We start from the raw sequence: 51,889 nt of genomic DNA on the forward strand, positions 1-51,889 counted from the left end.
GTTTTTGGCTTGATTAGGTCGTCGATATTCAGTTTTTGTCTAATTTCTGGCCTCTCCCTTTCTTCTCCCTTGATTAAACACTAAATGATTCTTCAGGACTTATGGTATTTGACTGCTGGCTTCATGCTGAAAGCGGTTCTGGCATGAATTATGTGGAGTGAGGGAGGCCATGGAAGAATATTAAGGTTAAGGTGGTTTGCTCACGGGTGAGCTTCAATCACACTACAGAAGTGGCGTTGGGCTTGGTAGCACTCGGGCTTAGCACCAGACTCTGGGCGATGTCGTCACGGTTGATCTTGCGCAGCGCAGTGCACAGAGAGTCGATGCTGGCGCAGTCCTTGCTCGCCCAGTCAGACAGGAGCGCGCGGACAGGATGCTCTTCCTGCTGGAAGGTGGCGATCCGCTCCTCCTTGTATCCTAGGAGGCCCGCCAGGTTGCACCAGTCGCTGTCCTCCATGTGTTTGCAGTCTCCTTCGTTGCCACTGAACAGAAGCTTCTCCACTTTCTCTCTGGTTTGGAGAGGAAGGAGCAAACAAGGCTCTTCATCCATGGTGACAACTGCAGAGGAAAAAAGTTCATGTCATTTCATTTATTTGTATTACTTTCATATATTTAGCTTGATGTAATGTTAAAAGAATGCTAAATCTAATTACATGTATCTTTTAACAAAACTTTGAATTATTTCATCAATTGAGCTTTTCAATTGGCTGCAATAACTTGTGAAAAGGAAGTGATGGAGTGATAAAAATAGCCTCTCTGGCTGACCAGGTCCATTAAAACATCATTGCAGACAATCTAAGGGAAAGATGCTTCTTTGTCCACACACCGTCTGACTGTCAACAGAAGTCAACGGAAGTGATAATTTAGGCCCCAAAAATGCCCCCACACATCTTAACTATTGCCCCTTTAAGATACTGTGCAAACCCAGAGAGAAGACTGCTAAAAGCTATTTTCTCCTGCTTGCACCACTTTGTTTTCTCCCTTTAACATAATCTGGGCAAGCATGTGGTTTTAAAAGTCGTGAATTCTCTCAAACTGGTTTGTCAGGGCTGGACTGGAAACTGTCAGGAGCACATGCTGCCAAAAAAAACAAACACTGTTGCTCTGCCAGCGTTGTAATCCTGGTTTGCTGATTTGCTACAGTAAGTTTAAAAAAAGTCTTCACTTTTGACTGGCGCGGAGGAACAATTTAAGGTGCAGTCTGTGTTTACATTCACAGTAACCCATCACACATTATTGTGGATTAGAAGAAACTCCATACCAGAGGAATTCAGCGCCAGACAAACATTAACTTTTGTGCTGAACGTGCTTACGCCCAATTTAATTGCAATAGTTTGATTAATGATTAAAGGAAGCATTAAGGTAATGGCTTCTGTTAAGGTACAGGTATTAGCGTGTTACCAGTCTGTGCCTGAGTCTGGCCCTGCTGCTCCTGCAGACTTTGGGTGTCCACAGAAATGCCACTGTCACTGTGCAGCTTCTCTCCTTCAGGTGACGGCGTCTGGTTCTGGTTGGCTGTGCAGTTATTGGCTCCTTGCTTGTTCTGCTTGCAGCTGTTCCACCTGAGTGAAAGTGAATCAACATTTGCACATCCATCAGATATGAAGCAACATTAGCATTTCATTTGAGCTGGGTTTTTGGCCACCTTATGAATGTAATTCCAAAAATCATGTTCACATTTTTGGTCTCCTCCATCTCCTGATGGAAATATTTAGCTTTTTAGCTGCTGAATGCTCCATGATGTTCACCAGCTAGTCGCTAGCGTTGTCTACTTGTGGTTTGGTGCTGGTTAGGTAGTGTACCATATTTCTTTTGCTGAAAACAGCTGCTGGCTGCTGCCAAAAACAACTCTAATTAGAGTGTTGAGAATGAATCAAAAGAGTATAGTTGCCCTCGTAAAACCACAAAATGAGCTTATGGAGCTGAATGAGAGCTGAGGGGAGGGTGATAATGCTCTGTGGGTTCATCATTATGTGTCCCCTTTAACATACAAGTAATCATATGATCTGTTGTAAATATAGAAACATTGATTATAGTTCTAACTAAAGGGTAATCTATGAAAAAGCCAGAAAGTCAGTTTCCGTGTTTGCCCACTTGTGCTCTGATCTGTCTTGAATGGCCTAAATGTATAGACTTGCAACACTGCCTTGCCATACAACATAGCTGGATAAACATATTGTACATTAAAAATGTAACAGTTAACGCTGGGCTGTCTGTGCAGGCATTAATCATGGGTCTCACATAGATGAGAAGAGGGTAAACAGACCATATTGTGACCCACAGGACAACAGTCAGTGTGCTCTCATCCAGAAAAGCAGCAGATGATTTCATTAAATATGAAGCTGCGAAAATTAAAATCTGATTGGATTTTGTTGTCCATATGTATTTATAATGAGCATCAAATCCCTTTCTCTAACCATCAGATGTTGAATTTCAAAATATTTTTTATTAATATGATTATAATTTTTTGCTTTGATCAGCAGACAAAGAGAGATACATCTGAGGGATAGCAAGATTATTAAGAATATGAGATCTGTCATGCTTGTTTGAGCAAAAAAAAAAAAAAAGAGGTCAACTCAGAACTTCCATATTGTAATCCAGAAGTGGGTCGTCAGGCACCATGATGCACTATTTTTTAGTTGTGTGCTTTCCATTTTGTTTCGTACTTCACTTCTTCTCTGTCCTCACCTCTTGAAGATGATGAAGGCCACGAGGCCGACTACAACAGCTGCCAGGATGGAGCAGTAGATGGGGATGAGTTTGTCGTTCAGATGGTAGATCGGCTCCTTGGAATCACCTGTAGTGGTGGTGGTGGTGGTGTCTCTAGGCCCCTCTGGTGGGGGGGTGTCTAGTGGGAAGTCGTCATAGGTGGGCGTGAAGTTTCCCCAAAAGGGCGTGGCAGACGTATCATCGTAAACTGTAGTAGCTGTGAGAATAAATCAAAATAGTCAAAGTTAGGCATGTAAAACCAAAAACAATAAGCTGAAAGAGACTTCATCTCTAATCAAATCAAAGGACATTTATTTCTAAGACTTTAAAATGGCAGCTCAGAGATCTTTCAGGCCAAATATTAGCAACCGAACAAACTGTAGACCCTGCAGATCAGGACATTGTCAGCTTGAAGATATGATTGGAAATTTAGTCGGATTATTCATTTTCAAGCTCTTCAAAATCACTTTTTTCCCCCATCTAACCAACCTTAACCAGTGTAACCATCAATGTCTCTCATGCTGCAAACACAAATACACACACACATTACATCCTACATCACTTGGTCAATTCCCCTCCTCCCCAGGGAGCCATTGACGTTGGTAGGAGCAAGTATGTCCATCCAGTCCTGCCCACTCTCCTCCGACCATTAACGCTAAGCAGACATGTTCGCTCCTCACCGCGGATGTGGAAACCTATCCTCGCCTGTCACTTACTTACAGTTACTCACATCCTCTCAACAGTAAGTCATCATGTTGGCTACCGAGGGCTCTACATACTTCAGGGGAGCTGCTGAATGTGAGGTGGCCATTGTTCAATAATGAGGTGAAAACATTTTTAATGAGAGCTTATTTAGATGGATGCATGGAGCACCTGCGATGCTTTTGTTGTTGTGATAAGTACTTTATGCTAACACCAATATAATGAACATCCTGTGAACGTATTATGCTGGATGTCCATCACACTTAATCCTTGACCTCATTGATTATTTACTCATTGTTAATGTTTTTCACCAGAAATAATGCTAAAGATGATGTTGGTGTCATATTTCTCTGAAGTTTAACAGGACAGATGTTGCCCTACAGGTTAATCCACTTCACTGTGCCAGTTTTATTTGATGTGTGACACTTGGCCAGTAAATTTGCTGTATTCATAAGTTTTGAGTGTATACACAACGGTCATAACTGCCCGTTTGTTGTGCTTGTTGGCATTAGTGCTTAGCCAGCTTTATATTTTGACCTCCAGGAGCTTTCAGCTCACTCAGCACAGCACGTCTTACTTACAAGTGGCTAGCTAAGGCCAGTGATGTCAGCATGGGTTGGGGTTGATTACAAGTTTAAAAAAGAAAAAATATCTGTGTATATATATATATATATATTTTGCAATACTAAATAACGAGTAATGGGAGTAACTTTTAATTAAAATACCAATATGATGAGCTAACATCTGTAAATAAAGTGCCATAGAAACACTAAATACATGCAGACGGACTTCTGACTGTGCACTGTTGCATATCAAATTCCTTTCCATCCTCTTTAATATCCCCCCATAGACAAACACAGATACATACATACTCACCATAAACACACACACACACACACACACACACACACACACACACACACACACACACACACACACACACGAAACCAGACACCCTTCATTGACTGAAATCTTCTTTGTCCAGCACAAAGTCCCCTCCCCATCTCTTCATCCTTCAATCGTCTCTCTATCCATTTTACCGGTGGCTACACTTTAGCTCGCTCCTACCAGGCGTTTCCTTTTCTGTCAGTCAGTCTTATGGTCATTTGGACGTCCCTTTTTTCTCTCATTGCGTCTTCTTTACCTCCCCCTGAATGCTCTGTTGATGGTAAACACAACATCATTGTTGTCTAACCGTCCCTGGTTATATCTTTTATTTCTTTTGTTCATTAACCATTTATCTCATCCAGCCATCCTTCCTTTTATACATTACTTTGCTCTCCCTCCCGCTATGATTAACAGTTAAAACAGGGCCCTGAGTGCATTTACTAAACCACTCGCTCAACCTTTTACATTGAATGGTCTGGCCTCAGAGGGGAGTGACCTTCTCCTGCTGAGCTCAGCTTGTTTCCACAATGCAGAGAGCTCAGTAGTTACTGGACCGCTGCTCTCAGTCGGAGAATTATCATGATGAGACATTTGAATGATCAGCTCAGCAACAACTCCCTTATACTGTAACCTTTAAGTCACAAGCTACTTGTATAATCTTGTATTTAAGAGAAGAAAAATCTCCTCGTATCAGAAATTGAATAATTTATTTAAACCAAAATATATGTATGTATTCACTTTCCAAAGTGCACAGAAATATATCACTTTCAATGGAGATATGCAGCTCAACAGTACAGATCATACTGATTTAACAAATTCAAAATAATTCAACACATTGTGCAGACATCTAAACTTGTGAGGAAAAAAAATCCAAATTTGGTGATTTTTAAGGTTTTCAGATTAAATGCTCTTTTGTGGGTTTGGATAATTATCTTAATAAACTTTACTGAATAATCTTCACAAAGCTTAAAACAAGGAATTTACATTCTGGAGCTACATGGTTTTCACTGGACAGCAACATGTCCAATAGAAAGATAAATTGCTCTATTTGCATCACTGTTTGTTTTCTATTTTCCTCTACAGTTAAATCTATAATACCATAATTAATGTCATGAATGCTCATGTTAAATCTCAGGTCTATGTGCCTTATCAAGATGACCATAACATGTTCTATAATACGTGCTGAAATGCTCTTCTACACTCTAACCTGGATCCACAACACCCAAATACGGCCCACACTTAAACCTCACAGTGCTTTAAAATATGACCTCTTCAAATTCTAGGAGTGCAAACTTGGAGGATCTGTGTACCTGGTCAAAATGTGGCAGTAGCTTGTCATTAAGATCATACAAATTGAGAGATGCGGAGCGGTCAAAATGACAGGTTCACCCAACTGTAACCCCTGTCAACAAACCGTTTATTGTAATTATCGTCGAAATAAGTGAAATTTTCTTCCCGGCTTTGTCTGTTAATGATTAACGGGTGACTGGATATCCGGGCACATGTACTTGCCAGCATTAGATGTGTAATTATATAGAAACAACTTGTTGCTCTCACATATGCCTACAGTGGGTGTGTGTGTGTGTAATTTGTGAATGTTTATGTGTATGTGTGGGGTGTTCTGTAGCAGCCACGCCTGAGTTTAACTCGTCATTCCAACCTCTTGCAACCAGGTGTTGCTGCTGTTTCGACACTGTATACTTTATAGCTGACTTTGGTGTTAAACAGAAAGGAAAAGGAGGGGCTTCCCACACAAGCAAGTTGTTTTTTTATTACATGTCATTAGACTTGAGCTCAGTCACGACTGCTGCCAGGACCTGTCCAACAAAACGCCTTCACCGATGGCGGACATTTAAAGTATTTATGTTATTACAACAAGCGCAAGTGAAGGGATAAATGAAGATTAGTGAAGAATGTTGTTGCCCTTTTTTTGTTGATCTGCATTCAATACTTGTGATTTATTTTAATCCACCAATTGTCTCTTTTCTCCTTAGAGGCCTCTGGCTTGGTTCATACCTCAGATGACCCATCTCATCCTTCTGCCCACGTGCTCCAGATTGAACACACCTCTGAATGCGTATGTTTGTGAATTTATACGGGGTGCACATGTGTGCGCGCCTATGCTTTTGTGTGTGTGTGTGTGTGGTGTTTGTGTGTGTGTGTGTGTGTGTGTGTGTGCCTGTTCTGCGGCAGAATGTGATCAGCACTCGTAGAGGTCAACCAGAGAAACCGGAGAGTGCAGAGGAGTAACTCCATCGCTTTTATCGATCAGGCCTCATTCTCAGCATCTGTTCGCTCTCTCTCCGCTCTTTCAAGCTCTCTGCATCTCTTTCTTTTCTGCAGCTCTCTATTCTCCTTCCTGTGTGCTGCTCTCATTGTCATTTATTTAGTGTTGTACGGTTTACATATGGATTTGCTTCGCATGGCTTATCTTTTTGTTTAAATACTTGGTGCAACTTTCTAACAACTGATGTCTTTATTGATGGTTAATAAACCAATTATAAGTTGCCAGTTGCCTTGTGAAAATTTTTGTTTGACTGTTTCCTTGTGCCCTCGATTTGGTAATAATGCAGTTGACTGCATGTATTAAGAATATGATTGATTGATTTATTTATTTGCATTTAATCATGATTAAGCAGAAAATTTAGAAAAGGGCATATCTGTATGATGCGTTTGCTCATGAATTGAAGAAAACTACAAAACTCGCTTTCACTGTGACAACAACACAAAATTCCTTCTTTATGCCACATTGCAGTGATTCAGCTCCAGACCGATATGGTAGATAAAAACTTGATTATCACTGAGATAAAGCAAATTCCACATACTGTAAATCCTCACGAGGACAAAAGCTTGACTCCCCAAGCAGAACTTTTGGCAAAGAATGAACGGCACGAGCGAAAGCGCAAGTGTTGTGGTCACCCTTGGACCAGACTGGCCCACTCATGTCAAATCACCTCATATTTATCCATATCCGGAATGTCGAGGGGCAAATTCCTCGGATGACAGGCGAATTCAGGAGACTGAGTCATCGCCACAAGGGGTTGATTCTTGTTTGGCAGCGGAGAAAGAGACACAGTCGACTTTAAATCTTCATTCATCGTTACAATGCTCGTATTGTGTCTCGCAGGGAGCAGAAGGGTTGAAGCGGAAGGTCAGCTGTGGCCATAGAGCCCAAGTCAGACGAGATATAAGTCAGTAGATGTGTGGAGACCAAGCTGTAGCCACACAATGAATGACTGTGCAATACAAAGAATGTCAATTGTTTAGTCAGACTGGTCGGTTCATTCATCACAGTTATTGATGTGTTAATGCTTTTGACGTGGGAAATCAGAAATGTCCATGGCATTTTTCCCTATATCATTTTTTCCCATTTGTCTTCCTCTCTTTATCTGTCTGTCAGATGCTTCCTGAAATTGACCATTCACTAAGCCCAGCAATTGTCCAGTCATAGCTTAGCAACCATAACTAGGCATTGGAAATATCCACATGTTTAAGTGGAGGACATGGGTTCAAGAAAGTTCAGAAGGTGGTGTCTTTCTTCTTAGTCTTTGCAAAACCAAAAATACAAGAGCAAAAGTTTAAGAAATGGATTAAACGATGTTTGTTTGTCTGCTGTAACCGTCAGTAACGGATAGTAGGAAGCATTTCATACTTTGTGGAGTTACAGAATACGATTATGTCGTATTTTAACTATCCACTGATTAAATAACGGGAGACAGTTCAGCAGGCTAAACTGATCAAGACTCAGAAGCCTGCTTTTGTCTACCTCTATCGCAAATCAAGGACCCATTGTTAAAAAAATTACAATACATTTTTATTTGTAAATATGCCACTCTTATCATTTTAAACCGCATGCAGTTATAAAACATACATTGCAACAGTAACTAAGGGTGGCAGGGCTTATTTAATGGTCAATTGCACATGCACCAGTCTGTTGACCTAAATCAAGAAAAGAAAGCCCCTCCCCACCATTCCCTTTCCCTCCTTTTCTCCTTCAATCGGTCCATGTTCTCTCTGCCTCTGTCTTTCTGTCTTGATTTCTTTGAACTGACCTGGCCCTGAGTGCTGTGCATGGGGCTAGTTAACAGATTACACTTTCTGATTTCTGAAGGGCAGCCTGTCGATCGTTAGGGTCAAACCAAACTCAGGAAGGAAACAGCTCCCTCCTCCTACTCACCTATCAATTCAATAACCAAATGCACTTGGCCCAATCAACCTCCCATCCCCCTTTTGTGCTTCCTCTTAACCGCACCCGCTCTCGACCTTTCATATGCTGTCTCAGATCTGTAACGTTCAATAAATCATTTTATTGATTTCAATCCGTGCATAGGAGCAGCAGTATCGGCGCCTGTCTGCATCCACACAGCTGTGTGCGTGTGTGTTTTGTGACTCATATTTGAGTAATCCTTTAAACTTCCTTTCAGTGCGTGTGCGTGCATGAATGATAATTGCATTCGTGCTGCAAACCTCAACCTGTTGCCCCTTCTGCCACAGGACCAGAGTCCCAGACTTTGGGGTGATAGTTCAACCTACATATGTGCAGTCAATCCTGGATACAATCTCCTAAGAGGAACAGAGTCAAAGAGTGAAAACTTCTGTTTCTCACTTGCCTTGAGGGCTCGTAGCCAAAGACGCAGGCTGATAAGAGCAGACAGCGACTTCTCCATCAAACTCAAGCATTGCTCATAGAACTTTCTTTAACCAGGGTATGAAACAGCCAGGTCGCAGTGTGTTAGCATTGGCTGGCCATTTCTCTTAATAGTGCATTTTCATATAATCTCTCTATGGGATTGAGGGTCATTACCGCGTAACCATCCTATTATTAGTCATATCACACACAGGTTTCATACCCAGCCTTGCCCTCTGCACTCCATCTCTTCATATCTGTCTCCTTGAAATTGCATTTGTAACGTATGAACTTCTTTTTCCAATACTGTTATAGTGACAAACTGTTCAGGACTGTGACGCAAGAAACCGGGGAGTCCTGCATGTGGTTAAATTTATCAAGAGCTCTTAGTTTGAGATTGGTGAAAGATTGTATTTTCAGTTAAATGTGATAAACACATCGTGCCTCGTGAACTGCCAACTTCTTTCTGTATTAAACCAAGATGAAGATGATGATCTTTTACTAAACTTAACTTAGTGCTACTACTGCCTAAACATAGCAATTCTAAAGGAAAACAAAATACGTTGGCAGGGAACATTTTACTGTTGTATTTTACAGATAATTAACATTTCCTGATTATGTTAATAGACAATGTAATCTGGACGGCATTGCATTTTCTTAAAAACGTATTTTCAGTTGCAAAATGAGTTGCATACAGATACTTTCTAGCAGACAAAGTTGACCGATACAGTATTGGTTTGTCTTAGCTGATTTATGATAACACAGTAGATAATGAGTCCGCTACTTAACTTCACTTGTCTCAGTGTTGTTGTGACCCCTGAAAGGATTGTGGGGATTATGCCATGTTGTTCAGTGCACATCCCCAGGGGAAGACCCCTCTCCACATACTAGCCTCACATGACCGTCAACCTCTGACCTTGCTACGCGGCCTGAAGGAGAGTGGAAGTCATATCACGCTTCCTTAGATAAGCATCTTGCCCTTAGACCCTCAACTCTGTGGGTCTAGCGTAACGAAGTCTGGTCGGTAGAAGTATGTTTTACCATCAGAGAGATGAAGAGAGCGAGTTTGTTTTTTCACATAAGAATCAAAACAAACCACTAATCCCAAGCGAGGGAGGAAATTGGATTTTCACCCCACATAGCAGCTGAGCTTTTACATAAAGGGGAAAATTCAACACTGGCCTAAACTCAAATATAATCCAAACAATGACAGCGGTAAATCCAGCTTTCACTCTCAAGATAACCTACAGTTTAGTCAAGGTGATGTTCTGGTCCCTCCACCTTCAGTTAAACTATGTATCCAATGTCTCAAGTTACAACTTGTCTTTTCACAGGCAGTGGCCTTCTCCTCTGTCGCCCTCCTCCCTCCTGACTGCGTTTAGCCTTCAGGCTCATGTCGCCCGACTCCACAACACTAATGGATATGGACGTCTGGCAGCACTACAGATTTGTAAGTGCTGATAACGCTTGTGCTTTGGTAAAAAGATTACATTAGAAATAAAGACCACATGATTGGGTTAAAGTGAGGAATAACATATGATGAAGCTAATACACAATGAGCTGTGTCACAGTGCCTGGAATAACAGCTAATTCACATTCATCATAAACTACACTGGGTTCGCTAAAGGATGTTTTTGTATTGGAGCTCTGGTTCCTTATATCTTGATCTTGGATGAATCATCTCTCCATCTGACACACTTCTCTTTCAAATCACAAGGTGAATAAAGCTGCATTAAAGCGTCGTCCTCAATGGAAGATGGTTTTTCCAGCAGCGGGGCACTTGGTAGAAAAACATCCATACATGTTGTGTCCACTTTTGCTTATCAAATAACATTTTCTGTTCTTTAAAAGCTGGGCAGACACTGCAATTTATTCACCTTGTATGTTTTAATCATGTGCACGGCCAACATGTACCACTTCTATGTTCACATTGAGCTCAATTGACCGGTCACGATGTGGGTGACTACGAGTGTTGACAAATGTCATCAATTATTTGATTATTTACCAAACACAAAAGTAATTAGCTCCATTTCTCATAAGATCATTTTCATCACTCAGCCCAGCTCCATCATTAGACAACCTTCCACCCACATGTCTAATTTTCTGTACTGACCGTCTGTAGGAATATGAAAGGAGACACCGTGGTTTAACATACAGCGAGTCTGCTGGTAGAAGTTCCATCTTCACAATGAAGCTGTTAAACTCAGCTGATTCCTGACTGTAGTCTTACCAGTGGCTAACATTAGCACGCTAGCCGCCTCCTAACACCTTTGGCCTTTGCACTAAGCTAACACGTACCCCAACCATTAGTGATGCAAAGTTAAAGAAAGAATACAGACCTGCAGATGAATGAGGACTATATGCTCTTTATGTTTTGCATCAAAGTTCAGTTTTATAAATATCACAGCACATTCTCAGTAAAAACTACAACATGCTGCTCTACAGTTTATGCATTTTGAAATTTTGACAGCAGTTATGTGAGAAATCAGATCCGGGAACTGCTCAAACTGTAAAACAGACGACCAACATTTCTGAAATGTATCTGCTTGTTGAACAGCTGGATAGTTGATCATTCAAGCAATTAATTTGGCGTCATGATCCTCCTAAAAATGAAGCCTGATGATAAAATCAAGTCGTGCGGTTAAGGTTTAATCCGTACAGTGTCTGCCAAGCTCAAGCAGCCAACTCTCATTGATATGCTCAGGATCATGACCTTAGAGCCTTTAAATAATATAAATCCTCCCATGTGACTGAAGTTTATGAATTAAAGCAAAGCATATAGATGCCAAAAACGGGGAGAAAAAGTCACAAAAATATATCTGTATCTGTTTTATCCATTAGAAGCTCCTTCAATTAGCCCCATGGGCTAAACTGAAAGCCCTAACAGGCCAAACGGGATCATGAAAGAAGCACAAAGGACCCACTTTAGCCTGACACTCACTCTGTCTTCACCACTGTGATAACAACTGCTTCAAACCGCTGCTCCAACAGACTGCATGGCTGATCAACACACTCCTTTCATTGTCATTTCACAGAAGCGTTGATTTGATCTGTGATGCATCAGGTCATTCGAATGAGCAGTGACTGCAGTTGTAAGGAATTTGTGTTTTGGAGTGTGATACCCACAGGGGGTGCAATGATATAAAAGAAATCCAGTGCTCAGTTCAGAGATATGACCTCCTACTAAACCCTCAACATCGAAAGAGTGTGGTCTTTGTATCTGTGGAAGGGATGAGTCCGTAAAGACAATGAGACGAGCTTTGGCCTGGCATTTGGGTCAATGGGCCAACAATGTCTATAGTGTCGCACTGTGATGATCTGATTATGTGGCTGACAATGTGGATGTCCAGTGCATCGTGCTGTCCGCACAGTGCTGGACAGCGAATATGTGCTCACATAGACTCTATTCAGGCCATCGTGACCTTGGCCAATGTACTATTTCATTCAGCTTTACTGGCTCTGCGCAGAAGTTCATGATAAACTTGACCACTGTTTTGATAGGGTCATCCCACAGCCGTTTGCTAAATAGCTGAAAAATAAATAATAAATCAAATGTCTTGTTAAAAGAATAAATCAGTTTTTGAGGAGTTTTACTTTTCCTCCTAAATCATGTAAAGCAATCCCATGAATGCCTTATTCTTAAGTCTGCGTTACACAAGTTTAGTGTCACAAATGTTGAACATATCAAACTTAATGGCCTATTATAAAAGGGCCCATATTGTAAAAGTGATGAGGATATCTAAGAGCCAGGCTAGCTGTTTCCCTCGGTGTTTGTGCTAAGCTAAACTAAGCAAACCAGCTGCTGGCTGTAGCATCATGTCGACATATTTGAAAGTGGTATCAATCTTCTCATCTCCCTGTTGGCAAGACAGCAAATAACCAAATGTCTCGAAATGTCAAAGTTGCAAGAGTCTGCATAACATGTTGTCACCTCCTTGTGTCCATGCAGAGATCCACATATAACCTTAAATTGTGGCGTACAAGCCGACTACACATGTGTAAACATGTCAACAGCACACAGACCCAATGTAGTATAACCAGGAGAATGTGAAGGTCCGTTTTGGAATTTTCAAGGTCTTAATTTGGCACACTGTGGCTTAAAGTACACTTCACTATGAACATCTGTGAGCTAATTGGCTTACCTTGACAAACTGTATCAGTGAAGGAGGTGCAGAGCTGTAACTCTTCCAAATCATCACAGGTAGTGCAGGGGATGCAGGGCTCCCGAGAACTCTCCTGGTCCGAGTAGGTGTCCCCGGTGCAGTGCTCACACATCGTGTCATGGTCAGACTCACAGCTGAGCAGCATACCCTCGCCTTCAGGACATTTGGTGCAGTGTTCACACCGCTGAGAGAGAGAGTTCATATAGTAGCCATAGTTGCAAACACAGGTGGCGTCGTTGGAATCTGTGCAAGGCGCCTTCATGCGAAGTAGGCCTGTGCATATTGTGCAGGTTTGACATCTCTCTGTGTGACTGAAGTTTTCTGAGAAAGTTTCACCTGAAAGGAGAGGGAAAGAAAAAAGCCATTCAACTTTTTATCTGCAAAAAGCCTGACTTTTGATTCTTCAGCCATTCCTTTAAAAGCATTTACAGTATATGCACAATCGTATTCCACCTCCATGCTGCTTATTTCTTCTTTCCAAATGAGACTGTGGAATATTGTAACTTACCTTTAGGTTTTCCCTATTATTAAAAAAATGGCCTGTGTTTATTGTGCTTTTATTGTGCCCAGATATAAAATCTTCATTTATTTATTTAATTGTATGTGTGTGTGTGTGTGTGTGTTCTGAAATGCACTTTGAATGATCCCTTTCTCTTGATTTGCCTTTAATACTTTGTTTAGGTACAGTGTTACTCCCAGCTAATTGAATTGATGTCAGCTGCATTGTTTTATGGGTATTCTGTGTTGATATGGTACAAATGTGTTTAATACATAACTAATATCTTTCTAATACATTTATTTTGTGTTGCTCTTACTCACAACTAAGACTATAGAAGTGTAAAATATAGCCTACGTCAAATTATTCCAAGGTCCCTGGTATGTTCTCTATCTTGTAAGGTGTCCTTAGCTTAAAAACAATTGAGAACCTCCGCTTTAAATCACCTTAACAGTTGTTGTATTAAATGTGTGTCATAAAGTGCAACTGTTATTTATCAACCTGGGAAGGGCTCGTTTCTGTTAATACATTTGGAGTCAGCTTTCCAAAGTCACACTGTGACAGGATTTCTGTTTTATACCCATGTCCCCTGGTGGATATGAAACAACTTAGATGCTAGTTTGGACGATAAAAGATTCTAAAGAAAACGTGTTCAAAAACATATTTTTAAAAGGATTTCTTTAGATTATGAACTTACATACATCACATATGTTTCATAAATGCTTTGTATACCTGACAGATATGTCTGCAAGGGACGCAATCAATATTGCATGTTTTATGGAATAGTATTTCATCTGGATAGAGAACTGGAAAACACACTAAATTATGCAACAGACCTATTTGTAAGAGCAGCGTGTGTGTGTGTGTGAGAGAGAGAGAAAGATGGGGGGAGGTGGAAGATAGAATAAAATTGTCTGCAACGGTGTTGACAATTTTTTCAGCAAAAATGCCACAATTCTCTAGTTCCCCCTTCTTACTTTTGAGGATTTTTTTCAGCTTTTCTTTGTCTTCTGTGATAACAAAATTAATATCTTTATTCTCAATGTGTTGGTTGGACAAAACAAGCAATATGATACCATCATCTTAGAAGTTAAGAATTTGTGATGGGAATTTTCACTGTTTTCTTCAATCTATAGACCAAACTTTGAATTGATTAATCGAGACAGTAATTGGCAGATTAATTCGTGACAATGACATTAATTGTTTGTTGCAACACTAAAGTAAACTAAACAGGCTGATCAAGACATGCTTCGAGTCAAAATAGTTTGCTGCTACATTAAAAGCTCCAGATCTCATCTTTCCAGATCTCATCTTTCCAGATCTTTTCTCAGTTGTTCTGTCTATCTGAGATTCCTTAACTTAAACTAAACTAGTGCTGCAACTATAATGTTTTAATTTTGATTCTGTTCATTCTTTCCTCAACTAACTGTTGTGTCTATAATTAGTCAGAAATTTGTGAAAAATGTCCATTACAATGTTTTGAAACCTGAAGTGATATTCAATAAATATTCACATTTTAGAAACTGGTACCAGAGGATTTGGGGCATTTATTAATTTTATTTCAGCTCAAACAAAACAAAACTGTGTGTGGCAGGAGACTGGGGGGGGTTGTGTGACATGGCATATCAAGTTTTCGGCCCGCCAACCACGGCAAACGCTCTGATGATGCAGAGATTAAAACAGAGATGGAGGACAGATAGACCCTGAGACACAGACACAGAGACAAAGAAAGCAGAGACTCTGTCATTTGAGATGAATCTGTCCCAAATTGGTGGTCCAATGTGGGTCCTTTACATTTTTGTTCCATTATGTCATTATGGAAGTGGACAACCTATCGTCCAGTCCAGTCATACACTGTTACCCCCCCCCCCCCCCCATTCCCACCCTTCACCCCATTATCTCCTGCATCACCCTCCCTCTCATCAAACAGACATACACACTCTACCCTCACCCCCCTTTCTCCCCACGACTACTCTCAGAGCCATTATCATAATGCCATGCATCAATAATGCAAGTCAATACATTAATAACGTTAGCCTGCAGCATGAAGGGGGAGGTTAAAGGAGGGGGGGGGGGGGGCGGGGCGGGCGGGGCGGGCGGTACAGACAGTCTTTTCCTGGCTCAGCATATCGCATCATAACAGTGCTTTCGCCTCCAACTCATTTCAATCCTTTGTTTTCAACGCCCATAAAAGGACTCCTGACTTTATCCGCTCTGGGTGCTGCGCAGCATGAGGTGTGTGTTGGGTGAATGTGTGGGAGTTTTGTGTCTGTGTGTGTTCTTCTGGACATGTTTATACGTGTGTGTGTGTGTGTGTGTGTGTGTGTGTGTGTGTGTGTGTGTGTGTGTGTGTGTGTGTGTGTGAATGTGTGTGTGTGTGTGTGTGCGTGTGTTTGTATATGAACCATTAGCTGCTGGCTGAGAAGTTGTCTCCATTCCAGCTCTACAGCTGTACTTGTTCTGTTTCATCTCCACCCATCTGTTCATTCATCTAAACTCCTATGTGTGTTTCTACTGGCCCTCCTTTTTAGCACACCAGCCAAGCCCCTGTTAACTATCTACTAGATGAAGCCTGAACGCTGTCTGGAAACCACAGTCCGTCTCTTATAAATGGATGCTTGTGCACATTAGATGCCATCAACTGTGGGCGACATGCCTGAAACAACACACGCAAAGACAATGTTGAAATAAATAAAAGTAGTTTCTGTCATATGAGTTTTTGTTAACAACAAAATGATTGGTTGGATTGGACAATCACTGTTTCAGGGCTGGGTTTAGTGAATAGTCGATTTACAGGTAGGAGACTAAATAACCCACTGATGGCTGAGACTTCAAAACAAGTTGATGCTAAAATGCTTCTGCTCTTTCAGCCTGCATTACTGATCTAATCAATGTGTTTGATGTGTTCTTAAAATATCATGCTGATGTTATCTGAGAGTTATCCACTTTGCATTTCTCTTTTTCCATGAGCCTGTCTGGCCTCATGGCAGTTTTGAGAGCGTGTCAATGTCTGTGTTTGTTTATGTCTGAGCAGAACAAGCACTGTGAGAGTGAAAGTTATCGCCTGAAAGCCTTCATGTTGCGCAACAGAAAGCATGAACCTCAGAGGCACAGCTAAAGCCTAAAATATAGTTTTTATGCAAACATAAGATGATAAGCAGCCCCATGGCAACAATATGTTATAAAGATGTAACTGAGAGACACTTATAAAAGCATAAATCGTTCCAAAGAAGCCCATAAGAATGCAAATATATCATTTTCTCCATGTCCATATTCTCTGTGACTTCTCTCACGACCTTGAGTCTGAATTATTTTCTGACTGTGGGGCTCCTTGGCTCAGGGTTTGCCTTCCTTCACTGACCCAGGGAGGTTTACAACCACATAGAATAGTCAGGGAAAACTCTGGGAACAGTGAAGGAACTGGCTGTGGACCAACCCTGGCCTCTGCAGGCTCAAGCTGGCCTTTGTCCTCCCATAATAGAGTTAAAGAAATAAAAGAACACCTTAGAAATGTTGATTTGTTTTCCCTTCACTCAAGCAGAAAGGTACAGAGGATGCTTAAATATCCCTTTGAGCTCTTCAATCACCAGTCAGTCATGTTTAAAAAAATCTAAATCTACACTGCTTACCATCTTAATCACTGTGACATAACTTGTCTGATGCTTTAAATATCTTCCCCTGAAACAACATTTGGAGCCGATCCCACTCTTGTATCCTCTTAACATCGCTGTCCTCATAAAGTCTTGCGGTCTGGCACAGCTTCTCTCCCTACATGGTGAGGGCCATGAAAAGGACAGTTATGCTGGAACACAGTGAGTTTGATTCCTGACGCGCAACTGAATAAGTCTAAGATTTTACATTTAGGCATAATAATTAGTCCAAACTGATGTTCAGACCTATGATGTCGGCTAATCTAAAAAACTGTGTTCTGTCTTTAGCCACACTAGGGGCAATGTTAGTCAGTCAGTCCAGACTGAAATATCTAGACAAATCTCTCATGGATGTCAACATTTTTATTTGTACAATACTTTTGTTTGTGACCCAAAAAAATCAAATTGTCGACTTCCGACTTGCAATGGATAGCAGCATAGCATTTAGCTTATCGCGCCACAGTAGTAAAGGCCTCACTGAATCGCTACCCTGGCTATAAACCAGTCTTCTTTATGTTCCTGAATTTGTCTGAGTTACTTCATTTAACATTATATTCTGTCCAAGAGTGGGATCAATAAAGAGCTAACTATCACCAATACAACCCCTAGCACTATACAAAAGAAAATGCTATCGTAACTTAATATTGATGTCATACTAAAACAAGATTGTTTTGACAAAAACTACAGAAACCCATCTTCATGTCCAGATTTATCGGCCCACAGGACGATTTTGAATCTTAATTCAAACTTTGCGGAAACATCGAGTGTGTGTGTGTATATATATGACTTTTGGGATACTCACTGTCAAGGCAGGGGAAGCAGACAGTCTGTGTGACTCCACATGGTTTGAAGACGCCCTCGCCGGGCTGGCACTGCTCGCAGCATTCTCCACCGGTTGTATACTGACCCGACAAACAATCCTTCTTTTTGGCCACAGCCCCAACCTGCCAATCACCAGAGATGAAATCATCATTCAAAGTGGGAGAAGCAAAGTAACATCTACATTCAGCAGCATCCATAAGATTAGTAGAACATGAACACAAAAAATGAAGGTCTAGCATTGTGCAATGTGAGGCCTGAAAGAGGAAAAAACATCCAGTATTTCACAAGAAAAGGCAATAGAAAGAAAGACTTTGTCTTTAATCATCTGGGATTCCCTTAAGATTTATTTTGGAACCACTAAACCAGCGGTTCCAAGCGTAGGCGTCAGGACTGTCCAACAGGCTGCAAGGTTAATCTAAGGGGATGTGAGATGATGAGATGATTAATGGGATGGGGAAAACCAAAATGCAGATTTCAGCGACACCAAACTCTCCATTGTTCTGGGTTCTTTCTCTTTTTTCTATGTTCTTGTGAGATACTAAATAGCTTTTATATACTTTTTTTAAAGTATAAATGACACATTCTAAGGAGGAAAAATCACTCTTTGGTTGAACTGCTTACAACTCGTAGACTCATGGGACCTGTGATTTAAGGTTGCGAAGACACATTGCTCAATTTTAAAGGGTCGCAAAGCAGAGAGTTTGGAAACCACCACTCCTTATTCTTACCTGATGCTACACGCATGTATGACTCACTTCAAGGCAAACTTTAATTCTACTACTACATTCAATATGTGCATTTTAAAAGTCCCATCCACACCTAAAGTCACAGATATCAGTAATAAAAGTAAAAAACAAATCACACATTCAGACCAGGTAACTCTGGAATATGTTCTCTCTGCATTCTTCAAACAGTAACCTGTTGAGTGCTTTATCTTGGCCGCTGACATGTGAAGATGTTTGTGCATGCCTATGCATTTGCAAATGCATGAGAGTGCGTATACACGCTTACACACTCATGCCCGGGCCTGGATGTTTCCAGGATTCTGTGTCTATGTGACCTTTTGCAGTTTATCATACTTAATCTTTCGGGGCTTTTTTTTTTTTTTACTTCCACACACCTCGGTCTCCAAAGCAAACCTTGGTGAAAGCAGGGATTGCTCTCTGACACGGAGCCAGAGGAGAGGTCTGTCTTCCATTCGCTCCAGATAAATGAGTAGGGATTGTTTTCATTTATGATGTTCTCATTGGTTGACGGACAAGCCGCAGATCAGAGGGCAAGTTGTATCTTAAACCTTTTTTTGCTACCATATCTCATAAAAAGTAGTCAACGTGAGATTTTGAAGTATATTACAGTTTTCTACACAGTTTAAAGGTGTGTGGGTGTGTTTGTGTGCGTGCATGAGTGTGTGTACACCGAGGGGTGCATTAGCGTGAAGGCGGTACGCTTGACATAAATCGTCACGAATCAAGGTTCAGGTATGTGTGGAATGCCACTGGCAAGAGTGAGGAGTTCTAAAAAACATGTGTCCCCTCAGGCACTTCTAAATCAGCTGTCATATCTCCCTCTCGCCCTTGATGATGTCACAGCACATTTACCTTCAAGTCGCGAGTATTCAGATAACCACGTTGTCCATGTTCAAAAATGTATCGTTGGCTTTGGGGAAACTTTTAACGTGAAATATTTCATGAGGAGTGCTTGACAATATCTAAACATTTCCAGAAACGTTCCTGTTTTACAACAGGAAGTCTTTTGGGAAACAAAGACATTGATCTTATCCTGCGGAGACCGTAACTCACTGTGACTTTAATTTAATTAATGAATCCTCCGATGTTGTTCAGGCTCTTTAGTCATACCAAACTTCCAGAAACCAACTGAATATGCGGAAATTGGTTTCTTGAGATGTGACACTCTAACACAGTGCAGCAAAAAACAACAACATATTTGTCTGTCGTCAGAGCTTCACTTTTCTCATTTATTCACCCCAACACACTCTCTACCTCACACACACTTTACGGAACAAGCATTCATTCAGAGATGAATCAAATCTGTCATCCCACACTCTTCCCCGGGAACTGCCCCCTTATACACACCCAGCGGCTCACATACGTTTGCACAAACACATAAATAGCCTCACATGTGAACAAACCTGCTCCAAAGTGTCTGACTGAGGCTTTTGAAAGGATTCCAAGTTCCAGCTTTTGGCTTCTACTTAGTGTTTCTCTGACCTTATTCTAGCTCCGGGTGTGGGTGCAACATCAAAGCATCTCAAAGTCCTGAAACTCAGATTAAAGTGCATCACTAATGACTGCTAAATTGTGCAAACAGATTAATTAGAGGGTGTTTTGTGTGATGTGATTTGAACAAATAGCTCGTGGAATGAAGGAAAAAGGATGCACTTAGCAAGTTGCAGCTCGACTTGCCCGTTTCCTGTAATTGTGTTTTAGATGGAAGGTTCAACTTTTGTCAGCTGATCTCCCTGAAGCCAAAGCAACGAGCAAGTTGATCGCACACTCACATCAACAAGCACACACAAAAGCGTGTGCAGAAGCATCTGGACACATAACTTCAGAGCAACCAATCTTACTAATGCTGCAGTCAATTTCCAGTTGGAGGCACTTAACCTCCAGACCTCAGCTGTCAGCGCTTGTTAAGCCATTAGAGTTCCACTATACCAGCCTTCCAATAAGCTGGGCCTAATTTAAATCCATGGATACTGCTGTGGGAACACCATTGGCAATGACATTACAGCTAATACCTTCTCAAACAAAGCTGAATCATCATCTCTTGTGAAGTGAGAGGAGCAGACAGACAGATAGCCAGAAAGAGAAGAAGAGAGGGAAGTGAGCATGAGATGAAAGGAGGAGAGGAAGAGTGAGGGGGGATGGTTCGGGTTTTATCAATATTGCATGCACTGAGCCAGCAGAGGATGCATACCCATCAGTGGAAGCAGCTGTCATGTATCAGTGATGCAGGCTATTCCTTAACTAGGACCTTGACAAGCTGCGTAGCCCTGGCTGACCATGTCCTGTCAGATATAGAAAACACTAATATATTTCCTTCCTGGGCCTACATGGCCTCAAGGGAATTGGAGATAAATCGGGAAGATTATAAGATGCGACATCCCGGAGCTTCCATCAGGATTTCTGTTGTTGATTTCTGCTAATGGAGGAAGAATTACAGTAATTTCACCTCATCTATTAACACATGGTTTATTGGTGAGCTCCTTCACAGAGGCCACTGTGACACTGTTATTGTCCTGCCATCTGCAAGGCCACATGTAACTGAGAAGGGTGGAACTACAGATCCAGCAACTGGAGCTGTAGAGTATCAACCTAAATGGATGCTGCATACATCCGCTCTGCTTTACATTGTCAGCCCGGGGCTGAAGACAGGACAGGTGCAAGGACATAAAGTTCCCAGACCTAAAAGATTTACCAAGGACATTTTTACAAGCAGAAACCACAGGTGAAATTTAAACTGTCATAAAGTCAGTGAAATTTCACTTCGATGCAGGGAAAAACCTGTAACTTGTAGCCTAACGTCAAAACATGATGACTGCTGAAGGCTGGAAGCAGAAAAGTTTGCGGAAGAGAGGTTTATAAAAAACTTAAACTACTTATTAATAACTAATAATCTAGTAAATAGGGCTGTGTGTATGCGCAGGTGATATCCAAGTTTATGGCTACACAGACTTTGTAAGAGGCTACTCACCACTCCAAGTAACACTAGTATGAAAGCGGAATTCATCCTGTAGGTCCTTGTTATCCTCACAGAAGGGTCAATCGGTTTGGATGCGACGCAGCAAGATGCGGGTCTCAGTCTCTTCGAGGTGAAATAAACTCAGCTGTCATCGCTGCGCTTCTTTTGAGTTAACTTCTTGGAAACTTCTTGGAAACTATCCAGGAAACTCTTCGCTACCGACTGTGTATCGTTAATCACTCAGTCCAGATGCTGTGGCTGCACGCAGGATCCAGTCAGTGTGAAAAGTCGCTGAGATTGCCCCATTGGATGTTCGGCTCCGGTGCGCTTTTCTCCAACTGGGCTCATATGACGGACGCGCTCAGCAGAAAGGCTACAGGGAAGGAGACATCTCACTCTCCACGCCCACTACACACACACGAACCTGCTCTCTCTTTATTAACAATCATGCACTGGGATGTTCTTGGTGAGTCGGACAAACCAACCACCAATAATGTTGATCACCAAATTAAGTCTTGCGTAAATCTTCTATTTAGCAAGTGCTTCGCAGACTGTATCGTGCCAACTGAATCAAAGTCTCGCTGCCAGACGAAAGATTCAATTAAAATTTCCTCCAACTTTCACATCGTAGAACAACTTCTCCAAAAAAAGGAGATCCAGCAGATTGTTGTCTCTTTCGGGTGACTTTTATTCTCCTTGAAGCCTTGAACTGACCCTGTTTTACTGCCTATCAGTGAATGCACCTGAGAGATCCACACAGGTGCATACACTGATATTTGCAGCAGCAAACTCGTGACTTAATTCAGAGTATGATGTTGTTATCATCTCATCATCCCACAGCCTAATTTAATATACAAAACAAACTTTATTATCCTGCATTTCTTTTTTCTTTAACGTTACACTGAGGGGAATCACAGGATGGCACAGAAACACTGCTGCCTTTATGCATGAAAAGAGGCAAGCTACTGTTGGATTACGCTGACACCTGAGGCCAAATGTTGGCCTTATATAAACCAGGGAACATCACACGTTATACTCTAGTTCAGATCATGACTATACATGCCACCCTGCCGAACGTGTTTATCTAAAAGATTGACAACGTTTGCGAGTTTTACGGTTGATTATGTCACAGTGTGATGTTTGTGCATGGTGGTCACACAATTCATTTCCCTCAAACAAAATTAATTATCTAGTATCACGGAGTTCACTGCGGTGCAGCCCCAACACTTGATATGCTAAAGGTAAAGTAGATACGGTGACATACAGCTGTAGGGAAATCTGTGTGAGCCAATCGCGGGCTCAGTAAATGTGCTTATAATAAAGTTTGCAATGTCAGACATGCTACACACAGGTTTGACATTTAGGTTGAGGCCTCATTTTAAATTCCCCACAAAGAAAATGTCAATATTATGATATAATTACTTTACAATTATTACAATTGTTTCATGATGATTAGGTGAAAATCTGTTACAAAATGTAACTCCCAGTTTAACTCCAGGTTTTAACATTAAAGAAGGACGTTTCTGTATCATCTTGATGAGACAGTGATTTATATAGACCAAGGACTGAGGGCAGTGGGGGACATGGGGGCAGCGGGTGAGGAGGAGAGAGGAAGCTGGGTTGCTACAAGCAGATAGATAATTCATGAGAGAGGGAAACAGACAGACATAAAGAAATCAAATCAGTTTCAGAGTCACTTATGTGGGACAAAATAGATTAATCTCAATTTCAGTGTGCCCCCTGTAATTTACAATTTGGGACGTAATGTAATTTTGAAAGAGAATCACTGTTTATTCCATCTGACATCACTCTTTGAAAATGTTGATGCTGGGATGACATGAAGACTAAACTTACAATAACAGTACACTGAATAAGAAAGCTAAAAAACAAGCACTTCAACAGGTATACAGACAGGTCTCTTCTGGCTATGAAATAAGTGTTATGATAGGAGACACAAATGGTTACATGAGTTTATTTGGTTTGAGAATATTTTTTTTCTGTACAGTTTAATCCAGTTAAACAACTTTCTGGGAATTTATCAAATCTAAGAAAGAAATCAAAGCTAACTACAAATAGAAGGAGTTAAAACGTGCTTCTATATCTCGATGAAACCTTTTCATGATCGATTTTGAGTGAGTAATGATTAATGGCCCTTCCCCTCTAGATGGCTATAACATTACATTTCGTAAAAAAATTAAAAAAAGATAAGTATTATAAGAATTTATAGGGAACTGAAACAGTCAGACAAGCATTGTTTTTGGAAGAAAGCTTTTGTGCATTCACCAGTCTGTGTTTACTGGAGGAACAAAAAAGAGCATCCATACGTCTTTATGTAAATCTGCATGTGAAAACAACACTGTATCCATTTTGTCCCATAGCCACATAGACAAAGGTCTGGACTCACTCTCATTCAGTCACACAGATGTGCATACACACACACACACACACATACACACACGCACTCTCACACACACACACAGACTGCCCATCTGTCGACAGGGAGTGGACAGAGGATGGGTGGTCCAGGAGACATTCACTGTCCCATCTCATGTTCCGAGAAAAGGATTCTGTTCCTGGTGACCGGTCCTGCGGAAAAAAGTCTGTTAGTTAGCGTATGTCTACATCCATCTCAGTCTTGGAAAGCTTCCCATGCTTGTTTACGTTTCTATTTTCTGATTTCATCTTCCATGCACACGCAAGTATCCATCTTCGACATGTGAAAATTGTTTTTCTTTTTACCAACACCGACCACCTGTCACTTATACAGCAGCAGCAACCACAGAGGAGCACAAACAGCACTGGAGATATGATCCACCAGAGCAAGCTTTTCTTCTAATGCACCGTATTAGAAGGAGAGGCATCATATGACGAGCCAAGGAAGCCCTTAGATTACTCTGAGAGCACTCACACCAATAACTGGCATGAGAGTGATATCATGTTGTGTTCAGAGAGTACTGCAGTGCCGGCGGTGCATTCCTGTTATGTCGTGTATTTGGTAAACAACTTCAAGTTCAACAAACCAGCATCATTATGTGCAATAAAGGTTTGGGCTGGTGAGTCGGTGCAGATATCCTTTATTTCGTTGTGTGCCTGTTGAGGGGATAAAAGAGTTATGTTCATGTTGTGCCAGAGTGACAGATGGCAACGCACCCCTCTTCTTCCCGTGGGACTCCCTCATCTGCGTTTTATTGATCTGATCTGTCTATCCTCTTTTTCTATCTCTTTACTGTACACCCTCCCCTTCCTGTTTGCTAGCTGCCACATCTCACACATCTTGTTTGATTTAAAATTTGAATCTAATACATTTCTTTATCCACATGGTTGTTTCATTGTTTTATCTAATCACATGCAACGTTTAACCTTTTCTCGCACACATAACTGGGTCGACAAATGCAACCCGATCTTACACCCAACTCTTCAAATACAGACACTTGGTCAGTGCCCTTCAGTGCACAGCACTTTCAGCTAACTCCAAAGTAAACCCACCCGCGTCATTATTAGACGCTCAGAGCAACTGATGTAGTATTAAGAGCAATATAGTCCACACCAGCGCAGGTGGGATTGGAGATGGATGGATCAAACACAGACTCAATACGTAATATACAGTCAAGGCAATAGGCTGTACACACTTTGCACACACCACTAAAGCTTATATCGTTAACAATAAGGCCGCTCACACAAACAAATATGTGTTTCTACTACAGGTAAAGATGCTCTGAAGCTTCTTCTCGGAACGTTGTTATTTCTAAATTTTACTATTACCATGAGCCTTGGTCACTTCCCTCCAAAACTCTCAATGAATGGAGGAATGAATGAGTCTCCTCTGTTGAAGAGATTGTGACCTTTCAACTGTGACCTGACTTGAACCCAGAGAGAAGGCGAGTCCCACTGTGTCAGTGTCATGTTTAAGGCGTGTGTGCCCACATTGATGTTCTATATACAGTCGCGTCTGCAATTCCATCCAGCATGATATCCAGGCATTTGTCTAAAACATGTTTGCGTGCCCTCACTGGATCAATAGAAACAAATATTGATTTCAACGTTTTTTGTTTTTTTCTCTGTTGCTGAAGAGAGCCAACATGAAGGGGACTTTTTCTGGGGGCCGAACAGGCCTTTGTATTGATCAAATTTGGGCAGACGCAGTTCGGTTTGACACACGCCGGGGTAAAAATGAGCCGCAGGCTGTTGACTGTCAATGCAGCCCATTATGCACTCAGAGACACACAAATGTAGCCGATATGAAGCAAGCACATGCACTCACAATCACAATCGTAACCTTCACCCACAGGAATCACAGAGGTACAGGATGCTTTGTGTTGTACTGTATCAGTGTGAAAGCTGACCCAGTGGATCTGTTGGGTAGATTCAAATATAATATGTTGTATAACATTCCTGCCAACTGCAATAAGACTTTATAATAAATCACCTCTGGCCAAATCATCCACAAGACTATAACACTGCTACACTGTTGTTTGTTTGCTATGGTTAATCTTTGCACTGCTGGTTAGTTTAGTTTAGTTAATAATACCATACTATTTCATTGTATATACTGTGCATTGTTATACTTTATACTTAATATTTTTATTTTTTACTGTTACTTTAATTGCTTAGGTATATTTTTTGCTGCTGTAACAAACTAATTTCCCCTTGAGGGATGAATACAGTATCTCTCTCTCTCTCTCTCTCTATATATATATATATATATATATATATACATTTTGGCTCATGATTTGATCACTTACAAAAAAAAGAGGCCATGACACTGACTCTGAAAATGTTATGGTAACAAATTGAACCATTGAACAAAGTATACATTTTAAATTATCATTTTTCAAAATAAAAGTGTCTCCTCTACTAAGGGAACCTGGTGAGGTTGCTGTTTGGTTATGGCTGCTTACATCATCCGCTACTCTGCAGCCAGAGACACAAGTATTTTGTGCCTATTGGCCATCAACCTGACATTTACATATATACATATTGTCGAAAACATAGACTTGAAGCCTAAATAAATGCTTTAAGTCGCCGTTACAAACCGGGAGATGGAGCTGAGATGCGGGCCTGTACAAAGCCGGTGGAGACAAATGCATATATTAAAATGAGAGTATATCCGCTATGTGAGAAGTTTTGGTCAATTGTGTCTGCACTCTACTCAGTGCACTTCTTTAGTATTCTCAGGTTTAACTATTAGAAACAAGCCTTGGGTGATGAAATCCAAAATATATGGTGCAGTAAATATATATTCTGACTTCAAATGCTGCTGCTGGTCACTTCTGTTTCTAGGGTAGACTCGCCTCAATAATGGTTTAGGGATGATGCTGGAGTTTGTGTCCAGGTGGTTCAGTTGAAAAGCTGTTGCGTATTCACAGAAGTAAAACTTAAACAAACACCAAAATACTATTATATCCTCACATCTTTCAAAGATGAGTTATCATGATGTATCTCCCTGGTAATAGTTAACACAGGTTTTAAAAATGTCCTTTTTAGAATATTAGTTTTATGTGATCAATAACATGCAGCCTGGGGAAAAAAAACTGCTAGTTGTATATGAAACTAAAGCATCAATGTCTTGCTTAAAGATTTCAGTTTTCATGCACACTGACGATGATGATGCTGCCATGACTAAAACAATGCTGCCCCCTGCTGAGCAGAAGACGCTCATCCTGTGAGAGATCACAGTCGTTCAGAGATGACACTCAATGTGAAAGGACACATCAGATTTGACTAATAATCAGAAATTCTGGTGTTTGAGGGGTTGTTCTGTAATTTGTCATTAATGGTTCATAAACACTCTATCCATCCATCCATCCATCAGTAGGTTTCTCTCCTCCCTTGATCACCTGACTTCTCTTGTCATCAGCCTCCTGCCTGCACAGCTGCTGCTCTTCAGCAGAGGACAATTTTCCAGATGCTCTTTGTCCGATCCTTGCCTGCCTTCTACCTGTGTCCTCCTCTGACTACCTGTTGCGGATGTCCTGCCTTCCTGCCTTCCTGCCTGCTGGTTCTTGGAGCTGTTGTTGCCTGATCCTGCCCACCTGCCCGTGAGGATCCGTAAGCTGATCCTCACCCAGTACACTTCCTTTGAACCCTTTCTGTTGTGTGTCCAGTTCATGTGATGTCTGCTGCCAACTACTAAATGATTGGTGAAAATATGAGAAAGACTCACACATTCAAGCGGGTTAGGCCGGCTCTCTATCTTGTATTTTTCTGTCAGGATCGAGATAGTTGATCTGCAGATGGCACCACAAGTGGACCCCACTGATACTCTCTGACCTCTTTACATTGTAGTACGATGTCTTTAGTAGAAACAACACTTGTGGTGTTATTCAGTGCATGTATAGAGTACAACATTGTGAGACATCTCTATGTTATCCTCACTGGCAAACAGTAGTTGTATACCTTTTTTTTTTTAAATTTACATTTCATGATGTATTATTAAGAAAATCAAAACAAGTAACTATTATGTATTATTTAAACTTACTGTCAGACAACAGCAAATTATATTTTGTTTCTATAATGGTGAACTTGTAAGTATTTTACCATAAAATTGAAACGCATGAAGTACAATTATAGCATTTGCTTTACTGGTTTTATCATTTTAGAGAAAAATGAATTCAGGTGTAGCCTGATCGCCAGCTGCAGTGATTGCTGCTTTGTTCTGCTCATTTTGGCTTGCTGCCATAAATTCAGTAGATTAGGACTCCCCACTGTAGTGTAGTCAGTTTATCCTCAAAATAACCCTGCAAGTCTTAAAATCAGCACCATGCACACACATCAACTCTGTTATAGCTCCTCTGGCTCAAAACCTCAGGGTCAAATCTCTTTAATTGTTAAATCATTATATATTTTATTCTAATTTATTAGCAGTATTATTGCCAAATTCAATTATTTAGATACTTGCACTTCAAACTGAAAAAACGGCTTCCAAATTATATTAATCACATGGACTTGATTCACTCTTACTGAGAGAGTGTTTGTAACATGCTGCTAAAAGTTTAATTGTTTGACAGTACTGGTTAACTGACCACTTTTGTCTTCTCGAAAAAATTCACGAGTAACCCCAAATGTAGGACACGTTAAAAGCTCCATTGTCATTGTATGTTTAAGCTTGGTGGCTTTTTTTAACGATAGGTTTCACAATTGAGCGACAGCATCAACCTGTGGCTCCTGGCTGGTGTGGTCAGGGAGGGATCGTCTCCATTAGGATAGCCTCCCTAGGATAGATGTGGATGGCTGGTAGCGTCACCGTGCCCCCCTGCGCAGCTTTTATTTTGCTCCTGTCAGAGTGAGGGAGGGCTGGCCGGCTGGGTTACTGGTGTTGGAGCCTCTGAGTGTTGGCCCCTATAAAACAGGGTCTGGGTCAGTTTATACTAACTCCTGAACCTGCTGACCGCTTATTGCTGAGTCATATTAACTTTTGACAAGGTATACTTTAGGGTGTAAGCAGGCAGACCGTTAAGGCAAAAAAACACCAGTCATGACTTTGAGTTTTGAGTGTGTCATGTCACATATTGATATGAAAATTTGGGAAAATTTGGGTTATCCTGTGTCCTGTGATCACAACCTACGAACTGAAGACTGAACAAAATGATCTATTCTGACATAATACTGTTTATAGAACTAATGTTGCATCACAAATGATACGTTTCTGCTGGTGTCCTCTATTTACAGTTTTTACAGTACTTGACTAAACACTTCCGTGGACTTAGACTGCTGCATTTGTTGAATTACCTATGGCCATGAGGTCAGCTTTAGTTATTTAAAAATAATACAGTTTTTCTCATTTGCTTTGGCTCAATTCTTGAATAACAATTCAAAACATTTCAAATCTCTGAACACAGATTTGTATTTCTCCTTCATTTAAGCAAATCGCACGTACAATTTTCTGTAGTTTGTACAATAACGACTTGCACGTGGCTTGCAGCTCAGTGAAATTGTCTCTTTACGACTTCTAAACATTCTTTTTTTTGTTCAAGCCATCAAATGCAAAATGACCCATTTAATCATCAATATCTGTCAGAAATATATGTATATTTCACTGATAATCTATGACATTCATTTGTTGTTTTTTAGCACAGGTTTTTTTTTCGTTGCAGGATTTATTTATTCTTTTGTCATAAATTAAATTTTGTGGCAAAGTGTCAGTTCACTGTATATGACTTTACATGAAAGATTAAAGTGGGATTTGTTGTTTACAGTACATGTAACACATTGCTATACAAAGACATTTACTGGCTACATACAAATGTGTATTATGCTTTTTTTCTGTGTACTACAATATTGTACAGTATTGACTTTTCTTAGTAAACTTTTACCTACTGTTGAAATCAGAATCTAAAAAGCTTACTATGATATAAGCTGGACAAAACTAACATTATTGTACAGTACAGTCAGAATCAACAGAAAAGTAGAACAAACCAGAGATTTGTATATAAGAAATATTTCCACCATTGATGATGAAAAAACAACTAAACATTTTGACCAGTTTGACCCACACCATGACAAAACAACTTGTTGACTTATACTTTTAGTTACAGTAAGTGACATTTTGAAATAGGACTTCACGTATAATTGAGTAATTTTATATTGCAGTATTGCTACTTTTACCAAAGTAAACGTTCTGAATACTCATTTCATAAACTCATTCAAGGCTTTTGTTAAATGTGTGGTGACTTTCAAGATGCACAGACTAAGCAACATACATTGTAGCTTGTTTACACAGGTGCTCTTTGATATCTGCTGCCACATTTCTTTCGTCGGTTTCGATCAGATATCGATAAGAATGCACATGGAATTATGTGTGCTATAAATGTATGCATGTGTGAATGCAAACATACAGCATTTGTGTGTGTGTGATAATCTCAGGTAAAATCTCTAACAGATGCAACCCACAGTGCATCGCTGGATGAATGGAACATCCAAAATGTCACCAAAGGATGAAAAATTTGGTTACAATACGGTTAAATGTGTTGTTTTTTTCACTTTAACAGAGCAAAAATGAACCTGAGTGTGCCTTTTACATCTCTTTAAGTCATTTTAGTTTTTTTGCCAGCAAGTTCAGTGTCATACTTCAATGTAGAGGTGACTAATAGTGTCCGTTTCAAAAACTGTCTTGATCTCAGTTCCAGTCGACAGATGAACAGATACAAGATGTTGACCATCTTCATCCAAAGGTTGTCTCTCCACCCCGGTGGTGTTGAAGGTGAGTGTGCATGCCCGGCACTCTAATCTAAATCTTTGTTGTCCTCACAAATAAGATAAGATGCTGGTTGGATAATGACACAGTGCGACTGGTTTTTTGCACACACCAAGTCGCTGTATTTACTATCAATATTATGGGTGAGACTAAAACATATCTCTGTTAGATGTGTGGGTTAGAGAGAATTCGAATGTCCATATCAGTGTGTGTGTGTGTGTGTGTGTGTGTGTGTATGTGTGTTCAAGTCCCTCCAATTATCAGGCAGCGTGCACCCGCACATACACACAGAAGCAGCTTTAAAGAGGAGGTGTTTATAAAGTCATGCTTTTTTGCCATTCTGGGGTCAGTCTCTTGTCACTGCTGAGTGCCTGCAGGAGGTAAGCGTCACCTTTTCTGCTACAGTTATGAATTGTATTTGTGTAATAAAACAAGTAAAGCTGTCTTGTAAGCATGATAGATATGGAAACTTCTTGTTAAATTACACACTTACTGTTACTGTCTTATGGCCAGTGCTGCAGTGGGATCATTTTCAAAGATTAATGAGGTCTGTTTTGTCTTTCTCAAAATATGCCTGTACTACAAAGCTTTGCAAACATTTTTCAAGAAAGTAAGGCCCAGAAGGCATTGGATCTTGCAAATTTGATGAATTAATAATGTGGGATAATTGAGGAGGGAGCATCATCACAAAATGTCGAGCAATAATACTGAGGCTCTAAATAATTAAACATTAAACCTGAGAGGCAAAACATCTTTGCATGTGCAGTTATGTTTTCTTGAAGAATGAAAACGAAGGATTATCTTCCAAAGTATAAGTTAACGATAACGAAAATATAAATTTCTTTGCACATTGGACACACACTGTTTCTTGAAACATCTATAAATATGTATTTTTCTGCACTTGTGTGTACACACTGTACTTTCACCTACTCATGTAACTTAAAGTATATTCATTGTACATGTAACAACGTGCACATTTGTACTTGCTGATTCACATATGCACACACGTGCACACACACACACACACACACACACACACACACACACACACACACACACACAGTAGACAGCATCCAATGGGTCTAATCTAATTCTTCCACCCCTTTGCTCAGCTGTGTTTTGGAAATAAATCATTCTGTTGTCTCAGACAACTTAAGCTCTCCGGTCCCATCTGAGATGAATGGACACATAAGACTGAAGTCAACCGCCAACAGCAACCTGAATCTATATTTCTTTATGTCTTCATTTATTAATGTCTTTACTGCAAATTTAAACACGTATTCACTTCATTCATTCACTTCATTCATTACTACTGTCATGCAAAACTTTAGTGCTTTTAGTGTAACTTTAAGTTAAGATGAACTACATTATTTTTGGATTGCCAAAATCCACCCAAACACACACATTTCATTCAAACTTTAAAATGTGTATGAAAGTGAATTCAAAGATCTGGAGAATGTATTCTCTGTTAATATTATTTATTGTGCTATTGGACCAAAACAAAGTCTTAATGTTCATTAACTGTGTCCATTGGGTCTGTTCCAGCTTCGTGGAGCACCAAAGCCAACCCCAGTGCAGAGTGTCAGGTAAGGGGCAGACACACACACGCAGTAACACTGCATGCCAACCGCAGGCACACGATGTGTATTGATAGTCCAAACATGTACAAGGCGAGCCGCCATTCATGTCTGCACCGGAGACAGAACATGGAGTCGCTGATTGTTGAGGCTGGACAGTGTTTACCCTACAGACACACGCAAGTGTCACCAACTTTCCACATTAGCCTGATCCATATCCACACTAGCGCTGCCAAAAGGATTATAGAAATAACAGTAATTCATGTGACACCCAAAATATCATCAGTGTGTATGTAATGTAGTGAAGCATGAACTTGGTATTATCTGATCCTGCTCTGAAGGGAGCGTATCTCTCTTAGGGCCCATGAGGCATGCAAAATGATATCTCTGTGGCTCTCTGTACCCACAAGTATAACCTTTAGCTGAAGGCAACAAGCTCAGAAGTATTCAGTAAGGTTTGTTCAATGTGTTCTGTGAAATGTAGGAAATCATAAAGTGATGTACAAATAGAGGGGTGAATTTTCTTTGCTAATCACTCTTGGTAAGAGATTAAACTAAACAGCTGAAATGAAAATGAAAATATTAACATCACATACACAGAAACAGGTAAGCCATCATCTAGAACTCCTAAGCTTTTCCTGTTTTTACCAGTTTTTTACAGTTTATTTCATTGATATTCTGTCTCATTGTTTTAGCACATTTGACTCTTTTTCTGTGATTTTGCTTTCTTGTTTTTACTGTAAAGCACCTTGTAATTGAGTTTAGAAAAGTGCTATTGTTTATGGGTTGTTTTAGTATCATTATCATCACAAATAGCATTTTACATATCTTATTCATAAGGCATCATCTGCATTACAGCTATTGATACATCTGAGTAGTAGTAGAAATTATTGTCGCCTTATTTATAGACAGATGCTATGTTTGCTCACATTTGTACATTGAAACAATTGAAAATGACTACAACTTCAAAGTCCCTCTTAATGTTTCTCTGGGTAGTGGCTCTTTGTTGAGCTGCAGTAGAGGGATATTAAGACAAAGATTGAAAGAATTTGGTGCTAAAAAATAATGCAACTTGGTAAGACAGGAGGAACAATCACAGCAACCAAAAAACCCTCTCAATGGCATTTGGATGTTGCTTTAAGTCAGACTTGAAATAATATCAACCATCCTTTAACCTAAAAGTAACTTACATGTACTTGATATAACAGCCATTTCCCATTTTCAGGTTAGACAGAGACAAAATATTCACTCACAGTGAAACACCCTGACAGGTAGGAAGTGGCCAGTGAAGCCACAGTTGTTCACCACATGCTCAGACTGTAATTACGGGAGGTTCAACTTTAATTCATCCACCTGCCCTGTACAGATTTTCACTCTCTGTCTCACAGACACAAGCATGTTTTGTGCTTGTGTCTGACATTCATGTTCTTATCAGCCAGTGTTTACTTCTGTCTATCGCTGGGCCTTCCTTCAGAGGTACGTGCAGCTGAAGCAGCTAATGAAGGACCCAAAGCAGCAGAGCTACTGGCAGGAGACGGGCCGATGGGCGGGCTACGAGGAGAGCTTCGACCCTCAGGCCGGGGTGTGGGCGTCCTCGAGCATCTCCTACCTCACCTTCAAGAGCCTCATCCAGCTCCGACGCGCCATGAACACAGGTCAGAGGAAAATCAATGAAAACATGAGGAGTTTGAAACTAAAAACCAATCTGTCAATATACAACTATTGCCAGTGGTAGAAGCACACACAAGTACTGTACTTAAGTGAAATTTTAGACACTTTACTTGTGTAAGTACTAAAGCTGAACGGTGGAGTAAAAAAAGAAGAAAAAATAAGCTTTTATTTCTTTGAATCTCAGTGTAATGTCGTTCTACACACATTACAGAACTTTTTTAGTATCCTTGTTGTCTTACTAACCATAAAAAAAGAACTTGCCTGCTTCCTGCATTTTCTCTGACGGTTTGTTTCACCATTGAAGACCCAAAACGTAACCCTTAAAATGGCACCGGCATTCCCAGCGCTTCTTCTCATTTTATCTGAACCTCGCCTCAAACCACAACCACACCGCCCTCCTCTGTATGTTCAACTCTGAATATTTTCCAATGTGTTCCTTTGTCAAGGTGTGACAATTTTTGACTGTGAAGAGCGGACACTGTCCGGCATCGCAGAGAAGATGGTCACTGAGATGGTTAACAAGAAAGAGATCAGACCTGGGGACCGGGAGGGAGTGCTGAAATCTCTGCTTCAAAACCGCAGGTATCCTTCCAAGACATCACCCAACAATGACTCAAACATAAGTGACCTACATTTATGATGCTGTTACCCAAAGCTGAAAGTTAAACACAACACGTAACTACTGTGGAGATCACACCTGTAATTATGAAACACTGTCTCTGACCATCAAACCATCGCTTTAGCCTTTATTCAAGGTGACCAATGTGTACTGTAGTTACCTCATGCTTATAAAGGGTCCATTCTCTTACTGTTGTTCAATAAGCAAAGTAATCTAAAGGAAAACTAAACCAAAGACCACAAGGCTTAGATGCCAAATCCCCTATTTTGTTGAATGATTGCTTTGTAAATAAATGCGCACACTCCTCACTCCTGTACTTGGGACTACCAGAGAATACTTTAATCGTCTTCAGTCTTCAACCAATGACCAATGACACTTGCCTTTTTTTCCCTGCAGCCAATCAGATGACCCGGAGAGCCAAGCCCTGACTGAAGGGGTGGACCTGCAGAAGTTTTCAGTCAAGGACAGAGTAAGTTCTTCTACTGATGAGATCATCTATGTAATGGTGATAACAGGATTTGATATCATAACAACGGTGAGATGATGGCAGTGAACTTAAAAGTGAAAGGGATTTCTGGTGTCAGACCATTTAGAAAGTCCGTTCAGGAGTAAAGCTTGTGGAGATTTCTGTTTCTTTTAGATGCATTTCGATTTTTTTGTTCTGATAAACATTTATTTTTTGGATAAATTTATCTTTTTAATGTCTGCACATAATGTTTTATTTATCTTATTCAATTTCAACACTCTTGATATGTTCAGGAAGTATTTTCACACAGCTGTAATGCTCAGATTGTAATTTCCTTCTGGGAAAGAAGTGCAAAAATACAATTTCACATAATTGATAGATCATCTAAACCAGCTGTTGTCATTTTTAAGAAGCACAGATTTTCAAGGCAAGTTACACAGGCATGATATAGTGATAATGATGTGGATGGGAAATAAACATTAACCCACTAGGTCTGCTCACTCTGTGTTCGTTTAGAGGGATGCATCTGACCACGTTGAGGCCTCCATGGTGCTCGTAGGTAAGCCAGTGTTTGCATTGTTTTCATTTAGGATCTGGAGTACGGTATGTGTGTTTGTTGCTGCTAAAGCATTTCTATCTGTTTGAACCAGGAGGCTTGGACTTTCTAGAAAGGCCTACAGTCGTGTTTGTGCGTCTGAAGGAAGCCGTGGAGCTCGACTCTGCCTTGGAGGCCCCGGTGCCTGTACGCTTCGTCTTTGCTCTGGTTGGCCCCAGCAAGACTGACATGGACTACCGCGAGACCGGCCGTGCTATGGCAGCACTGATGGCTGACAAAGTGAGTTAACTGACACTTTCTCTCTGCAGATCTAAAACGTGTGAGCAGTGACACAATAACAGAATACATGATGACTCCGGGTAAATTCAGGGTAGTCTAACTAGCTCAACTAGTTCAACTAGCTGAACAAGTCAAAGTCCTGATTTTAGTCAACATAAGGTAAGCCACAAGTGAGTCTCTGACTGTACAGGATTTATTGTTGCAAAACACTCCAAACAATGAAAACTGTGCAGACAAAAGAAATGTTTAGAACGTGGACTGCAACTCTGCACCAAAGTTATTGATTGTATGAAACGGGTAAACGCAAACTCCCTGATCCTGCAATGGGCCGGTCTTAATGTCTCCTCTGCTATCTCCATCCCAGATGTTCAATCAGGTAGCGTTTCGGGCAAAGAGCGCCCGTGAGCTGACGGATGCCGTGGCCAACTTCATGGACTGCAGCATCGTCATCCCGCCCACAGAGATCCAGAATGAAGAGATGCTCAGCTCCATTATCAACTTTCAGAAGAAACTACTGCAGGACAGGTTCCAGTCCTCTGAGCCCACCATCCGCCCGGACTCCAAACCTCGAAGGGGTGAGTGCTGTTAACACACACTCAAAACTACAGTATAGAGTGGTAGTAGTATGAAGCCTTGGTGTTATACAACACACATAAACAAAATGGAAATTGTTTCCCCCCTAGTTTCCATCTCTTCTGGTGCCTCATCTGAAGACCCCCTGTCCCGTACTGGTCGCCCATTTGGTGGGATGATGCGAGACATAAAGAGGCGCTACCAGTACTACAAGAGTGACATCACAGATGCTCTTAACACCCAGGTCCTTGCTGCCATCATTTTCATCTACTTCGCCGCTCTGTCTCCCGCCATCACCTTCGGAGGACTGCTGGGTATGTGTGCATATTTGTTGAGCCGTGGTGTTGCTGTTGCATGCTATGATAATACTTTGCCCTCATCTTTGCCACTACAGCTGATAAGGTGGACAACATGATGGGCGTTTCAGAGCTCCTCATCTCCACCAGCATTCAGGGGATCATCTTCTGTTTCATCGCTGCTCAGCCCGTCCTGGTCATCGGTTTCTCTGGTCCTCTGTTAGTATTTGAGGAGGCCTTCTTCGCTGTAAGTTATAGCACTGATTCATTGAGGTGAACTGTCTCTTCTCATCTATATGATGCCACTGAAGTTCATTCTTATGACAGATTTTTAATATATTCTACATTTCTGAATACCACAACCCATTATTTCTTGAATTCATTTGCTTGGTCAGAGTTCAACTTATCCCCAGTTTCCTTCATTCAGTTCTGCAAGTCCCAGGACATTGAGTATATTGTGGCCAGAGTGTGGGTCGGAGTGTGGCTGGTCATCATTGTGGCGATCGTTGTGGCCTTTGAGGGCAGCTTCCTGGTGCGTTTCATCTCCCGCTTCACCCAGGAAATCTTCTCCATCCTCATTTCTCTCATCTTCATTTATGAAACCTTTGCCAAGCTAGGGAGGGTAAACCATCTTCATCCATTTCACACATTTCATCTGTCCAAATGAAATCTGACACATTTCACTTCTGTGAACAGAGTGCTGTCTCTCAAGGCCAGATTATAATCTTTCTACATCTACTCTCTGACCTCTCTTTAGACCTTTATGGCTCATCCGCTGATTCTGAATTACGATCATGTGAATGCAACTCTAGAAAATCCCTGGCATCCAAAAGTGGAAGAGGTGGTCATGTATGACAACAATACCGGCAACACGTCTGTTATTGTCAGCACCATTAAGCATTCTTACCCCAACACAGCCCTGCTCTCCATGTGCCTCATGTTAGGCTGCTTCTTCATTGCTTTCTTTCTGCGCCAGTTCAAGAACGGCACTTTTCTTCCTGGAAAGGTGAGTTGTGTCCACAGGCCATTACCAGCTTGTTTCTGTTTATTTCTGTCATCGGCTGTTTAATTAAATTCTTAAATCTTTAAAAGTTGATCTGATCTGTGCTTATCAGGTCAGACGTTTGCTTGGTGACTTTGGTGTGCCCATTGCCATTTTTCTCATGATTGTCGTGGACTACACCATTGATGATACCTACACTCAGGTAGGCCCATATAAACAGGTTTTGCTTGCTGTAACAATTCCTCCTGTTTATACTACTGGCCATTAAAAGTTGCCTTCCTAATGTGCTTTCAGTGTAAGTCATGCGGGACAACGTCCACAGTCCTCTTTCTGTGCAAAGACACATTCAAAAGTTTATCTGAAGCTAATATTTATATCCAAATTAATCAAATCAAGTGAATATCGGACAAAATTACAGTATTTTTGGTAAATACATTTTTTTTTCTTTAGTTACTGTCCGTCCACTGCAGCCCAACCAGAAAACAGGGCATTTTAGTCTATCAACATTGTAACTGTGGAAGATATTGACTTGATTTGATTAACTCAGACTGCTTAGGCCTCATATTATCTCAAGCTACACTGGATTTCCCCCCCATCACGTCCTTTGATAATGGCCAGTATGCACATATGCGCAATATTGTTTTAAGACAGAGAAAAATTGTGAATCCATCCTTTAACACGTGTTAAAAACTGGTGGCTTCCTTTACAGAAACTAGTGGTTCCCAAAGGTCTGATGGTGTCCAATCCATCCACAAGAGGCTGGCTCATCAACCCCTTCGGAGAGCACAAGGCGTTCCCCGTGTGGGTGATGTTCGCATGCTGTGTGCCGGCCCTGCTCGTCTTCATTCTGATCTTTCTGGAGTCTCAGATCACAACGTGAGTCATTACATCTCAACAACAATGTCACTCACTGAAGTATCAACCTCAGAATGTTTTAAACCAAACTTGATTACTATGTTACATCTGTCAACAGTCTGATTGTGAGTAAGCCTGAGAGGAAGATGGTCAAAGGCTCAGGGTTCCACTTTGACTTGCTGGTTTTAGTCGGCATGGGAGGTCTCAGTGCAATATTTGGTGTGCCGTGGCTCAGTGCTGCCACGGTGCGATCTGTTACCCACGCCAATGCTCTCACTGTCATGGGCAAAGGACCAAAACCTATAATTGAGAAGGTGATGGAGCAGAGGGTCAGTGGCATTCTGGTGGCGTTGCTGATTGGTAGGTGCTGTCTAATCATCCATGTATCTTTTCTAAGAATATACAGGTCTGTCATTTAAACACTGTACACTTTGCTTTATCTGAATGTCATTTTGTGTCAAGGTCTGTCAATTCTGATGGAGCCGATCCTAAAGTTGATTCCCATATCGGCCTTGTTTGGGATCTTTCTCTACATGGGAGTTACGTCACTCAATGGCATCCAGATGTGGGATCGTATGCTGCTTCTGCTCATCCCTAAAAAATACCACCCTAATGAACCCTACGCCACCAGAGTAAGAGTCCCATGACTGCATAATAACTAAAGTGCATGGACTGTTGCACTTCAGATTAAGCACACCATATACTGTATACCAGCATTTGTGTTCAGAGTAATGTGCTTGAGAATAACAGCATTCATATGAACTCATATCATTTGATGGTACATGTGTTGGCCACCATTAGAGCCTCTAAATCACATCACAAGGCAAAAAGCATGTGCAATCATGTCCATCTGATTAATATTTTTGACATATTGGCTACAGGTGAGCACAGGACGAATGCACTTGTTCACGGCCATCCAGATAGTGTGCCTTGCAGTTTTGTGGATTGTTAAATCCAGTCCAGTATCCCTCGCACTTCCCTTCATACTCATCCTCACCATTCCTCTACGCATGTTTATGACTGGGCGTTTCTTCACTGAACTGGAAATGAAATGTGTAAGTGGATACCGCCTGTCATTTGAATAAATCAATGGAGATTGAAGCAGTATTAAGCATCCATTTTTCTGTGTCGTTTGTGTTTTAGTTGGATGCTGAAGACGCCAAGGTGACATTCGAGGAGGAGCCGGGGCAGGATGTATACTGTGAATCTCAGATGCCATTGTAGATGTCTTCCATGACAGCTATCATGCCAGAAATACTTTTATTTTCACAAATAGATATATAATATATATGGCTCAAATGAATGTTTCATCCACCTATAAGCACAATCATGTTTTGAGTTGTTTCATGAAAAATTACTTCATAGTGTCGAAATGGATGAAGATTAATATTAATAATGGTCTTGGTCAAATATTCCTGAAGAGTTTTCAACAGTCACTCAGGTAAAAAAGCTGGAAATATTCATATAAATTGACATTTTTTTACAAAGAAAGAAAGACATGAACATTTTAAAGAGGCACTCGTACACAAAAAATATCACTCATGTTTGCACTCAAATAATGGACGGATTGGATGCTCGATGGAAAATATTGTAGCGTTATTGTAGCCAAAGATTTTAGTTTTTCAAAGCAATCGCACATTGAATGTAATGTTGTTACACGTGCCACTTTAGTTATTGTTGTACTCGCTTGATGCGAGTAAAATCTTAACTCTGAATAAAGTAATTCATAATTTATAAGGCAAGATGCCAACAAAGTGTAGATATTTTAGCAAGAATGTTAAAACTGGTAACACTGACAAGAACACCACTGTTACTCAATTCATGGAGAGGGAAATCTTGTGTGTTGTTAAGTTTATAATGTGTGTAATGTTGCTCTTCTTGTCATCTCTCAAATAATAAAACAATGACCTCCCCAAGAGCCATCAACTTAGTCATTGGGTGCTGTTTGCTTTTAATTGGCTTTAAGGAAAGCCGGGACCAATCAAATGTTCTGCCGATCTTATTTATAACTTTTTCTGTAATATTTTTATCATTGATTACTTCTCACTTTGGCAATTAATGAACAATAAGAATGGGACACCAGAGAAAACACATGTATTGCATGTAACGTTGCTATAAAATGAAATAATGCACAGTAAATTAATATACAGACAGATGTGTCCCTGGTATTTAAAGATATGTTCATATGTTCATGAGCTTTGTTATTCAGAGATATTTCAAGCTAACCTTAGAAAGTCAAGGCAATAATGAAGGTTAAAAAGTGATTTGATAAACCAAAGTATATATAGTATTAAATATAATATAATATATATTTTTTAATTATCTGTCTTATCATTATTCAGATGATTTAGTGCCATGATTCAACACTCTCCAGGTCAGTAGGGGGCGCTTTGTAACCGTAACGCTGCTCAAAAATCAACATCCGCCAATAAACACGAAGAAGAAGAAGATTACGTTCATTGGCTGGCTTTTAGGTGACGCTCGTTTCTGATTGGTTGCTCTTCAAGAAGGACCCGCCTACCAAACATGGAGGGTAACAAACCCATGTGATGAATGTGTTTCTCTGCAGCTCCATGTGGTGTTTTTGTCCCGATGAAGAACTTAACGCGAATATATATTTAGGTTAAATATCGCTAGATTTTAGTTAATTTGTTAATGAACTTAAGCATATTGATATTTTTCGATAACCAGCTAATGTACAGTTTGCGGGAGTCACGTGGATTGACCAGACGTTCTGCCCAGTTTGCATCCAGTTAACAGTAACAGAAAGACTTCCACTGGAAACACGTTGTATGGACATAATGGGTGAAAGCGGGACTGAAGAATCTGGTGGGTATACCGAAATACATCTTTCTTTTATAATGACTTATATAACACTATATAAATTACTCAAAAAACGTTCCTGTGTTTTGTTCCTGTGCTGTAACTACAGAGTGGACCAAGGAAAACCTCCAGAAGCTTCTTGCTGTGATGAAAACCAGCATCCCAGAAAATGACAGAAAGCAGGCATATACCAGCGGACTGAAAACCATGGACTGGAACAAGGTGGCTTTCCCCCCTTTCTCTCCTGAAGCATGCAAAGAAAAGTGGGGACAGATTTTGCAGAAAGTGAGTCAAAGTTTAACTCTCAACCATCATAATCAACAATCATAATCAACAAACTTAAGCAGAACTAGTTGCCCAGTAAGTTGAAGTCAGTCTCATTAGTGTTCGGTGTGATATTTCTGTTGTTCTTGCTCAGATGATGAAGACTCGGACCCTCACAGAGCTCCTCGTTGAAGCTGAAGGTGTCATTTCAAATCCTGGCAAGAACATGATGGTAAGCACAGCACAATCCAGCTTTAGAAAGCTTAATGTTGTGAATACAAAGCTGCTCTGTGCAGGTATTCATTTTAAATAGGTAATTGCTTCTATAATACAAACCTCCTGCAAAACTGTAATGACTCATAAAGAGAGAAATCTGGATGTATTGCTGAAAGGTTACCAACATGAGTTTGTCCAATAATACCACATGCTTTATTCTTTGATTAATCGTACCTCAGATCCATCCAGAGCGCCCAAAGAGACCTGCCCCTCCAAATGCCATCTTTTTAGAGGAAAATAGGGCCAAGTATCTCAAGAAGCACCCAAATATGAGCCGCCAAAAGGTATTCAAGAACCTAGTCAAGAAGTACCAGAAGCTCCCAGATGAAGAGAAGGTACACTCAGTGAAAGGCTACCACTAAAACAACACATCATTTATTGTTGCCATAGGAATAAACTTTGTAATGATCATCAACAACTGACATTTTCCAGGCTCAATATATAGAGAAATTTCAGCTTGCAACTGAGGAATACAAACGAAGGATGGAGATGTTCAGGTAGTAGATTAACACACATACCGTCCCATATGAACACGTGATGCGGGCGACTGTGGCTAAGTGGATAGCAGGGCCGTCTTTCAATCAGAGGGTCAATCCCCTGGTTCAATCCCCGGCTCCGGCTCTGCTAGTCGCATGTCGATGTGTCCTTGAGCAAGACACTTAACCCCAAAAATTGCTCCCGTAGCTGTGCCTACGGTATAGAAATGTGATAGAATCTGAATTGTAAGTCGCTTTGGATAAAAGCGTCTGCTAAATGACTGTAATGTAATGTAATGTAATGTAATGTAATGTGATTTGGCCCAGAATGCCAGTTTAAAATCCGGTGTCAAAACTAATTCTTTGTCTTTCAGTAAACAATATACAAGTCCTAAGTACAAGACCAAGCGGGAGAAGCTCTCTGCAAACACCAAAGCTGTAAGGGCTCGACCTCCCATCTTAAAGAAGGTTACTAGAGAAACAGAAGGCATGCCTCTCCAGCCTCCTTTGTAAGCCACACACACTCCACATTAGGGCTGCACAATTAATCGAATTTTAATCGCGATCCCAATTTTGGCTGCCACGATTAAATGAGCATGATCGTCAGCGATATTGACGTTTAAAATGCCTGCTCTGCTACATATCAAATCAAGCGCTTCCTCAACTAACAGTCAGCCGACCACCAGGGGGAGAACGAGATGGGAGGTGTCATGCGCGCACCCTGCAGACTCCGCTGTTAGTAGAAGAGTAGAGAGACAGACAACAGAGCAGACGGTCACGGGTGTCGTGTGAAAGCTAAATCAAATGTCAGGAGCAGAAGGCGAGGAGCTAGCCCCTCGAAAAGGATCATCATCCGTTGTCTGGAAGTTTTTTGGATTTAGGCCAAGTGATGTTAACCAAGAACAAATCATGCACAGAGTGCGTTAGAGTTGTGTCTGCGCCGCATAGCAATACAACTAACTTGTTCAGCCACCTGAAAAATCACCACAAACCACAGTACGACGAATGCATTAAGCCCAAAGCTAACGTTACCTCACTGAATCACCGTCCATGTCCAACGTCAACCCAGAAAACCATAACAGCGACCCTGCATAGCGCGACAGCGTATCCATCCACCTCCCAAAGACACGCTGAAATAACGGATGCAATCGCATTTCATTTGGCCAAAGACATGTGTCCAATAAATACTGTGAGCAACACACATATTTATTTTTAGTTAGCCCTTTATTTTGGGTAAAAATGTTATTTATATTTTGCTTCAGGTGAATAAGAACCGTATAAGTTTTATTTTGATGTAAAGACGTGTACATTAGCTGGAATGTAGCACAACATGGAAGTGAAAGCAGTGCTCTGTTGATTTAATTTTGGGTAAAAAGTGTTAATACTATTTTATTTATATTTTCCTTCTATGAGATGCACTGTGATAAAGACCAGTCTGATGCAAAGATTTGTACATTAGCCAGAATGTAGCACAACAATGGAAGTGGAAGCAGTGTTCTTGTTCATTTAAACGTGACGGTGCAATAAAAAGATGTTGTCCCTAAAATTAATGAATAATCCTGATAAATAATCGTGATCGCAATATTGATCAAAATAATCGCGACTATGATTTTGGCCATAATCGTGCAGCCCTACTCCACATTGACACTTGTTTTGCTTTGTTGTATGTTCATAAATCAGCAGCTTGCACCTCTCACTGTTTTTATCATATTTACTCTTCTTTTTTTTTTTTGTACACGAAAAACTGCCCGACTATGGCTCGGGAGACAGAGCGCTTCATCCTTTAATCCTAAGGTTGTCGGTATTATTTCTGATTCCTCGTGACTGCATCTAGAAGTGCTCTTGAGCTGAACCTCAAGTTGCTCCCGATGGGCAGGCCGGCGCATTGCGTGGCAGCTCTACCAACATCAGTGTATGAAACATAGGGATTGAGCGTATACTCAATAGTTCTTGCCAGTCATTAAGTTTGAAGAAGTCCATTGGAGAACCAGCCATACCTATTTTACTTTGCGTAAAGTGTCTTATCTTTTGGTAAATTAACACAAAACCAACTAATGCTAACAAGCAGTTAACTCACTAGTAACTGACCAACTGTTGTGTGTGTGTGTGTGTGTGTGTGTATTTTTAGAAATGGATATAGACTATACTGCAAAGAGCAGCGTACTTCCGAGAAGGGTTTGGAAGGAAATAATTGCGTATCTATGTGGGCACAAGGTTGGCGAGATATGACTGAGCAACAGAGGATCACGTTCAACACGCGCAGTGCAAAGGTAGGAAGTCAAGCTTTTGAGACAGCAACAATACATGTTTGGTTACAGTAAAAGTCTAAATGTAAAAGAATCTAAATGAAACACTTTCTCTCTTTCAGTTGAAGAGACAATACACCGTCGAGCTGAATGAATATCTCATGGTAAGTCATTTAGAAAACTACAGTTGCAGCATTGAGCTGATGCCGTCACACAGTGTGTAACAATAGTGTTCATGTTCCTCAGACTTTTGACAAGGAGAAGCAGCAGCAGATCCTAAAGGACAGCGGCGTCAAAAGACCTAAAGAGTCTCGGGTGAGAAGTATTTTCATGGTTCCTGCACAAATCTGGTAGTTAGTCCTAAGAAGGAATGTTCCGTACTTGCAGACGTGCTGTCACTTCTGTTAAAAAAAAAAGTAGAGAGAGAGGCTGTTTTAACTCTTGGTTGACTAATTTGCCAACAGATTTTGGTGGCTTTTCGTTGATTTAATTGAAAATTTGTTTGCTTTTCCATTTGTTAATTGTTTATTGTTCAGTTGTTTATTTCTTTCATTCTACCTCATACAAAGAACAGCTTATACTCAAGAGGGGATCGATTGTTGAGTTGTGCTCTCTTCACTTCAATAAAATAACTTTGGATTGCAGGGCATTAAGAGAAAAGAGAAAATTCCTGGGGAGCCCAAAATGCCATTTCAGTGAGCATGATCGCCATACATTTGTACCCTTAAGATACACAGCATTTATTCAAACAAATCAAACTCTCGGTTGTCTACCTGCAGACCAACTTGTGACTGAACATTTCTTTACTCACAGATCTGGTAGCGGAATTTTCTGCAAAAGGCAGATGCCACTTCTGAAGGAGAAAATCCCAAACTCAAGGGATCGCTTCGCCGTGGTCAACAAAATGTGGCAGGATCTCCCGACAGTGCACAAGCAATGCCACAAAAAGGAAGTACTTGAAGAGAATAGAAAATACTCCATGAAGCTTCAGAAGTGGTTTGAGGTATAAAGAATCCTCTCTTTCTAATGATTTTTATTCTAACGAGGTTTTTATTTACTCTAAAGTGAGAGGTCCTTTAAAATGTGTCACCTTTTACATTCTTCAGACGTTGCCGGCAGCAAAGCAGCGATTGTATCGGACACATAACCCCAGTGTAAGCACCTACACAATTGCAAGTACTCTTTTGTTTCTTTCTTTAAAAGCCTTTCTTTAACTTTTGATAATATGCTTATCTTTGCAGAAAATCAAATACCTTGATGTCAGCCAAATGGAGGTTTATGACATAGAAGAACCACGTGGTGCTGTCTATATACCATCAGTAAGTTGAATTGTTGGTACATGCAAAGTAATATGTTCTTCTTAACTGCCCTTTCATGATGTGACCAATGCAAAGCTCTCTGTAGGCCGTCGTATAGTGACGTTTAGAGTAAATATACTTTTTATCTGAAATTATTCATACGGTTTACTTATGATTTTTAAATACATTCACTATATGTATGCTGAATAGTATGTGGTCAACAGTAAATGGTAAGGAACTTCGTAGTTTTAGGTCAACTATCTAATTTATGTCAAAAAGGAATAATAATTGGGAATGAAATTACATAATATCTAGAATGAAGAGAACACGGGTTTAAAAGCTTTATTTTCAGTCCACATTTCTTTTACACCATGCAGGACTCAGAAGATGAAGACACTACGGACAGCAGTGAGGAAGAAAAGAACAATGCTGAGTGTGACGAGGTTAGTAACACTACAACGTGTTTTTGTGATTTTTGTATTTCATTTTGCAAAAGATGTTGTAAATATCCCCTGTTGATCTACAGGTTGAGGAGGAAGAAGACAACGATGGCATCGTTTTTAATTGGTATTAATATGGTGATGAGATGGACAGCAGATCATCACATACACACACACACACACACGCATGTCAAGTTCAGAGCAGAATTCTGGATTTGACTCAAATGTCTGGTCTTAGTGTCTGACAAGTGTCTGACTTTAATGTCACATTGTGTGGTGGCCATGTTGGCTGGAAGGTTGCTGCCAGTGCCCGAGGGCCACAGACCCCCAGGGGCCACACATGACATTGCTGTGATATGATTTATTGTAATACTGTTACTATTTGGGAAAGTGCACCACTAAAGTATCAACTGATATGATGAGGGCCTTAAAGTATTTCTAACATTAATTATTCCTTTCTTGATAAGCGATAACCAATGTGTAAGTTTGGGGTGCGGGGGCACCTTTTATATATTATTATAATGTAACGGTCAAATTACTTTTAAAAATCTGCTTCAAAATATCTCAAATTTAGAGCTTTGGCAGAAACATTACGTGTTTATGTAGGACCCTATAATGAGAAGCTTGAGAAATGCATGTATTGGTTCTTTAAAGGTGCATCCTGCTTTATTACCAAACTTTGAGGACATGAGAATGTTTTAAGACCAGCGATGTTTTGTCCTATGTTGTGCTTACATGTTCAAAGTAACACACAATAACATCTGGCTCTATTTGATAATCTGCCGTTGGAACACAGTGCACACAGATTGGGGGAGTTAAATGGTGTTTCACCGAGGAACTCATTTTTGCTCAAGGGCCCCCAGACAGATTAATCCAACCCTTACCACGACATAATACATCTGAGGTACCATATACATCAGACACTTTATTCCAACATTACTCAGCCAATTTGTCTTTTACTTTTAACAATGACAACATCTATGTCTGAAAAGATTTCAGAGAGAAATCATGACCAGGGAAAATGTACAGTCAGGTCTTAATGGGTTTACGGGGTTACCAAGGGTTTTAATTGTGTAGAACAAGAATATACTTTATCAAGCATTGTTTTCTTTTCTTTTTTATTATTGGTGAAAAACCTTGCATTTGTTCGTAAATCATGTTTAAAAAAAATCCAATAAACATGTTACATAAAGATTCGTCTTGGATTGTCTGATGTAGTGAAGTAACAATGCACAAACCAGATCAGTTTTTTTTTTTTTAAATACCATGTTTTTTTATGACTACTACAAAGCCGAACAAAGGGCCAATTTAACGCCTAAATTGCACGGGGTAACTCGCAGTCACATGCTGGCCAGCATGATAAATGCATTCACATTGGAGTCAACAGGGGGGAAAACCCGGCAGTGCTGCAAAGGAAGCGCTTGGTGGAAACTCGTGTAGCGATCGATTGCTACTGTCTGATCTCTGTGATGTAAAGATGGATGCCTGCCGAAATAGGTAAATAAACACAATTAGCAAAATACCGTGGCCGTGAGTGCGGTATTCCTCGTAGATCCAATTTAAATTGGGGTTTACAAGCGTCGTTTTGAATCATTCGGGGAGTTGAAAGGCGAACAGCCGCAGTGCAGCAGCGGTGCTGGGTTCGGGGACGAGCCTCGCTGTGTGGTCAAATGTAATTCTTCAACAGCAAAACCATTCAGCCACTTACAAATGTGTTGCATTGTTTCTATTTACTCCGCCTAGTTTGATACATTTGACACGTTTAGCTCGTAGCTGTAGCTGCGGTTGACCTGGGGGATACCGCCTCTTGTAACGTTAACCTCTTGGCACGTTCAATTCCTCCAGCCTATTCATAGCCACGCTCTTTGTTTTCCTCAGCAAGGTTTTGGCTAAGCTATGCCTTCATTTAACCTTAATGCTCGGACCAGCGAGGTGTTGCGTTTGATAACTCGGCTAACGGCACGTCTCTGTGGTTATTGAGATGTTGCAGTGCTACCACACCAACGCTGTTATTCTGTTTTGTGTTATTCGCAGGCTATAAACGTGGGAAGTAAGTCCCTGTGTGTGTGTGTGTGTGTGTGTGTGTGTGTGTGTGTGTTCAACGTGCGTGTGTGTTCAACGTGCAAGTTGTAAGTAGCTGCATCACATCACCAGGGCGTCAAACGTTGACCATTCACAGATTCACAGGATGTAATGCCGCCGTGCTGCTAAACGTGTGTGTTTCCCTCCTGCTGCAGCCCTGTTCTGGCCAATGCTTGCTGCGCTACAGCATGACCACAGCAGCGTCGGCTCATCTGGTAGTTCTGGCAAATGAAAATGGAGGAGGTTTCAATGTCCAGCCTGGACAACAGCAAGCTGGAGGTACAGTCGAGCAAGGCCACACAGTAGTCCAAGCAGCCTTGGAAATGCACATTACATCTGCAGACACAGTCTGACTTGTGTCTCTGTTTCCTCCGGCCCTTTCTTGCCAGGGCCTAGCTCAGGACATCCTGTCTGACCTGGTGGAGGATGCATGCCTGGGTCTTTGCTTCGAGGTCCACCGGGCCGTCAAGCAGGGCTATTTTTTCCTGGATGACACGGACCAAGAAAGCATGAGGGACTTTGGTGAGCTCAAAGTTGTTCTATCTCCATATTTATTAAGTTGCCAACAGTCACCTCGGGGTAAAAAAAGAAATTAGTGAATTAATTTCCCTTCCATATTTATGACACTAGATAATAAAGAAGGCCAAAGACAAAAGAACAATACATCCAGTCAATAAGCCAACAAATGTATTCTGTATTTCGACTTCCAAAGCAGAGCCGTTTATTGCTTGCTCTAAATTTCCAGAAATCGTGGACCAGCCGGGATTGGATGTGTTCGGCCAGGTGTACAACCAGTGGAAGAACAAAGAGTGTGTATGTCCCAACTGCAGCCGAAGCATTGCTGCCTCACGCTTTGCCCCGCATCTGGAGAAATGCCTGGGGATGGGACGCAACAGCAGCCGTATAGCCAACCGCAGGTATAAGAGTAAGACACCCAACCTCAGTGAAAACCAATACAAGCACATAACAAGATTGTATACTGTACTGATGTTTACCGTTTCCTTTGTTCTGTAAGCTCAGGACAATTAGTGCATGGAAATGAAGATGTTGTCGAAGTGTAATCACAATTTGTAACTGGAGACGTTATGCTCTCGTTTAATGTCTTCACATGTATGTGTTTGCAGCGAGTAATGCTGACTCATTGTGTGTGTGTGTGTGTGTGTGTCATGCCTTCTTCTTCGTCCCTCTTCTACAGAATAGTCACCGGTAACAACACCAACAACAAGTCAGAGAGCGACCAAGAGGATAATGACGACGTCAATGATAATGACTGGTCTTACGGGGCAGAGAAGAAAGGTGATGTACTGGCGCTATGTTGGACCTCTTTTTAGTGATACTGAATGTCGGTTGCCAATAATAATAATTTCTAAAAAAACAATTACTCAAATGTTTCTTTGAATCTAAAATGTAATGTCTTTCTTTTACAGCCAAGAAAAGGAAATCTGACAAGGTACTCTTATTTCCTCGAATAATATAACAATCATGTTTTATTATCCCCATCATTAATTAATTCATACAAACACATGGATTACATTTACTCATTCCTAGTTTGTCAACTCGATGTTTTTCTTATTCCACCTCAGAATCCAAACTCACCCAGAAGATCTAAGTCATTCAAGCATAAGAGCAGTAAGTGGAAATGAAGCCTTAAACTCTGTGTACTTATAACATCATCAAATACTCGTCACATTGTTATTTTAGAGTAACGAAGTGAACCCACTTGGTGTCGAATAAATTAATTCCCAAATGAGGGCTTGCATTAATCAGAGAAATTATGAAATCAAGTAAATATGTATTTAAATCACTGTAATTACCTGGTATGAGTGAATGAATGACGTCTAGTCTGCTGTTTCATCCCACAGGCATGATGGGTCCTAGACGTCGCATGGACAACCAGGAGAGTCCGCGCATGCTGATGAAAGATGAGGCCTTCCCTCAATAACACACTCGGCCACAAACACACATTCTCTTGCCATCGTGTGTGCACATACACACAAACGGGCACACAGTAACACTCAACGGGACTCAACGGACGTCCATGTTATAGGTGACATTCATGGCGTTTGCTGCTCTGCAGAAGCAGTCCAGACCTCCCACTGTATACTTGACAGATTTTCTTTTTTTTCCCACAAAATCATCGAACAAACACTCGTTTTTTTTTCTTTTGTTGTAGTAAATTTTGTCTCAGATTTTTTTTTTTTATCTTTTTTTGCTGCAGTCCAAAATAATGAATATCACCATGTACGATTTCACTGCACAGAGGTAGCTTCTGGTGTCATTCATGCAGCGGCAGCTGTGTGAAGAGTGAACGTGTGCACATACACTATGTTGTTTTAAATACAGAAAGGATTAGGCATTAGGTGTACTTCTATTTCCTCACCTTTTTAAAATTGCATTCTTTGAAAAATAATGTCAAAGACAATCATCACTAATGGTTTGTCTTTTATTTTAGCATTCGCTGCAGGCTCATAGTTCTCCAGTTGAATCACAGCACGGTGTTTGAGAGAGAAGCAACCCCTCAGTTTGTCATTCACCTGTGAAAACTTGTTAAAAAAAAAAAAAAAAAGAAGTTCAGTAAATGAACCCTTAATTCTACAAACAGGTATTTTCTGCAGACTGCAGGTTTGTTTCGTTTCATTTCATTCTCGGTGGATTTGTCGGCTTGTTTTCTAGCGTTTAAAAATGTCTTTGTATCATGTGTTTACATTGTAAAGGGTTACATATATCTTTGGTGTGATGTGATAGTGTAAATATTCCAATAGTTGAATTGCTGCTATCATGGCTCAGTTTGTTTCTTCTGTCTAGCATAATAAATGATTTGTTACCTGTCGTTATGTCTGGTGGTAACTTTGGACTGAATGGGGGGGTTTGATCATAACTCTGCTCAGGTACTTACGATTGAAGACCAAATGGCCAACAGGGGATGCTGTTGATCAAAAGAAGAGGACTAGAGATGCTTCAGTTTTTATTATTTCAATACACCTCTCTTGTGAGGCTTGTATGTTGCTTTGTGAATGTTTTTTTCCCCAGGGATTTGCTGTTGTAGATATTATTCTTAGGGAACTGAGACATGGTAAACAAAAAAAGTTCACAGTTGGAGATTTTAATCAAAGAAAAGTGTTGCGCGTCGAGTTCTC

The 51,889-nt window shown here is 40.7% G+C and overlaps 4 protein-coding genes across 6 annotated transcripts; 3 read left to right on the plus strand and 1 right to left on the minus strand.

Annotated features, from left to right (window-relative positions):
• Positions 1–217: 217 nt before the first annotated feature.
• On the minus strand, positions 218–21,807 carry ngfrb (nerve growth factor receptor b). The gene is made up of 6 exons (XM_076093967.1): positions 21,772–21,807; positions 18,038–18,179; positions 13,069–13,425; positions 2,689–2,917; positions 1,402–1,562; positions 218–558 (listed from the first exon to the last, which is right to left on the minus strand). The coding sequence occupies exons 1-6, from the start codon at positions 21,805–21,807 to the stop codon at positions 218–220; spliced, it is 1,266 nt and encodes a 421-aa protein (XP_075950082.1).
• A 12,220-nt stretch (positions 21,808–34,027) lies between these two features.
• Positions 34,028–40,071, plus strand: slc4a1b (solute carrier family 4 member 1b (Diego blood group)). The gene is made up of 16 exons (XM_076092851.1): positions 34,028–34,184; positions 34,647–34,782; positions 35,216–35,288; positions 35,802–35,844; positions 35,936–36,120; positions 36,485–36,695; positions 36,804–37,007; positions 37,088–37,236; positions 37,417–37,611; positions 37,747–37,995; positions 38,105–38,194; positions 38,702–38,868; positions 38,966–39,207; positions 39,310–39,479; positions 39,729–39,902; positions 39,991–40,071. The coding sequence occupies exons 1-16, from the start codon at positions 34,028–34,030 to the stop codon at positions 40,069–40,071; spliced, it is 2,526 nt and encodes an 841-aa protein (XP_075948966.1).
• A 1,288-nt stretch (positions 40,072–41,359) lies between these two features.
• Positions 41,360–47,862, plus strand: LOC142951866 (upstream-binding factor 1-like protein 1). Its single transcript, XM_076093718.1, has 15 exons — positions 41,360–41,676; positions 41,780–41,955; positions 42,089–42,166; positions 42,390–42,545; positions 42,643–42,707; positions 43,061–43,195; positions 44,815–44,956; positions 45,055–45,096; positions 45,179–45,247; positions 45,578–45,627; positions 45,746–45,935; positions 46,039–46,086; positions 46,174–46,251; positions 46,608–46,673; positions 46,757–47,862. The coding sequence occupies exons 1-15, from the start codon at positions 41,640–41,642 to the stop codon at positions 46,802–46,804; spliced, it is 1,380 nt and encodes a 459-aa protein (XP_075949833.1). The 5' UTR covers positions 41,360–41,639; the 3' UTR covers positions 46,805–47,862.
• A 140-nt stretch (positions 47,863–48,002) lies between these two features.
• On the plus strand, positions 48,003–51,582 carry atxn7l3b (ataxin 7 like 3b). 3 transcript variants are annotated; one of them, XM_076093720.1, is made up of 9 exons: positions 48,003–48,167; positions 48,705–48,720; positions 48,908–49,031; positions 49,142–49,274; positions 49,498–49,669; positions 49,948–50,048; positions 50,180–50,202; positions 50,336–50,381; positions 50,615–51,582. In XM_076093720.1, exons 3-9 carry the CDS (start codon positions 48,981–48,983, stop codon positions 50,692–50,694), a joined length of 606 nt encoding a protein of 201 aa, XP_075949835.1. In that variant the 5' UTR covers positions 48,003–48,167; positions 48,705–48,720; positions 48,908–48,980; the 3' UTR covers positions 50,695–51,582. The 3 variants fall into 3 exon arrangements, with proteins under 3 accessions (XP_075949835.1, XP_075949834.1, XP_075949836.1); XM_076093719.1 differs by lacking the exon at positions 48,705–48,720; XM_076093721.1 differs by lacking the exons at positions 48,003–48,167; positions 48,705–48,720 and adding an exon at positions 48,753–48,799.
• Positions 51,583–51,889: the final 307 nt, after the last annotated feature.

The sequence above is a fragment of the Anarhichas minor genome, unplaced genomic scaffold (assembly GCF_050575085.1).
Source record: "Anarhichas minor isolate MPS153535 unplaced genomic scaffold, ASM5057508v1 ptg000017l, whole genome shotgun sequence".
Taxonomy (NCBI): Eukaryota; Metazoa; Chordata; class Actinopteri; order Perciformes; family Anarhichadidae; genus Anarhichas; species Anarhichas minor.

What these genes read in the sequence shown, in the direction of transcription:
- ngfrb (XM_076093967.1), bottom strand. Translation starts at nt 21,807, where the DNA reads ATGAATTCCGCTTTCATACTAGTGTTACTTGGAGTG. An exon ending in CTGCTTCCCCTGCCTTGACA is followed by an intron (nt 13,426 to 18,037) that starts GTGAGTATCCCA and finishes CTCTCCTTTCAG; the next exon opens with GTGAAACTTTCTCAGAAAAC. An exon ending in CACTGATACAGTTTGTCAAG is followed by an intron (nt 2,918 to 13,068) that starts GTAAGCCAATTA and finishes CAGCTACTACAG; the next exon opens with TTTACGATGATACGTCTGCC.
- slc4a1b (XM_076092851.1), top strand. Translation starts at nt 34,028, where the DNA reads ATGAAGGACCCAAAGCAGCAGAGCTACTGGCAGGAGACGGGCCGATGG. An exon ending in GGCCTCCATGGTGCTCGTAG is followed by an intron (nt 35,845 to 35,935) that starts GTAAGCCAGTGT and finishes TGTTTGAACCAG; the next exon opens with GAGGCTTGGACTTTCTAGAA. An exon ending in GCACTTTTCTTCCTGGAAAG is followed by an intron (nt 37,996 to 38,104) that starts GTGAGTTGTGTC and finishes TGTGCTTATCAG; the next exon opens with GTCAGACGTTTGCTTGGTGA.
- LOC142951866 (XM_076093718.1), top strand. Translation starts at nt 41,640, where the DNA reads ATGGACATAATGGGTGAAAGCGGGACTGAAGAATCTG. An exon ending in GGGGACAGATTTTGCAGAAA is followed by an intron (nt 41,956 to 42,088) that starts GTGAGTCAAAGT and finishes GTTCTTGCTCAG; the next exon opens with ATGATGAAGACTCGGACCCT. An exon ending in CGAAGGATGGAGATGTTCAG is followed by an intron (nt 42,708 to 43,060) that starts GTAGTAGATTAA and finishes TTTGTCTTTCAG; the next exon opens with TAAACAATATACAAGTCCTA.
- atxn7l3b (XM_076093720.1), top strand. Translation starts at nt 48,981, where the DNA reads ATGAAAATGGAGGAGGTTTCAATGTCCAGCCTGGACAACAGCAAGCTG. An exon ending in AGAAAGCATGAGGGACTTTG is followed by an intron (nt 49,275 to 49,497) that starts GTGAGCTCAAAG and finishes CTAAATTTCCAG; the next exon opens with AAATCGTGGACCAGCCGGGA. An exon ending in GTCATTCAAGCATAAGAGCA is followed by an intron (nt 50,382 to 50,614) that starts GTAAGTGGAAAT and finishes TTCATCCCACAG; the next exon opens with GCATGATGGGTCCTAGACGT.